The 69,742-nt window shown below is 43.3% G+C and overlaps 2 protein-coding genes across 3 annotated transcripts; both read left to right on the top strand.

Moving 5' to 3' along the window:
• Nucleotides 1–10,889: 10,889 nt before the first annotated feature.
• On the top strand, nucleotides 10,890–51,305 carry LOC132882704 (B-cell receptor CD22-like). Of its 2 annotated transcripts, XM_060915802.1 has the most exons (8): nucleotides 10,890–10,941; nucleotides 25,531–25,566; nucleotides 31,825–32,115; nucleotides 46,580–46,867; nucleotides 47,928–48,230; nucleotides 48,788–49,036; nucleotides 49,268–49,384; nucleotides 50,684–51,305. In XM_060915802.1, the coding sequence occupies exons 1-8, from the start codon at nucleotides 10,911–10,913 to the stop codon at nucleotides 50,728–50,730; spliced, it is 1,362 nt and encodes a 453-aa protein (XP_060771785.1). In that variant the 5' UTR covers nucleotides 10,890–10,910; the 3' UTR covers nucleotides 50,731–51,305. The 2 variants fall into 2 exon arrangements, with proteins under 2 accessions (XP_060771785.1, XP_060771793.1); XM_060915810.1 differs by lacking the exon at nucleotides 46,580–46,867.
• A 7,946-nt stretch (nucleotides 51,306–59,251) lies between these two features.
• Nucleotides 59,252–63,175, top strand: LOC132882724 (E3 ubiquitin-protein ligase TRIM39-like). The gene is made up of 6 exons (XM_060915825.1): nucleotides 59,252–59,836; nucleotides 59,948–60,043; nucleotides 60,152–60,385; nucleotides 60,481–60,628; nucleotides 60,758–60,784; nucleotides 60,886–63,175. The coding sequence occupies exons 1-6, from the start codon at nucleotides 59,255–59,257 to the stop codon at nucleotides 61,428–61,430; spliced, it is 1,632 nt and encodes a 543-aa protein (XP_060771808.1). The 5' UTR covers nucleotides 59,252–59,254; the 3' UTR covers nucleotides 61,431–63,175.
• The last annotated feature ends 6,567 nt before the right edge of the window (nucleotides 63,176–69,742 follow it).

Genomic DNA, 69,742 nt, shown 5'->3' with positions numbered 1-69,742 from the left:
CAATGTATAGAGTGTATTTCTGATTAGTTTAAAGTGATCTTCATTGAAAAGAACAGTGCTTTTCTTTCAAAAATAAGGAAATTTCAAAGTGACCCCAAACTTTTGAATGGTAGTGTATAATTTTCTCAGAAGTTGGAGTCACACTTGTCTTGATTCACACAATGTGTCTACCTAAACGATAGGATTTACAGTTTTTGAATGAGTAGCCTCAAAGTGACAGGTTGACAGCCCAACTGCCCAATCGGCTCCCATTATAATCCCGACAGCGCTTTTACTAGAAAAGCAGAAATATCAGTTGTTTTCAACTCACTCTATTGTCCACAATTTTTTACACTAGGGACAAAAAAAAAAATGACATAAATGTGTTCATGAGAGCCTTGTAGCACTCAATGTGAAAGAATTTTGTGGATAGCTCCTTTACTTTTTGAATAAATAGCAGTAGTTCGAGGTCTAAGAAAATCCTCTGCCTGTGCTCTTCTGACTCCTCTGACTGCACCTGTGAAGCACCGTCACCATGGCAACCAGCACCAGTAAAGCTGGGCATACACTGTGCGGTTTTTTCAATCGCGGTATTCAGCTGCTGCTCACACTGTACGAGTGAATCGCAGGGGTAAACAGCACACAGCTTACGATTCCTATTCTCACACTATACGATCCGATGCTCGGATGCGATGCTCGGATCCGATGCTCAGGATTTCAAACAGGTTTGATTTTCATCCGATCGATCGGGAGGAGGTCGTGAGGTGTTAATCGCTTGTTGTTACCCCATGTATACTACATGATCCGAGACGCACGATTGAGCCAAAACTCGGCCCAATCTCCAAAATAGTTGCACGAGTGAAAATTGTGTCAAAATCGGGCCAAAAATCGCACAGTGTATGCCCAGCATAAGGGAGCAGAGAGGGGAGGGGCTGCTCTCTCTGTCTCTGTCTCTGTAATCCTTCCATTTAAAGTTTTCACACACACACACACACACACACATGATCATAGCATCGTAGCATCATAGCAAGTCACACATTCACACAGTACAGTACAACTCCTGCAATAGCGACTGCTACGGCCACTGCATCACTCTTGCAATTTCCCGCAGGGGAATTGTCTAGTTTAATTTCTTCTCAAACTGGGAAGCACAGTCTGGCCTCCTCAGTGTCTCACCGTAACAACATGGCCATCCCATAAAAATTAATTCTTCCAGGCAACATATGTTCAACAGGGATATAGGTTTACATGCACTGTATGATAAATTCATTATATATGGGCCATGTATACAATACTAGTCAAAAGTTTGTACACGCCTACTCTACTCTGTATTTTCTACATTGTAGAACAATATTGAAGACATCAAATGTATGAAATAACATCAGGAACATATATGAAATTATGTGGTAAACAAAAAAAAAAAGTGTTAAAAAACCCCCCAAAATGTTTGATATCTTAGATTCTTCAGCGTATCCAGCATTTACCTTGATGATGCTTTGTACACTATTGGCATTATCTTAACCAGCTTCATGAGGTAGTTACCAGGAACATTTTTAAATTAACAGGCGTGCCTCATCAAAAGTTAATTAGCGGATGAGTTTCTTGCCTTCTTAATGCATTTGAGATCAAACAGTAAATAGTAAATAATAAAAAAAATAATAAAATAGCCCTATTCAACAACTGAGTAAACAGAAACGACATCCATCATTACTTTAAGACATGAAGTGACTTTTAATTAATTTAAAAAAAGGGAGAGAGAGAGAATTAGAAGGGGTGGCACGGTGGTGTAGTGGTTAGCACTGTCACCTCACAGCAAGAAGGTCCTGGGTTCAAGCCCAATGGCTGGCAAGGGCCTTTCTGTGTAGAGTTTGCATGTTCTCCCCGTGTCTGCGTGGGTTTCCTCCGGGTGCTCCGGTTTCCCCCACAGTCCAAAGACATGCAGGTTAGGATAATTGGTGGCTCTAAATTGACCGTAGGTGTGAATGTGAGTGTCAATGGTTGTTTGTCTCTGTATCAGCCCTGCGATGACCTGGCGACTTGTCCAGGGTACCCCGCCTTTTGCCCGTAGTCAGGTGGGATAGGCTCCAGCTGGCCTGCGACCCTGTAGAACAGGATAAGCGGCTAGAGATAATGGATGGATAGAGCTATCTTTTTTCATTTGTTCATCAGAACCATGAAAGTGTTCACACTCTGTCTGTAGTGAAACCAGCAGATATTCCAAGCATGAACTTCATTCCATGGGGTTCCAAAGTCTCAAGAGTGTAGTTGAGCTCTGTAGAAACTGCAGTGCATTTCCTGGCTTAAAACTGTTTCAGTGCGAGTGCTGAATGTGCTGATGCATTGTCCTGAATGAAAGATGAAACCTTTCTCCCACAGCTCTGGAGTCTTCTTCTGACCTTTTCTACAATCTGTTTGTAACAGTGTTGCTTCACTGTTGCTCCATCAGGAACCCAATTCTCCATAAGTACACTTAATATCACAGAAAACAATTAACATTGCCTTGAACTTGGACTTGCATTGTCAAGCTTTCTTCATCTTTGCTGGTGGTGTTTTCCAGTACATTGGCTCTCAGTGAAACAGTTTTGGGCTGAGAAGCATATCATCACAGTACTTGAGTATCCTCCTGATCCAACTGATCTAACAGTATGTGACTTTTCTTTTTCCTAAAATTAAATCTGCACTCATGGGAATCCATTTTGTGTCTGTTCCAGAAGTGAAGAAAACATCCAGAATGTTTGGTGTGTAGTTGCAGAAGGAGAACATATTGAAGGTCAAAAGGAATTGCGAAATAAGTTATTTTCATTAAAATTCAATGACACCATCAGTCTAATTATTCAATAGCCATCATAGACATTATTTAACAGCAACTTGACATTAATTCAATCAGTTAAAAACACATGACATATTTCTTCCTTTTCATGACTTCAGTACATTTAAAAGTAACAACTATTTACTTTCCCTTGAGTAGATTTTGCCTGAATACTTTGACTTTTAAATGAGTAACATATTTCACTTCAGTGTAATTTCTGTGTAATTTGTCCAGCCCTGAAAATAATTCAGGGTTGAGGTGCTCTGCCCACCCTGAGTTGGGTTACTCATGAAAGAGTCTGTGTGTTTTTATCAGGAAAACAACAAACTTATAATCAGGAAACTAAAGGAATATGGTTTGTCCAATAAGATACACTTAAGAAAGTTGATCCAGACTCCAGTTCTTCTTCATTTTCTGGTTTTCTTCTCTGGTCACCCCGCACTTATCAGCATCTTTCCTTACTAGTAGTGACTTCGCAGTTAGTGTGTTTAATGAGATGTGTTGGAGCTAAAAGAACATAAACCTGAATTTGTGTATTATCCAGTCCATAGCTTAAGAACTCCTTAAAGCTGACAGTACAGGATCGACTTGCTTCGATTTCTTTTTGAAAATAATGCATTGCTGACACCTTCTGGTCAAAAAGTTGAATTGGTTCCCGATTTTTTTTTTGTCTGTGACATTAAAGGGGACCTTCTTCTTTTGGCTGCTCCCATTAGGGGTCACCACAGTGGATCTGTTCTGCATATTTGATTTGGTGTAGGTTTTACACTGGATGTACTTCCTGACACAACCCTCCCCAGTCTATCTGGGCTTGGGTCTGACACTAAGTACCCTAAGCACACTGGTTTGTACAACCCCAGTGGCTGGGCATTTTACCTAATCTGCATGTCTTTGAACTTTGGGGGAAACCGGAGCACCTGGAGGAAACCCACGCAGACATGGGGAGAACATGCAAACTCCACACAGAAAGAGCCCCGTTGGCCGTGAGGTTTGAACCCGGAACCTTCCTGCTGTGAGGCGACAGCGCTACCCACTACACCATGAATAATTAATCAACATCATGAATAATTAAATTGGAAGTAAACAACCAATTTGAAATACTGACAAATATATATATATATATATATATACTCAACTCCCAATACTCCCAATATATTCGAGTTGATTTGATGTGGAACCACAGTGTGACTGAGGTATTTATTATGAGCTGAAGCACAGTTTTCTTGCTCTTTTTTTTATGTTGGCATAATTTTTGACTTGAAACCATGAAATTCAACAAAGACATCTATCCCGTACAGGAATGGGGTGCTTGTGCTTTTGGGAAAGATCAGAATTGTGTTGCATTGCTTCAAAATGAATATGTTTTTCATAGAGAATACACAGGGATTGTTTCACTGGTCTGGTCATAGGTTGTGCAGACCAAACTGTAGATGCTACAGACAGGAAAATTACCCATTATGTCATGCTCCATCTCTCTACTCAGACAAGAAAGATGAGCCTGATCTGCCTCATGGTGGCACTGTAGCGATGGAGCAGGAGGCTGAAGTCTGAAAAAGTTATCTAACTCAGCAAGATTGTTCATGTAACCCTGCATGTTGATTATTAATTTATTCTTATAAATTTATTCTAATTTGTCACACAATAATAATAATAATAATCCCAATTCCTTGAGCCTGCTGCAATACTTGCTGTCATCATAACACAAAAGACTGATCTCATAAAAAAATCAGCACCATCAGGCCTTCATGTTGATTTTGAGAAAAACACAATCTTTGGAATACTTTTGCATCCACTGGGCCTTTTGGTTGTCTAATTACTAACCCCATTTCCAGAAAGAGTTGCGATAATTTCCAAAAGGCTATAAAAAAATCTATAATTTGTTAATTCATGTGAACCTTTAACTGACAAAGCACAAAGAAAAGTTTTCAATTGTTTTCTCAGGCACTGCCTGAGAAACTGTCATGCTCATGTGACAAATATAACCACATGGGCTCAGAAGTACCTCAGAAAACCGTTCTCACTTAACACAGTCCGCCACTGGATCTAGAAATACAAAATGAAACTGTATTATGCAAGAAGGAAGCCATTCATCAGTTCTATGCAGAAATGCCACCAATTTCTCTTGGCCTGAACTCATCTCAGATGGATCAAAAGACAGTGGAAACGTGTGCTGTGGTCAGATGAGTCACATTTCAGCTTGTTTTCGGGGAAACCGGACGTCGAGTTCTCAGTGCCAAAGGTGAACATGACTATCCAGTTTGTTATCAAGAAAAGTGTAAAAGCAGCATCTGTGATGGTATGGGGGGCATCGGTGCCCATGACATGGGGGAGTTGCATGTGTGTGAAGGTACACTTGATGTATTGGGACATATATTGGGATTTTAGAGAGACATATTCATCAAGGCAGCATCTCTTCATGGGAAGTCCATGCTTATTTGAGCAGGACAATACCAGGTCTCATTCTGTATGGGCTACAGCAGTGTGGCTTCATATATACAGAGTGCATGTGCTTGACTGGCCTGTTGCCAGTCCAGCTCCGTCTCCTATTGAGAATGTATGGAGCATCATGAAGAGGAGAATCAGACAACAGCAACCACGGACTGTTGAGCAGTTGAAGTCTTGTATCAAGCAAGAATGGACAAAAATTACAATTACAAAACTGCAACAATTAGTATCCTCAGATCCAATATGATTAAAAAGTGTTATTAAAGGAAACATGATGTAATACAATAGTAATAATGCCTTGTCCCAACTTTTTTTTGAGTGTGTTGCAGGTATCAAATTCTAACTTTGTTTATATTTACAAAATACAGTTAAGTTGGTCAGTAAAACTATCGAAAATCTTTTCTTTGTACTTTTGTCAGTTAAATAAAGGTTCACATGAATTAACAAATCACAGATGTTTGTTTCTGTTGCATTTTGGAAAATATCCCAACTTTTCTGGAAATGGGGTTTGTATATATATATTCATTTATTATATATTTATGATATATAATACATATGATTAGGGTGGCACAGTGGTGTAGTGGTCAGCACTGTTGCCTCACAGCAAGAAGGTTCTAGGTTCGAGCCCAGTGGCCGAGAGGGGCCTTTCTGTGTGGAGTTTCCATGTTCTCCCCGTGTCTGCATGGGTTTCCTCTGGGTGCTCTGGTTTCTCCCACAGCCCAAAGACGTGCAGGTTAGGTTAATTGGTGGCTCTAAATTGACTGTAGGTGTGAATGTGAGTGTGAATGGTTGTTTGTCTCTATGTGTCAGCTCTGCAATGATCTGGTGGCTTGTCCAGGGTGTAGCCTGCCTCTCGCCAGCTGGAATAGGCTCCAGCTTGCCCGCGACTCTGCACAGGATAAGTGGTTACAAATAATGGATGGATACATATGATTAGGGTAACAGGTAAATAACTTGTAGTGATGTAGTGAAATCAACTTATATACTTTAGTGCTGCATTAGAACCTGAAGTTGATGCAATTTCACACTATAAACAGAACAAAACTACCTTTTGAAATATTGATTCCCATGTAAGATATTACATTGCACAATAATATTGTGTGCAATATCATAACCAGCAGATAGATGCAAAAGTGGAAAACTTCTTTTTCTTCTCCTTTTGGCTGCTCCCGATTAGGGGTTGCCACAGCGGATCTTTCATCTCCATTTCTCCCCGTCTTCAGCATCCTTCTCTACCACACCTACCACTTTCATGTCCTCTCTCACCACATCCATGTATCTCCTCTTTGGCCTTCCTCGTTTTCATTTGCCTGGCAACTCCATCTTCAACATTCTCCTTCCAACATGCTCTGCATCTCTTCTCAGGATGTGCCCATACCATCTCAGTCTCATCTCTCTTAGCTTCATTCCCAAGCTCTCCACATGTGCTGTCCCTCTGATGTGCTCGTTCCTTATCCTGTCCAACCTTGTCACTCCCATCGCAAACCTTAACATCCTCAACTCCGCCACCTCCAACTTTGCCTCCTGTCTCTTCGTTAAGGGTACAGTCTCCAATCCATACATCACAGCTGGTCTCACTATGGTCTTATACATCTTACCTTTCACTTTTGCTGGGACTTTCCTATCACAAATGACTCCCAAAATCCTTCTCCAACTGCTCGACCCTGCCTGCACTCTCTCTCACTTCACTATCACAGACCCCATTTTCCTGCACAGTTGACCCCAGGTACTTGAATTCACCAACTTTCTTTACATCTACTCCTTGCATCTTCACTACACTCTCATCCCCATTCTCATTGATGCACATGTATTCCGTTTTGCTCCTGCTCACCTTCATTCCTCTTCGTTCCAATGCATACCTCCATCTCTCCAAACCCAGCTCAACCTCCTTTCTACTTTCACCACATATCACAATATCATCTGCAAACATCATGTTCCATGGTGACTCTTGCCTCACTTTGTCCGTCAAGCTATCCATCACTATGGCAAACAAAAAAGGACTCAAAGCAGATCCTTGATGGAGTCCCACCTTCACCTTGAACCATTCAGTCATTCCAACTGCACACCTCACTGCTGTTTCACTGTTCTCATACATGTCTTGCACCACTCTAATATACTTCTCATTCACGCCATTCTTTCTCATACAATACCATAACTCATCTCTCGGCACTCTATCGTATGCCTTCTCCAGGTCTACAAACACACAATGTAGCTTTCTCTGGCTTTCTCTGTACTTCGCCATTAACATTCTTAAAGCAAAAATTGCATCTGACATGCTCTTCCTTGGCATAAACCCATACTGCTGTTCACAGATTGCTACCTCTCTTCTCAATCTCACCTCCAATACCCTTTCCCATAGCTTCATGGTGTGGCTCATCAATTGTATTCCTCTGTAATTACTGCAGCTCTGCACATCTCCCTTATTCTTGTATATTGGGACTAGCGCACACTCCATTCATTTGGCATTTTCTCATTCTCTAGGATCTTAACAAACAAACAAACAAACAAACAAACAAATCTCATTAGGAACTCCACAGCCATCTCACCCAAACATCTCCAAGCCTCAATCGGGATACCATCTGGTCTGACTGCTTTCCCAGTCTTCATTCTTTTCATGGCTTCCCTCACCTCATCCTTACTAACCAACTCTGCTTCCTGATTTGCTGTCTCCAACGAATCTGACCTTTTCTCTCTTGGATTCTCCTCATTTAATAAATCCTCAAAGTACTCTTTCCACCTTCTTAATACATTGTCAGCACATTTCCATTTTTCATCACTCTTACCTGCTGTACATCCCTCGTTTTCCTGTTTCTCTGCCTAGCTAGTCTGTACAGGTCTTTCTCTCCTTCTTTGGTCTCCAGTCTTTCGTACAACTCCTGGTATGCATCTGCTTTCACCTTCGCTCTTTTTGCCTTCTGTCTCATCTCTCTGTATAACCACTTGCTTTCCTCATCTCTCTGATCATCCCAATTCTTCTTTGCTAGCCTCTACTCTTTTATAATTTCCTGCACTTCTTTGTTCTACCACAGAAACAGAAATGAATACATTTTTTTGCCATCTGGCTTACGCCTTAAAACTCCAATGGCCTTCAAGCAGAGGTATAAAAATTTTTTTTTCCATTACGTTCATTATGTCTTATATTATATATAGTTAGTTTTTTTTTTCTTTTTTATCAGACATCTAATTTTTGGGTTTGTTTACCTGACATGTTTCGACGTACAACTTCCGTCTTCCTCAGAGTGTCACCGGATGTTAATTGGTGACGCATCTTTTATCAGCTGCTGTTTCTGAAGGCGTGGCCTTCCTGTCTGGTTTGACAGGTCGGTCACGCCTTATACTGTCTGTTCGTCCCCTGCAAGATGTCACTCCAGGTATGGGAGAAGATAACAAACATCAGCGCTGGATCAGGGAGGCCATAGAGATCCGTAAGCGAAGCCCGAGGACCATCAACCGGGATGAGGGAGCATACATGCTCTCCCATACCTGGAGTGACATCTTGCAGGGGACGAACAGACAGTATAAGGCGTGACCGACCTGTCAAACCAGACAGGAAGGCCACACCTTCAGAAACAGCAGCTGATAAAAGATGCGTCACCAATTAACATCCGGTGACACTCTGAGGAAGACGGAAGTTGTACGTCGAAACATGTCAGGTAAACAAACCCAAAAATTAGATGTCTGATAAAAAAGGAAAAAAAAAAAACAAAACTAACTATAGGTATAAAAATTATTTTATTCCCTTGTCTATTCAAATACTGAATACACAAACCAGGAAAAGATAGATTTTTTCATTGTAGCCTTTGTCCTCACCTGTATTCTGTATGTTTTTTATATATCCTCATTTATTTGTTGAATTTTTTTTTTTTGACTGATTTTATTTTATAGTGTTGTGTTATGTGGTGGTGGTGTGTGTGTGATGTGTGTGACCCTGTTTGCAACCAAATTGCCCATTTGGGACAAAGAAATAAATTGAATTGAACTGAATTGAATTGAACAGGGGCAGGAGAAGATGGGTATAGAAAGGAAATATTTTATGCTTTTTTTAGGCTTGTGGTTTTATATGCTACACAAGCAGTTTCCTAGGATGGAAAATTAAAAGGAAAGGGGAAATATAAAGAGTTTTGTTTTCTACTTTTGTGTAATCTAGCCACTGGGGGTACATAAGCATACTCTTGGTGCCAGTCCCAAGCCCGGATAAATTGGAGAGGGTTGCATCAGGAAGGGCATCTGGTGTAAAACTGTGCCAAATCTAACATGCAAAATGAAAAGAGAAATACCATACCGGATCGGTTGGGGCCTGGGTTAACAATGACCACCTCTGGTACTGTTGGTCAACAGGGTGCTGGTGGAAAGTGTGCTACTGTTGTGCCAAAATGGAGGAGAAAGAGAGTGGGGAGGCATGTTAGGAGAGAGCGTGAAAGATGGAAGGGAAGGAGCTTAGATTTGAGGGTAGGAACACTGAATGTGGGAACATTGACTGGCAGAGCGAGAGAGTTAGCAGGTATGATGGAAAGAAGGAAGTTGGACATTTTGTGTGTGCAGGAGATGAGGTGGAAAGGAAGCAAGGCCAAGAACATTGGAGATGGATGCAAGTTGTTTTATTATGGAGTGGATGGAAAGAGAAATGGTGTTGGTATTGTTCTGAGGGGAGAGTTGGTCAACAGTGTGATTCATGTGAAGAGGGTGTCAGATAAAGTGATAGGCATGAAGTTGGAGATTCAAGGAGTGGTAATCAATGTTGTGTGTGCGTACGCCCCACAGGTTGGATATGAGAATGAAGAGCAAGAGTCTTTCTGGGAAAAGATGGATGAAGTGGTAGAAAGTATACCAAGGGAGGAGTGCATGCTGATAGGAGCAGATTTCAAGGGACACGTTGGCGAGGGAAACAGAGGAGATGAGGATGTGATGGGCAGATATGGTGTAAGAGAGAGAAATGTGGAAGGGCAAATGGTGGTTGATTTTTCAAAGAGGATGAATTTGGCAATAGTCAATACATACTTTGAGAAGAAAGAGCAGCACAGGGTGACGTTTAAGAGTGGAGGAAGATCTACACAGGTGGACTACATATTCTGCAGAAGGGGTAACCTGAAGGAGCTTGGAGACTGTAAAGTGATGGCAGGGGAGAGTGTAGCTAGACAACATCAAGTGGTCGTGTGCAGGAGGAGCTTGAAAGTGAAAAAGAGGAAGTGTGAAATAGTGGAGCCGAAGATTAAGTGGTGGAAACTAAGAGGTTGAACATCAGAAGGAGTTTAGGGAAGAAATGAGACGAGCATTGAGTGGTCATGGAAGTCTGCCAGAAGATTGAAATACTACTGCTGTACTAGTAAGAGAGGCAGCAAGGAAGGTGTTAGGGTGGTCATCGGGAAGGAGAAAGGAAGACAAGGAGACATGTTCAGTTCAATTCAATTCAACAGTTCAATTCTGTTTCTTCATTAATGTCTTTATTTATCCTTTGTCTATGTTTCTTGAACTCTTAATCATCACCACACTTTTACACAATGTGTCATACTTTAAAAACAGTCTGTTATAGGTTTCACAGTGTAAGTCTTAAAAAAATTCTAAAAATGGTACTTCCTCCCTCTGTCTCGCTCATGCTTGCATATTCTTTTTATAAGAACATAGGAAGTGTTGAAACTTTTACACCGCTGCTCTGTCAGTCAGTCATTAGAGTTACAAGATGGAGCTCAGTCCACTCCCTGTGATGCTCTGTGAGTAAATGTTCTCTTTGTGTCTTCATTAGAGTGAGTGGTGGGGTATAAAGTTGTTCATCTGCAGTGTGAATGTCCTGAGTGATGAGTTTATTGTGTCATTAGGACATTGTGTGTACTTCAGCATGACTGCTCAGGTGGATCAGTGTATCCATATCTGTTATGAGAAGGGTTTAGTTTGATGTGTAACTACTGTCAGTAACAATGATAGATCAACAGGTAAGAGTACAAGTAGAGCAAATTTAAAACACAGGGTTTAAATATTACATTACATCTAGAGCAAGATACAGCATACCCAGAGCAGCCTGGGGAGCAGTTGGGGGTTAGGTGTCTTGCTCAAGGGTACTTCAGCCCTTCCTGTTGATCCAGGGAAGCTAACTGGCAACTGTTTGGTCCCAAAGCTGCTTCTCTAACCATTAGGCCATGGCTTCCCCATAATAAGCTAGTGAGTGTAAACAAGTCTGTATTATTGGAATTTCATCAATGGAAGTCATGGTTGTGATGAACTGAAATGTCTTTAGCTGCTGTGGTGAGACTCTGGAGGGCTTTCCTGTGCACAGAAAGGTTTTAACAATGCCATGTTAGCATGATTAGACTTACTAAGTAAAAAAGCCTTATAACTGACAGTACCATTTTGTGTTATTATTGTGACCTGTGCAGGGAAACATTTCAGTACAGCAAGTTCACCAAAAGAATGCACAGTGCTTTTTAATAATTACGAATCATTATTTACCTGTCTGTCTCAATATTAACAGCAGAAGTTTTGCAGAAACAAAAACATCTCATTAGTTATCACTTGCAAATTATCTCTCTTGCAAACACACACACACACACACACACACACACACACACACACACACACACACACACACACACACACATGCTGACTCCTGTAGTTTAACTTCTTTTTTTAATTCAGTGTTGCAAGCTCAGCAGTGAAGAAGGGGAAGAGGTGTGAAAGTGAATGTAAGAGACAGAGACTGACACTTTATAATGACTGTAAATATGGTGGGCAAATATAACTCCACTGATACTCATTATTCTAGAATCTGACCGAAATGAAATGAAAACTCAGCAGAAAAAAAAAAAGGAAAATTGAAGCCAGAGCAGAGAGTGTTGGAGACAAAGTGTATACAGTAGAGATGGGAGGTTAAGCAGGGAGTCTGTCAGATACTCCATCCAGGCCCGCCAACAGGGGGGGACAAACGGGTATGTTGTCCTGGGCCCAGGAATGGGGAGGGCCCAGAACTGGGCTCTCATGAAGTTGCGATTATTTTATTTCATTTCAAAATGTGTTGATTTGGGGGAGAAATGTGCTATATTTGCATTCAATAAATGATTTCTAGATCTTTTGCCTTTATTGTCTTTGAAAAAGGAGTCAAGAACCCCCTACCACCCCTAATGCAAAAATGGTTTGGTCTGACTCTTTGATTAAGGGGAAAAAAAACGACATTGTTTGATCATAGCGCTTCGACAATCAGCGTGCGTGCCATTTGCCAACATGCACAAGTCAGGAGCACAGAAAAGAAAAGAAAAGAGAAGAAGAAACCAAGAGACTCAGGGGCTCACTGCATAAATATTTTTAAAAAGATTCGGATGATGCAGCAGGTACTAGCAAAGGAAGTGGGGCAGCTGAGCCAGGTAAGACACAGCCAACTTTTTCCAGCCCCGTAAAGTAACCCCAACTAAGGCACGCGCGGCACACAATTCATGTTACAAACGAGGGGAGAGCAAGTCACACTGAACACCATATCAAACGCACAGGGCATTGAATCATTTCATAACCACAATGTCTTAATAACATTGTGTTTCATATATCTGATTGAAGCTAAGAATATTCACATTAGCCCGCAATCATATCCCGCCGTTTCTCGAGAGGTGTGTTCTTTTCTGCTTTTCACACTGGACAGTACGCACGCACAGTATACTATGTTCGCCCCCAGCCCTGCCTGAAATCCCCCGTCCATCGCTGCTCCTTCAAGAGCACCCCAATCGCGTGATTATAGTAGACTATCCACGAGTTTAGGAAGGCATTGCGGGGGCTGTTGCATGCAGGTTTGGGGCGTAATGGAATACATTTAATGGCGTTCGGTTAAAGGATGTGTGTGTGGGTTGGCCCGGGGGGGCGCATTCAGAGCATTTTGTCCCAGGCCCAGCCAAAGCTGTCAGTGGCCCTGACTCCATCCATCCATTATCTGTCGCTGCTTATCCTGTTCTACAGGGTCACAGGCAAGCTGGAGCCTATCCCAGCTGACTATGGGCGAGAGGCGGGGTACACCCTGAGCAAGTCGCCAGATTATCGCAGGGCTAACACACAACCATTCAGACTCACACCCACAGTCAATTTAGAGCCACCGATTAGCCTAACCTGCTTGCCTTTGGACTGTGGGGGAAACTGGAGCATCCAGAGGAAACCCACACAGACACAGGGAGAGCATGCAAACTCCACACAGAAAGGCCCTCATCAGGACCTTCTTGCTGTGAGGTGACAGTTCTAACCACTACATCACTGTGCCGTCCTGTCAGATACACACTTTATTAGCACAACATTTTGACTGACATTAGTTACACATGGCCTTCCTGTATAATTATTAGTGTTGTGAGGGAGCGTTCAGCAGAATCTCTTCCAAAATGAAGTGAATTCTTCTGCCATGGATTGGGAGGCAGATTCAAGAGCTGGTATTTATTAAGGAAAAACACAAACAAACCAATCTGATACAATGATCATGAAGCAACAAATGCAAGAGCAGGCAAAAGAACATGGTATAATTCATACATGAGACTAAACATAACCGAGGTGAAGCACAACAGAGGCTTGACACTGAACACAAAGAAACCAGAATACAGGCTGAGATTCTAATGAATGAATCACAGAAGAGGTACGAGTAATCTGAGACATGTGACAAGGTCACGTGATCATTTTATTGCCCCATAATGTTGCTCAGCCTCAACTTGACCTCAACCTAAAATGAAGCAAAATGAGATCAGAACACTGCCTCCAGAGCTTTATACACTGGCCACTATGTATGATGGGTGCATCGCTTCATGAACTTCCCTTCTTACCTGGACACACCCATCACTCAGAAATAGGGTCAATCTGGACTCATCAGACCACATGACCTTTTTCCATTGTTCCAGAGTCCAATCTTTATGCTCCCTAGCAAATGTAAGCCTTTTCTTCCAATTAGCCTCACTAACAAATAGTTTTCTTATGGCCACATAGCTGTTTAGTCCCAATCTTGTGAGTTCCCATCACATTATAAATGCTCTTGCCTTCAGTATTAAACATAGTCACAAGTTCTACTGTCTATTTTTTTTTTTATGATTCAATTTCACTAACAGTTTAAGTGATCTCTGATCACAATCAGTCAAGAGGGTTTTTTTTTTGGCCACATTTCTTCCATGAAGTTGACAGTTCATCACTATCCTTCCAGGTTCTAATAATGCGTTGGACAGTTCTTCACCAAATTCTAGTCATTTCAGCAAGCTCCTTGTCTGTTTTCTTTGCTTGATGCTGTACTCTCTTTCTTGCCCCCCAACCTCCAAATAACTTGGACTGTTACTGCATTTCATCTGTGGTCTTATGAATAAACCAGGCACTTGTCACTTTACTACTACTACTACTTTATTTAAAAAAATAAAATAAAAAAAACAGACTGATGACTCATGTAGATCATGTTTGCCATTTTGTGGCCAAAACCAGCAATGATGTGACAGGCATTGCCAAAAGAGAGTGATTAACTCAGTGAAGCAGAGAAGAGGAGCAACGGGATCCTCACCAGAATTACGAGGCTGAGTGATGTCCCTGCTCAAGCCAGGTGGCAGAGTGACAACATCCTCAAGTTTAAGCTTAGCACAAATTCTAGCTCACGTTTGCCTGGACAGGCTGCCCCATTGGCCTCTAGCTTGAGAGGCCACCTCATTGGCCTGCAATTTGAGTTTAGCTGGAAAGCCTCTCTCATCTGCCTCTAGTTTGAGTTTTGCTAGAGAGGCCATTTTGTCTGTCTCCAAGTTAAATTTGACTCAAGAGGCCTCCCTTTCTACCTCTAAGTTGAATTTGGCTGGAGCTCACCTGCAACCCTGTACAGGATAAGCAGCCACAGATAATGGGTGGATAGATGAAGGCCTCCCTGCCTGCCTCTAGTGTGACTTTGGCTGGAGAGGCCTCCCTGTCTGCTCTCTGTTGAATTTGTCTGCAAATGCCTCCCTGTCTACCTCTAGCTTGAGTTTGGCTGGAGAAGCTTCCTTGTCTGCCTCTCTGTTGAATTTGGCTGGAGGGGCCTCCCTGTTGGCCTCTAGCTTGAGTTTGGCTGGAGAGGCCTCCCAGTTGGTCTCTAGCTTGAGAGGCCACCCGATCTACTTCTAATCTGAGTTTGGCTGGAGAGGCCACCCATATGTCCTTGAGCATGAGTTTGGCTGGGGAGGCCACCCTGTTGGCCCTTATATTGAGCTCTTCCATGCAGCAGCCTGTGTTTGTCTGACATACTGCTTCTAGCCTCAGCTGCATAGTTACAGCAGTAACTTGACAACCCCAACTGAAGTTAATTATCCTTTAATCTGCAATGAAACTGCTGTAGATCCGATCCTGTTTACATTCATGTCAATGCTTGTCAGATATCCAGATATTTTAATTTCATAAATCAATTAAATAAAAAGAGCAAAATAAAAGTAAAATATTTGCATTTATGTACATTTTATCATTTAAAGTAATAACCATAATATTGAGAATAACCAGTGACAGTGGAGGAATTATATTAACACTACAATAATAAGCTCATCTCATTGTCTCTAGCCGCTTTATCCTGTTCTACAGGGTCGCAGGCAAGCTGGAGCCTATCCCAGCTGACTATGGGTGAAAGGCAGGGTACACCCTGGACAAGTCACCAGGTCATCACAGGGCTGACACAGAACCATTCACACTTACGGTCAATTTAGAGTCACCAGTTAACCTAACCTGCATGTCTTTGGACTGTGGGGGAAACCGGAGCACCCGGAGGAAACCCACACGGACACGGGGAGAACATGCAAACTCCGCACAGAAAGGCCCTTGCCGGCCACGGGGCTCGAACCTGGACCTTCTTGCTGTGAGGCGACAGCACTAACCACTACACCACCGTGCCGCCCTACGATAATAATAATAATAATAATTAAATTATTTATAGGCACCTTTCAGGACACTCAAGGTCACTGTACAAAGACAATAATAAAAGCAATCAATAAAATGAAAAACAATCAAAATAGTGCAAAAACATAATAAAATAGAAATAAAGTGCAATGGTGGGGCCATTCCAGTCCCAGATTAAAGGGAATATGCTTGTCGGAAAAGGTGGGTTTTGGGGTGAGATTTGAAGGAGATTATGGAATCAGAGTGTTGTATGTCCTGTGGCAGGGAGTTCCAGAGGCAGGGGGCCGAGTGGCTGAAGGCTCTCGACCCCACAGTGGACAAGCAAGCAGGTGGGAGGGTGAGTTGGATGGAGGAGGACCTGAGAGTACGGCTGGGTATGTTAGTGTGGAGGAGCTCAGTAAGGTACTGGGAGGCAAGGGTGTTGATGGCCTTAAAGGTAAAAAGTAGGATTTTATAGATGATGCGAAATTTGATAGGAAGCCAATGGAGTTGCTGCAGGACAGGTGTGATATGACTGAAGGAGGGGGTTCCTATCTCAATGAGCATTGAGATAGGAACGATCTGCAAGTACCTGGCTCTCCATCGTAGGGCTGAGGTGCTGGGAGTCTTGGCTCGTGCAGAAAAGCAGTGGCAGGAGCTGAAGTAGGAGACAGCTGGGCAAGGGTAGGCACAGCTTGACAGCACTGCATCTGTGTGGTGAGGAGGTTGAGTGAGTTGGACAGGGTGGTGAGGTTCTGGGTGATCTGCTGGAGGTCTTGTTGATGGGTCCTGAGGAGAGTCCCTTGCCGCTGGATGGCCATTCTCAGACGGGTGAGTTCCACTGGATCCATGTTGGCCAAAACATCCTGTTAGGGGTGGTGGAGGTGTGGTGAGATAAGGATCCAAAAGCAGAACACAGACAGTAATCCAATAAATAAGGTCATTTAACCCATGGAAAAAAGGGCATGGCAAAAAGGTAAACAAACAGGACAAAAACACAAATGGCAAAAATAGTCAGGGTAAAAAGAGACAAAAACTTGCCAAAAACACTATAGCAAAAAAACATAAACAAGAAAAAGCACTAGTGCAAAAAAAAAACATGAACAAGAAAAAAAAACCTTAGTCCAAAAACCATGAACTAGAAAAATAAGCTAGAAAGAAAACCATGAAACGCAATGAGGCACAGAAATGGCTAGAGTAGCAAAACGATGGTTACGTATGTAACCGCGGTTCTATGAATTTCGGATGACCGCCAGAGGCGGTGCTTAAAGCACCTGGATGTTCATCACATGCTCATGCAGTTCGAGTGTATATACCAACAAAGTCGCTTGCGACAAGGGTGACGTATGCCACTGCACTGGTACTTAAGGTACGTTCACCCCAGAAGCGTTCTCTTGGCAGTCTTCTCATCAGCCTTCCGAGTGACAGCCAAGCTCTGGCGGTCATCCGAAATTCATAGAACCGAGGTTACATACGTAACCATCGTTCTATTTCATTTCTCCTGACCGCCAGAGGTGGTGCTTAAAGCACCTGGATGACTAATACCAACAGGGTCACGAGGAAGACCTACTTACCCTACGAACGGCTGAAAAGGGTGGCTGTGGCCAGTGGATTGTGCATGACCACATTAACCCTATAAAACCTTGTAAACGTGCAAGTTGAGACCCATGAGGCAGTAGCACAGATATCAGAGAGTGGAACTCCACGTAGAGCCGCCCATGATGCAGCCACACTCCGAGTGGAGTGGCCTCGGATGTGGGGAGGGACCGGGAGGTTGCTGTTAGTGTAGGCATGGCTAATGGCCTCCACGATCCAGTTCGACAGTCTCTGTTTGGACAACGCGTGGCCACGCCTATGTCCAGTGTGACACACAAACAGTGCATCTGACTGTCGAAATGCAGCAGTCGCTTCAATGTATGCCCTCAGTGCTCGAACTGGGCAAAGAAGGACGTGACCTTGGCCCTGCTCATTCTCCTTGGGCGGTGGTCTGAAGACTTCCAGGCTGAGGGGCTGACTGGTGTACGAAGAGGAGAAGTTCTTGGGCAGAAACGAAGGATTAGGCCACAATGTTACACCCATGCCATCGGGGCTCCATCGTAAGCACTCCCGGCCGATAGATAGGGCGTGTAGTTCACCCGCTCTCTTAGCCGACGCCATAGTTAAAAGGAATGCTGTCTTTAAAGATAGCCATTTGAGCTCCGTCCCCTGTAGGGGTTCAAATGGAGGTTTACACAGTGCACTTAAAACCAGAGGCAAGTCCCAAGCTGGTCTTGGACTGTGTTGAGGGGGTCTCATGTGCTGAGCACCTTTAAGAAAGCGGCTCACCAGTGTGTGGGATCCCACAGTCAGCCCGTCCACCCTGTTGTGCATTGCAGATATAGCCGCTACATACACCTTGATGGTGGAGGGTGCAAGGCCCTCGTCCAGACGAGACTGCAAAAAGCTGAGAATCACCGGTATCGGGCAACACATCGGTTCCTGATGGCGTGCTTGGCACCAACTCACAAAGAGCTTCCACCTATTGGCATAGAGCGCATTGGTGGAAGGTGCGCGGGAGCACTGGATGGTCCGCACAACGGTTGGCTCACATTCTGCTAGCAGTGGGTCGGGCCCTTCAGAGGCCACACCCACAGCTGCAACTGTGCTGGGTTCAGATGCCAAATTTGACCCCCCGTCTGTGAGAGGAGGTCCATCCGTGCAGGGAGACACCAAGGCTCCCTGTGCAGCAACCCATACAGGGTAGGGAACCAGACTCTCCCCGGCCAATTGGGGGCTACCAACAGCACCCTGTGACCCTCCTTGAGGATCCTCTCGAGAGTGGGCAGAATTAGCGGGAGTGGTGGGAAAGCATACAGGAGCTGCTGTGGCCACTCATGTGCCAGTGCGTCTTGGCCCAGGGGGCTCGACATTTCTTTCAGTGCAAACCACAGGGGACAATGTGTCGTGGCCTGAGAGGCGAAAAGGTCCACCTCTGCCCTGCCGTATCGCAGCCAAATGCTCTGCACCACTTCCAGGTGCAGCTTCCACTCCCCCGGGTTGGGGTTCTGTCGCGACAGAAGATCCGCAGCAGTGTTCCTCACTCCTGGTAAATGCATTGCCCTCAGGCTCAACAGACGAGGGTAAGCCCATGTCAGCAGGTGCCGAGTGAGCTTCAGGGAAGGTAGTGACCTGGTGCTGCCCTGGTGGTTTATATGATAGACCACAGATGTATTGTCGGTCCTTATAAGGACATGCCGACCCGCTAAAACCAGAAGGAAATGTTTCAAGGCGAGGAAGATGGCCCACAGTTCTAACACATTGATGTGTTGTCCCCGCTGTTGTGGGGCCCATATGCCCCGGGCAGTCCTGCACTGCCACACTGCGCCCCAGCCGATCAGCGATGCATCGGTGGCAACTACTTCTCTGCGAGAGGGTATGGACCCCATGGGGACCCCCCACGTTAGGAAAGAGCGCTCTCTCCATGGATGTAGACATGAGGAGCAACTGGCAGTGATTCTGACTGACCTGTGCCTGTGATGTTGTGGATGTAAACCAAGGCTGTTCATCCAGATCTGTAGAGGCCTGAGTGTGAGGAGGCCCAAAGGAACTACCGATGAGGCCGCGGTGAGCATACCTAGCAGTGTCTGAAAAGGCCTGAAGTTCAGGGTTCGTCCCTTCCTGAAGCAATGTAACAGTCAGACAATATTGCTCACCCATCACTGAGACAGGGTTGCCCTCAACAGCTGAGAGTCCAGCTGAAGGCCAAGAAACACAGTCTTCTGGCTGGATGTGAGGGAGCTCTTGGCGTGGTTCACCCTGAGCCCAAGCTTGGTGATGTGAGAAACCAGCACGGCTGAGTTGCTGAGCGCGTCTACCCTTGACTGAGAACAAATCAACCAGTCATCCAGGTAGGGGAGGATACGCATTCCCCTGCTCTGAAGTAGGGACAGTGCTGCCGCGATGAATCTCGTAAAGATTCTGGGTGCTAGGGAAATTCCGAATGGTAATACTCGGAACTGGTAAGCCCTCCCTTTGAAGGCGAAGCGGAGGAACTGCCTGTGATGATGAGCGATGGGAACGTGAAAGTATGCATCCTTCAGATCGATGATTGTGAACCAATCGTCCCGTCTGATGCTGTTTAAGACGTCGGATGTGCGCAGCATATGGAATTTGAAGACCTTGAGGTGGTCGTTCAAATGTCTCAGATCCAGTATGGGGCGAAGCCCACCCCCTTTTTTTGGGATGATGAAATAGGTGGAATAAAACCCACTGTTTTGTGAAGGTGGATCTAATGGCTCGATGGCACCCTTTTCCAGGAGGGCCAAGACCTCCTGGCGTAGCACCAGAGCTTTGGCCTGATCTTTTACTATGGTCATTTTGACCCCTTGAAATCTCAGCAGTCGGCATCTGAATTGTATGCTGTAACCCTGAAAGAGGGTGGATACAACCCAGGGGTCCGATGTTACCACTTCCCAGTAGATGAGTTGTTGACTGGTGAAGTGTCAAACCACCGGAGTGGAGTAGTCAACGTCTGCCTCCACGCCCCCTACAGCCCCTGGGGGGGGGGGGGGGGGGGGACTGGGAATTGTATCCCGATGTGCCTGGCGAAAGGGGCAGTTAGCAGCTGGCTGGTGGAATGTATCCGGCAAGGGTGCCCGTGTCTGTACAAGGGGCCACGGAATTGGTGGAACAGTGGCAGGTGTCGAAGGTGGTCTTTGCGCCCGCGTGGACACATGCCTCAGGCTGGCAAAATGCTGCCTGGCTTGAGTCACCTGAAGGGTGCGCTCCAAAGCCTGTTGTGCAGCGGCACCAAAGAGCTGTCCCAGAACAACTGGGAGAGTGCGGAGGGCCCTCCTGCAGGGCTCTGAGAGTGGTGACTGAGCCAATCATACTTGACGCCTGGTGAGGGTTAAAGACAACATCAGTCTGCCCAGCTCCCTGGACATGAAAGCAAATGCCTGCAGCGAGGCCTCACTTAGGCTTTGCAGTGATGGGTCTGCTCCAGAAGACTGAAGGGCCTGAGACTGGGCCAGGATCAGGTGAGATAACGAATTGCCTATGCGTGCAGCCCGTGCTGCAGCGTCATAGCTCTTCCCGATGAAGTCATCGGTCAAACGACATTGTGGCCGTGGACAGCGAGAGTTGGGTCTCAACGCCTCATCCGGCAAAAGGATCAGGGCAGCAAGGGCCGGTTCGATTGTTGGCATGCTGACCAGACCATGACTGGACGCATCCTGCATGCTAGCCAGCACCCGGCAGTCGCTAGGAAGGTGGGAGAAACGCCTGGGGTCCGCCCAGCATCTCTGCAGCTCCTCAATAAAGGGGGCTGAAGGTGGAATAGTGAAAACAGCAGAGGGGGAGGCCTGTCTAAAAAAGGCACTCTGCATCCGTACTTCAGATGGCACCGTGTCCAACCCCAGGTGGGCTAGCGCCATTTTTACCGCGGGCTTGACCACTGATGTTCGGCTATCCACTGAGCCCCTCAGTGAACTGCGGCCAGTGTCTATGGAGTCACCCCCAGAGCCGTGGGACCTGTCTACCTGTTCGTCCTTCCATTCTTCCGCATCTAGGCTGTCAGACGCCATAGTGGAAAGCACATCCTCCTCTTGAAGCTCCGCGGCTGGGTACAGCACTGGAGGCTGTGGCTCGGGAGGAGTAAATGAAGCAACAGTGGCGAGAGCATCAGCAGGCCGTGCCTCAGGCGGTTGTAGGTTATAGAGCAAAGCCTTAATCTCAGCAAATTCTGAAGCCAAGGTGTCCACTCGTTGCGCCAAGGGGTCCACCTTCTGGTGTTTGGGCCTACAGGGAGCCTCACATGACGGCTGCTTAGGGCGCTTCCTAGACTTAGGAGACAGAGCGCAGTCGCTCGGTGCTGGGGGCAGTTGAGAGCCCAAACTGCTTTCCAGCTGAGCAAGCCTAGCAGTGCATGCGGCTAAACTGAGCCAACTGCAGTTCATACATGCCTGTTCAGTTAATCCCTGTTGCAGATGATCGATGCCGAGGCAGCTCGGGCATCGATCATGACCATGCTCTGGCACGAGAGGGGCTCGACAATCAGCACAACACATAAACATGACCGCTGTTTATTCTACTTACCTAAATATGGATTAGGTGACGGTAAACAAGCAGTGTCAAAGTACCAATACAGAGCCCAGCAAACAAAGCGAAATATCCGCGGCGGAGTCAGGAGCGAACACACTCACCCAACCGCGTTCAGGTAATCAGCAATCAAAACTGAAATAAACAGGCTACAGCGCGAATCAAAAGCGCACAAAAACACCAAATAAGTATCACACTTGCAACAAAACGAAACTTATTAGATTGCTACAAGGCGAGAAAACACCCATATGATCGCAGTGAAACTGAAACTTATAATTAGAAGTTGCTAGCTGCCGAAGTCAAAGCGAACTCACTCATAAACGGCTTAGCTGAAAATACTTTACTTACCTTAAAGCTTCGAGACAAATCACTTAGCCAAATGGCAAATCGCAGTCTTAAGAGGGCAAAAAAAATGCAGTTCCAACCTGTTAAGGGTTTGCAAGACTCCAGGCGATTGCTCTTAGCAAAAATAATACGGCTCGAAGTTTCCCCCACAGTCCAAAGACATGCAGGTTAGGTTAACTGGTGACTCTAAATTGACCATAGGTGTGAATGTGAGTGTGAATGGTTGTCTGTGTCTATGTGTCAGCCCTGTGATGACCTGGCGACTTGTCCAGGGTGTACCCCGCCTTTCGCCCGTAGTCAGCTGGGATAGGCTCCAGCTTGCCTGTGACCCTGTAGAAGGATAAAGCGGCTAGAGATAATGAGATGAGAATGAGATGAGATGAGACAAACCTGCTTTACATGAGAAGATGCAAGAGAACGCTTCCGGGGTGAACGTACCTTAAGTACCAGTGCAGTGGCGTACGTCACCCCTGTCGCAAGCGACTTTGTTGGTATATACACTCGAACTGCATGAGCATGTGATGAACATCCAGGTGCTTTAAGCACCACCTCTGGCGGTCAGGAGAAATGAAATAGAACAAGATGTTCTGGCAAAGTCAGAGTCTGAGAATGGTGTTTATATATGCAGCAGTGAAAACCAGGAAGTGAGTTCAGGTGAGATGGAATTCCCATCCTGGATCTGGATCGGCGCTGGCGTGGGAGATCCGTAATCTCCGGAGTAAATGTCCAGGGTGGAGCATGACAGTTATTGATTCGAAGGTTCCTGTTCTTGGCTGCAGGAATGGAACCCAATGTATTCTTCTGCTGTTGCATGCTGAGATGCTTTTCTGCTCACCACAGTTGTAAAGAGTGATTATATGAGTTACTATATCCTTTCTGGCAGTTCAAACCAATCTGTCCATTTTTCTCTGACCCTCTCTCATCAACAAGGCATTTGTTTCCACCCACAGAACTGTCGCTCACTCAGTGTTGTTTTTTTCACACCATTCTGTGCAAATTTTAGAGACTGTTGTGTGTGAAAACCCCAGGAAATCAGCAGTTTCTGAAATACTCAAACCAGTGCATCTGGCACCAACACCCATGCCACAATGAAAGTCACATAGATCATAATTTTTCGCAATCTGATGTTTGAACATTGTGAACATTAATTGAAGCACTTGATTTGTATCTGCATGATTTTATGCATTGTGCTGCTGTCAAAGGATTGGCTGATTAGAGAACTGTATCAAACAGCAAGTGTAGAAAGGAAGTTGAGCTGGGTTTGGAGACATGGAAGTATGCATTGGAATGAAGAGGAATGAAGGTGAGCAGTAGCAAAACAGAATACATGTGCATCAATGAGAATGGAGATGAGAGTGTAGTGAAGATGCAAGGAGTAGATGTACAGTAAAGAAAGTTGATGAATTCAAGTACCTGGGGTCAACTGTGCAGGAAAATGGGGGCTGCGATAGTGAGGTGAGAAAGAGAGTGCCGGCAGGGTGGAGCAGTTGGAGAAGGATTTTGGGAGTCATGTGTGATAGGAAAGTCCCAGCAAAAGTGAAAGGTAAGATGTATAAGACAGTAGTGAGACCAGCTGTGATGTATGGATTGGAGACCGTACCCTTAACGAAGAGACAGGAGGCAAAGTTGGAGGTGACGGAGTTGAGGATGTTGAGGTTTGCGATGGGAGTGACAAGGTTGGACAGGATAAGGAACGAGCACATCAGAGGGACAGCACATGTGGAGAGCTTGAGAATTAAGCTAAGAGAGATGAGACTGAGATGGTATGGACACATCCTGAGAAGAGATGCAGAGCATGTTGGAAGGAGAATGTTGAGGATGGAGCTGCCAGGCACATGAAAATGAGGAAGGCCAAAGAGAAGATACATGGATGTGGTGAGAGAGGACATGAAAGTGGCAGGTGTGGTAGAGAAGGATGCGGAAGACAGGAAGCAATGGAGATGAAAGATCCGCTGTGGCGACCCCTAATCAGGAGCAGCCAGAAGAAGAAGAAGAAGATCAAACAACAGGTGTATGGGTGTTCCTCATAAAGTGGCCAGTGAGTGTATATTAACAGTACAACAGTAACATGGACTCATGGACTGACATTAACACAACAAATAACTATGCGCATGGAATTACATTAACACTACAGTAACCATGTTCATGAATGTACAGTAACACTACAATAACCATGCTCAGAGATGTTGCATATATAATAAAGATGGTAGTATTTGTACAATAGTTTTCTAATTTACTTCTTACTGAAACAGGTTGAGAGTACGCTGTGCACATTTTGGCTGCCCCTTCTCACCGGAGCTTTTTATTTTTTCTTTTTTTCCCCCTTTGTTTTTTTCTTTTTGTGACTGTATGATTTGATGTTTGTCCTTTGTTTGAATATTTTGTCCACCGATTGTGGTGTAGCTCTGGACCCGGTTTTGAGCTTCAGTTCCCTTTGGGCCTTGGTCCACCATGGGTGATACCTGTGCTCCTCACTATGGACTGCAGTGAGGTTTTTTTTTTTTTTTTTTTTAACATCGGGGTTATCCAGCACTCTGTGCGGCAGTGCTTCTGTGCTTGGTGCGGTGCCCCAAGCGATGTTGCCTGGTTGTGCAGGCAGTTTGGGACATACCAGCGCTCTTGCAGCAGTGCTTTTGTGCTCGCTTTATGGATCTATTGATGCAGTGTTCCTGGCGGTGTTGCCCGGTGGCATCCTGGTGGTTGTGCAGGTGGTGTGAGACATACCTTTGTGTGCCTTTTGGTGGGACTGTGGGCAGCTATGCCACTGGAATTACATCCTGACCCCTCTTTTGGTGGACTTTTTTTTTCTTGAATTGTAAAGTGACCTTGGGTGTGAGAAAGGTGCTAGATAAATTGAAATTATTATTATTATTATTATTATTATTATTATTGAACAGGTCACTATATTGTGTTTGTATTTCTTTCAAGTGGTTAGATTTTATAATATTTAGTTTATTATAATTGTATGTTTTGAGTTCAGTGTCCAAAATGTGCTGCTTTGAATAACACCTCAAATTGTTTCTCTGTTTTCATCTTTTTCTCTGTTTCTTTTCCTTTTTTAGTGCTGATTTCACTTACACCAGTGCCTACTGCTCGAGGTAATATACATACATACATACAGACATATATGTATACATGCATATATACAGAGAGAGAAAAATGATATTACATGGTTGCGCGAAGAGATGAAGTTTATCTTCGAGTGGTGAATGTATATTTCACGAGTGAGCAAAGTGAACGAGTGAAATATTTTTCAACGTGAGAAGATAAACTTCATATCTTTGCACCACCATGTAATGTTCTTTATATTATATGGGCACATCCACAAAAAATGCCAGTTAATCAAAAGAATTTTAAATTTGAACCGGTTTGCCATTTAGACAACACATGTCAAGTCAATGGAAAACCATTGGGAGGGACGTCATCAGAGTGAAATTTTGGGAATTATTATACATACAGAACACTTTCTTGATGGAATAAAAACATGTATTACATTCCCTTCTAGCAGGTTTCATTCATTTGGTTTGATAGCATGCAATATTGTTAGCATATCGCTTATCCTATGTGTATTATATCACTCTACCCATTGGAGAATGAGCGTTGAATATGGTTTATGATATTGCATGGTTGTCAAGACAGCATGATGTCACACGATGGAGCCAATGTGAATATTCAATGAGAGTATTTTCTGTTGTGCATGCACAGAAGCATTTCTATGTTCGCCAGGAAACAGAAAGACGTGTTGAACACCCAGAAGACTACCAAAACTTCATTAGATATTCTTCACACATATTTACAAGAGAAAAACATACCAAAAGACATTGAAAAACTGGAAAAGAGAGTTTATAATAATAATAATAATAATAATAATAATAATAATAATAATAATATTGGCTGGCTTTTTTTCATGTTATCTCAGATATATTCCATTCAGCTACTCATCTTCAACTTGTTCAATATCATGCTAGCTGAATGGAATGTATCTGATATACCACTCAATGACATCCAATATTATTTAAATATGTCACTCAGATCCGCCATGTACGGTATTTTGTATGAAAAATATGGTTTTTTCAACATGAGAAGATAAATTTCATGTCTTCAAGCCAATCTGTGATGTTCTTTTTATTATATAGACACATTCACAAACAAAAAGTACCCAAATTTATCAAAACAATTCATCAATATACTCACGAGTGAAGATGTTGAAAAATGTCATGGTTGTAGTTTTCCATGTCCTGGGTGCAGTTCGTATGGATTTCCCAGGAAAACACTCATATATATATATATATATATATATATATATATATATATATATATATATATATATATATATCTCCTTCTCACCCCCGGTGGGGGGGTGGTATCCATGTCATCCTCAAGCTCGGGTCCTCTACCAGAGGCCTGGGAGTTTGAGGGTTCTGCGCAGTATCTTCGATGTTCCTAGGACTGTGCTCTTCTGGACTGAGGCTTCAGATGTTGTTCCTGGGATTTGCTGGAGCCACTCTCCCAGTTTGGGGGTTACTGCCCCAAGTGCCCCCACTACCACGGGGACCACGCAACCCTTGACCTTCCACATCCGTTCCAGCTGCTCTTTCAACCCTTGATACTTCTCAAGTTTCTCATGTTCCTTCTTCCTGATGTTGGCATCAGCTGGGATCACCACATCTATCACCACCACCCTCTTCTGCTCTTTGTCCACCACCACTATGTCCGGTTGGTTAGCCAGGATCTGTTTGTCAGTCTGGAAGCTGAAGTCCCACAGAACCTTGGCCCTGTTTGCTCTCAGCCACCTTCTGTGGTATGGCCCATTGGGACTTGGGTACTTCTATTCCATACTGGTTGCAGATGTTCCTGTATACTATCCCAGCCACTTGGTTGTGCTTCTCCATGTACACTGATCCAGCTAGCATCTTACACCCTGGTACTATATGCTGGACTGTTTCAGGGGCTTCTTTGCACAGTCTGCATCTTGGGTCTGATCTACTCTGGTAGATCCTGGCCTCTATGGCTCTTGTGCTTATGGCCTGTTCTTGTGCTGCCATGATTAGTGCCTCTGTGCTGTCTGTCAGTCCTGCATTATCCAGCCACTGGTAGGATTTCTTGATATCAGCCACTTCCTCTATCTGACGGTGGTACATGCCATGTAGGGGTTTGTCCCTCCAGGTTGTCTGTTCCTCCTCCTCCTCTGCACTCTCATCACGGTTCTGCTGCCTGAGACATTCACTTAGCAGTTCATCCTTTGGGGCCATCTTTCTGATGTATTCTCGGATTTTCGATGTTTCATCCTGGACCGTGGTCTTGATGCTCACTAGCCCTCGGCCTCCCTCTTTCCGCTTAGTGTATAGTCTCAGGGTGCTGGACTTGGGGTGGAACCCTCCATGCATGGTGAGGAGCTTTCTAGTCTTGATATCTGTGGCTTCTATCTCCTCCTTTGGCCAGTTTATGATACCAGCGGGGTATCTGATGACTGGTAGTGCGTACATGTTGATGGCTTGGACCTTGTTCTTACCATTCAGCTGACTTTTCAGGACCTGCCTTACTCTCTGGATGTATTTGGCTGTGGTTGACTTCCTTGTGGCCTCTTCATGGTTTCCATTAGCCTGTGGGATGCCAAGGTACTTGTAGCTGTCTTGGATATCACCTATGTTGCCCTCTGGTAGGTCAATCCCCTCAGTCCGGATCATTTTGCCTCTCTTTGAGACCATCCGGCCACACTTGTCCAATCCGAATGACATCCCTATGTCATCGCTGTAGATCCAGGTGGTGTGGATCAGCGAGTGTATTTCTCGCTCGTTCCTGGCATACAGCTTGATGTCATCCATGTAGAGCGGGTGGCTGATTGTTGCCCCACTACGGAATCAGTACCCGTAGCCGCTCTTCGTGATGATCCGACTGAGGGGGTTCAGGCCTATGCAGAACAGCAGTGGTGATAGCGCATCTCCTTGGTATATGCTGCACTTGATGTTGACTTGGGCAATGGGTTTTGAGTTGGCCTCTAGGGTTGTCTTCCACATTTCCATTGAGTTCTGGATGAAGGTCCTTAGGTTCCTGTTGATCTTATACAGTTCCAGACATTCCAGTATCCATGTGTGTGGCATTGAATCGTAGGCTTTCTTGTAGTCAATCCAGGCAGTGCACAGGTTGGTCTGTCTCTTCTTACAGTCTTGGGAGACTGTTCTATCAACCAGTAGTTGGTGCTTGGCTCCTCTGGTGTTACTGCCAATTCCTTTCTGTGCCTCGCTCATGTATTGAGCCACATGCTTACTCATTTTTGCCACAATGATGCCTGACAGGGCCTTTCATGTTGTGCAGAGACAGGTAATTGGCCGGTAGTTGGATGGGGTGGGTCCCTTCTGGGGGTCCTTCATGATTAGGACTGTCCTGCCTTGGGTTAGCCATTCTGGACGGGTCCCATCCCTCAGCAGCTGGTTCATCTGTGCTGCTAGGCGTTCATGGAGTGCAGTTAGCTTCTTCAGCTAGTACGTATGGATCATATCGGGGCCTGGTGCTGTCCAGCTCTTCATCTTTGACACTCTTTCTTGGACGTCTGCCATTGAGCTGGTTACTGGTTCTTGTTCTGGGAGGTTGCTGTGGTCAGCTCTTAGGTCCACTAACCATTGGGCATCGGTGTTGTGTGATGCCTTTTTTTTTTCCCATCATTGATCCACTCAAGTTCGAGTTGGATATCATTGCCTCCTCCTCTTCTTTTCCTTCCTCATTGAGCTTGATAAGCTTGACACTGTTGTTGATGAGCTTGAACATGACTGTAAAGACCCAGTGTAGAATGGAAGAATCTTCTATAGTATAGGCCTGGGAGGGATGGTTCTTCCTGGGTGGAGGCTAACTTCTCCTTCCATCATAGTCTTCTCTCTTCAGTATACTTCCTTATTAAGGCCTCAAACGTCACCACTACAGTCGAGATTTGTGTCCATTGCTGTCAATCTTTGGCCAGAGACTCTAGCTGCTGAGGGGGAATTCCTTCTGCTGACATGGTGCGCTTAATCAGATCTTTTTACCACTTCAAGGGTCTCCCTCTGTGCCGCAATCCAATGGGAAGTTCACCAGAGAAAAGAAGCTTTGGCAGGCACTCATCCATTAGGACCAGGTGTCCAGTCTATCTGAGTTGTTGGCACAAGATGAGGGTCTCAACGGAGGGTTCATCATAGCATTATCATCTGTATACTGCAAATCCGAGACTGTGATCTGGAAGGTCTTCCTCTTGGACCTCAATCTGGTGAGATTGAACACATTGCTGTCCAACCTAGTAGAGACTTTCTGATTCGCATCCTCAGGGTTGTTGCTCAGAATCGTTGGAGTGCTGCAAGGTATATGGCAAAGAGGAGTGGGGCCAATGCATCACCTTGTTTCATGCCAGTCTTGATCGAAAATGGAGGAGATCTTGTACCTCAAAAAAGGACTTCTCCAGAAGTGTTGTTGTGAACTGTATAGATTACAGTGATGAATCTGGAGGAACTACTGTACTTCACAAGGATCTTCCATAAAGTTTCCCTGCAGATGGAGTCAAGAGTTCTCCAGGTCCCAAAATATAAAATGAATCAGTACCCGATGATCATAAGCCTTTTCTTGGAGTTGATGCACCACAAAAATCATATAAATTGATGAAAAAAGATCATATAAATTGATCCCACAGAAGAGCTACTGTCACACAAACTGCTGAAAAAGTTAATGCTGACTAAAACAGAAAGGTGTCAGCATTAACTTTTTCAGCAGTTTGTACTACAGTAGCTCTTCTGTGGGATTGGACCATATGGTGCTCTATGCATTTCAGTGAGCCTTTGACACCCATGACCCTGTTGCCAGTTCACTGGTTGTCCTTCTGTGGACCACTTTTGGTAGGTACTAACCACTCCATACTGGGAACACCCCACAAGATATGCCATTTTGGAGATGCTCAGACCCAGTCATCTCACCAACACAATTTGGCTGTTGTCAGAGTCACTCAGATGCTTATGTTTGCCCATTTGTCCTGCTTCCACACATCAACTTCAAGAACTGACTGTTCTCTTGCTGCCTAATATATCCCACAACTTGACGAGTGCCACTGTAATGAGATAATCAGTGTTATTCATTTCACCTCTCAGTGGTCATCATGTTATGGCTGATCACACACACACACACACACACACACACACACACACACACACACACACACACGTCATGCAAAGCTAGAAAAAAGCCCTTCATCAATGAGAAGCAAAGAAGGTTTGCTGAAGACCAGGCTGAGGTTTGCTAAAGACCATTAGGACTGGACTGTAGAGGACTGGAGTAAGGTCATCTTCTTTGATGATTCCAATTTTCAGCTTTTCCCATCACCTTGTCATCTAATGGTTAGTCGTCTAATGGAGACCTGGAGAGGCCTACAAGCAACATTGTCTTGCACCCATTGTGAAATTTGGTGGAGGATCAGTGATGATCTGGACGTGCTTCAGCAAGGCTGGAATGGGGCAGATTTTTGTTTGCTAAGGACACATTAATCAAGCCATGTACAAGGTTATCCTGGAAGAAAACTTGCTTCCTTTTGCTCTGACAATGTTTCTTGACTCTGGGGATTGGGTTTTCCAGCAGGACAATGCTCCATGCTACACAGCCAGGTCAATCAAGGTGTGGATTGAGGACCACAAGATCAAGACCCTGTCATGGCCAGCCCAATTTCCAGATCTGAACTCCATTGAAAACCTTTAGAATGTGATAAAAAGAAAGATGGATGGTCACAAGCCATCAAAGAAAGTTGAGCTGATTGAATTTTTGCACCAGGAATGGCATAAAATCACCCAAATGTATTGTGAGAGACTGGTGGAGAGCATGCCAAGACATATGAAAGCTATGATTAAATGTCAAGGTTATTCCACCAAATATTGATTTCTGAACTCATCCTAAGTTCAAACATTAATATTGTGTTGTTTAAAATTGAATGTGATCTTGATTTCTATGCATTATTCAGGGTCTGAAAACACTTCATATTTTTTGGTATTTTGACCAGTTGTCATTTTCTGCAATTAAATGCTTTCAGTGACAATATTTTATATGGAATTTGGGGGAAATGTTGTCAGTAGTTTATGGAATAAAACAAAATGGAATAAAACAAAATGAAATTAAAGCATTTTCTCAGTCTTAGACTGTTGTGTAGTTTTACTTCAGTGTCTCTGTAGTTCTTTAATTCCACATTAAAGTGACTAGATTATTTTGGGGGGAAATTTTTGTGAGTACCGAAAAAAAGCTTAAAGCACATTTACCTCTAATTATATTATCTGTGTTGTTTAACTGACTCTCTTCACCTCTGTACAGTTGGGAATTACTTCATATACAGTTCATTAACAACTTAATTTTTATAGGGAATCCTAAAGCTGTGGTGTCCATAAAGCCTGATACACATGTGTACAGAGGAGAGAGAGGAGTTACCCTCAGATGTGACATACAGGGAGGAGGAGACATTGAGTGGACATTCAGCTGGTACAAGAATAATAACAGACTCTCTACAGATGCAGATGATAAAGACAGCACAATGCAGGAGTTCAGTATCAGGTTTGTTATTGACTCTGACAGTGGTGACTACACCTGCAGAGGACAGAGAAGTGACTCTCAGAGCTCAGAAATCAGTGATGCTGTTCCACTGATTGTATCAGGTGAGTGTGTGGCAATAACATCTGGAATTTTTTGTTTTGTGCTTGCTGTCATGCCATTCCCTCCTTTCTGCGTGCACTGCACAGTGTCCGGCACGTATTAGCACTTCCATGTTTCTGTTTTGGTTTGATTACTCTCCATTCACTCCTATCTTGTCATTGGTTTATTGCCTTGGTGTGTCATTATTGTGTTTGCCTGTTTTCAGTTACCTTTTGATTAGTTTAAACCCACCTTTTTCTTTGTCTTATTGTGAAAGTTATATTCTGACTTTTGACTGCTGTGTCTGAGCCCTTTCCCCCCTGGTTTGCCTTGGTTTCCCCCTGTTTTCTGTTTGTTTTCCCCTTGTTTTCACCTAGCTTCCCCCTAGTTTTCTGTTGGTTTTCACCTGCTTTCCCACTGTTTTTACTTGATTTTGCTCTGGTTTCCCCGTATTTCCCCCTGGTTTTTGCCTGATTTTCCACTAGTTTGTCCCTAGTTTTGCATTGGTTTTCACCTGGTTTCCTACTGGTTTTCCCTTGGTTTTGCCCTGGTTTACCCACATTTCCCCACTGGTTTTTGCCTGATTTCCCACTGGTTTTCCTGTAGCTTTCTGTTGGTTTCCCCATTGTTTTCAACTAGTCTCCCATTGATCTTCCCCTGGTTTCCCCGTGTTATCAACTGTTTACTGTTTAGTATTCCATGTGCTCTGGTGGACAGAGTTTGTGATGTGTGGACAGCAAGATTGAAAGCTAAAGTAAAGCAGTTGAGTGTGTGTTTATCAGGGAGCTATTCACTCTTCTGTGTGAGATACACACTAGTGTATACAGGTGTTTCCACTTATTTAGCAAACATTCCTAATGCCCGTCAGTCTGATAAAGGTGTTTATACCTGTATGGAAGCACAGTTAGAAGTGCAAGCATACTATTAATATTAAATTGTGGTACAGTTGTTAGGGGTGGTGGAGGTGTGGTGAGATAGGATCCAAAAGCAGAACTAGAGACCAGAGGTTTAAGCTGTGACACGTGGAATGTGGGTGCATGCGTTGCATGGTGAGTGGTAGTGCCAGTCTTACGGAACATGGGTTGATAATCTTTTTGATGAGGAAGGGTCCTAGGTACTTGGGAGCCAGCTTGAGGGAGATGGTTCTGAATGGCAGATGGCGTGTGGCGAGCATGACTCGTTGCCCCACCCGGTAAGTGGGCGCCTTAGAGCGGCATTTGTCAGCCTGCCTCTTGGATGCTAGGGTATGGTGACCTCCTCCTCTTGGTTGGGGAAGAGTGGTGGTTGGTAACCTAGGAAGCACTGGAAGGGTGAGAGACCTGTTGCAGATGAAGGAAGAGTGTTATGAGCATACTCAATCCAGGGTAGGTACTTACTCCAAGAACTGGCATCCCTGGACACCATGCACCTGAGTGTAACCTCCAAAGCCAGTTCTCCCGTTCTGCCTGGCCGTTGGTCTGTGGGTGGAAGCCTGAGGTGAGACTACAGGTGGCCCCGATGCGTTTGCAGAAAGCCCTCCAGAACTGTGCAGTGAACTGAGGACCCCGGTCAGAAACGATGTCGGTGGGTAGTCCATGTAGGCGGAAAACGTGGTGGACGAGTAATTCTGCAGTTTCTTTGGCTGAGAGGAGCTTGGGCAGAGGAATTAAATGGATGGTCTTGGAGAAATGGTCAATGACAGTGAGGATGCATGTGTTGCCACCTGATTTGGGGAGTCCTGTGACCAAGTCCAGGGCAATGTGAGACCAAGGTCGATGTGGAGTCGGGAGGGGTCTTAGCAAGCCGGCAGGAGGTCAATTGGTTGTCTTGTTCCGGGACCATGTGTTGCAGGCTGCCACAAACTCCTGGACATCCTCCTTGATGGATGGCCACCAAAAGTGCTGCTGAATGAGTGCCAGGGTTCAGGCGGCTCCCGGATGACAGGCCAGCTTGGAGCCATGACCCCACTGCAGCACCTGGGTTCACACCAGACAGGGAACAAACAGATGGTTAGGAGGAATGTTGTTGGGGTTACCTTCACCGGGGTCCTGCTCCAGGGCCTTCTGCATGAGCATCTCAACCTCTAGAATGGCGGCTCCCACCAGGCAGCATGGAGGAAGGATGGTCTCGGGCGGCTTAGACTCTTCTTGGTGGGAAGAGAACATCCTGGACAGGGTGTCAGGTTTGCCATTCTTGGAGCCTGGGCGGTAGGAGATCAAGAAGTTGAACCGGTAGAAGAAGAGAGACCAACGGGCTTGATGGGAATTAAGGCATTTGGCGGACTTGAGGTACTCCAGATTCTTATGGTCAGTCCAGACTAGGAAGGGGAACTCCGAACCCTCAAGCCAGTGCCTCCACTCCTCCAAGGCTAGTTTAACAGCCAGTAGTTCTCAGTCACCGATGTTGTAATTCCGTTCAGCTGGGGATAGCTGGCGGGAGAAGAAGGCACATGGGTGGACCTTGTCGTCACTGGCCATCTGGGATAGTATAGCTCTGACCCCTGACTCAGAAGCATCGACCTCGACAATAAACTGTTTGATAGGATCGGGTATGGTGAGAATGGGTGCTGTGGTAAACCTGTGCTTGAGCATAGAAAAGGCTTTCTCTGCTTCCTCCCCCCACTTGAATTGGGTCTTGGTCAAGGTCAGGGCTGAGAGAGGTCTGGCCACCATGCTGAAGTTGCGAATGAAGCACCTGTAGAAGTTGGCGGATCCTAGGAAGTGCTGGAGCTCTCATCTCGAAGATGGGGTGGGCCAATTGGCAACTGCCTCGAGCTTGAGGGGGTCCATCTGGATCCTTGCTGGGGAGATGATGAATCCCAGAAATGAGACAGAGCTCTGGTGAAATTCACTCTTTTCTGCCTTGATGAACAACTTGTTCTCTAGCAGGCGCTGGAGGACCAGCCGGACGTGACCCTGATGTTCCTCCAGGGAGCAGGAGAAGATCAGGATGTCATCCAGGTACACAAAAATGAAGATGTTTAGGAAGTCCCTTAAGACGTCGTTAACGAGTGCCTGGAAGACTGCGTGTGTGTTGGTCAGGCCGAAAGGGACCACGAGGTACTCATAGTGACCAGTGGCAGTGTTAAAGGCCATCTTCCACTCATCCCCCTCCCTGATCCTAACAAAACGGTATGCATTGCATAGATGTAGCTTGGTGAATAACTTGACTCCCTGGAGTAGTTCAAAGGCCGTGGTCTTGAGTGGTAGAGGGTAGCGGTTCTTGACCGTGATGGCGTTGAGACCCCGATAGTCAATGCAGGAGTGGAGCGACTTGTCCTTCTTTTCCATGAAGAAGAATCCCGCCCCTGCTGGGGAAGAGGAAGGATGGATGATCCCAGCTGCCAAAGATTCAGAGATGTACTTCTCCATGGCTTGCCTTTCGATGGAAGAGAGAGAGTGGAGTCATCCTTTGGGTGGTGCAGTCCTGGGTAGGAGGTCAATTCCACAGTCATAGGGTCTGTGAGGAGGGAGGGACACTGCTCGGGTCTTGCTGAAAACAAGTTTGAGATCCAGATATTCGAAAGGCATGTGAGAGAGGTCAAGGAACTTGCTGGCTGAAGGCTGCAGTGGTTTGGCGGGAGGCAGAGAGGAGTTCAGACAGGAAGCTAGGCAGGACTGGCAACAGCCTAGGATGGTGTTGTCAGCCCAGTTATGGTGGGGGTTGCGCTGCATTAACCATGGTAATCCTAGGACGATGGGTACATGGGGGTTGTTCATGACATGAAGCTGGATGGTTTCTGAGTGGTTACCGGAAATCCTTAGGGTGAGAGGGATGGTAAGGTGGGTGATGTTGGTCAAGTCGGTGGCATTAAGTGTCAGGACAGTGAGAGGGACGTCAAGAGCAAGTAGTGGGATTCCCAGACGCTTAGCAGTGGCGGAGCAGATCAGGTTCCTGTCTGCCCCTGAGTCGATGAGGGCCTGGAGGTGGTGATGCTGGTTGTCACGGATAATGATGACAGGAAATAATGGATGATTAGCGGGGGACTTGGTGGGCTCATCCTTTTAGCAGGCAGGCTCGACAGATGTGTCCCAGCTGACGGCAGTAGAAGCAGGCCCCCATGCTCCGCCAGTGATGTCGTTTCTCCGCTGACACCCGAACCCGGTCTACCTGCATGGGTTCGACGGACACGGCGGGAGGTGGAGAGGAGGTGAATCTGGGGCAGTTCTTCTCTCTCCTCCATTGCTGGATCCGAGCATCGATGCCGTTGGCGAGGTCCATGAGGCTGGAGAGGTCTGATGGCAGTTCCCGCGATACCAATTCGTCCTTGATGGCATCGGACAAGCCGTGCAGGAAAGCATCGATCTGAGCATTCTCGTTCCAACCGCACGAAGCCACCAACGTCCGGAACTTGATGATGTAATCTGAGGTAGACCGGAACCCCTGCCGCAGCTCCATGAGCTCTCTGGCCACCTCCCGCCCAGACAGAGAGCGGTCGAAAGTTTGCCTCATCTCCTCGGAGAAATCCTTGAAACTGGAACAAAAAGGTGCATTGGCATCCCAGACTGCTGTTCCCCACTCTCTAGCCTTGCTGATGAGGAGCGTTATTGTATATGCTACCCAGGAGCATTCTGTGGGGAAGGCCAGAGGTTGCAGTTCTAGGATTAAAGAACATTGAGGCAAAAATGATCTGCAAGTACCTGGTTCTCCATTGTAGGTCTGAGGTGCTGGAAGTCTCGGTTCGTGGAGAAAGGCAGTGGCAGGAGCTGAAGTAGGAGATGGCTGAGCAGGGGTAGGCACATCTTGACAGTGCTGCATCTGCGTGGTGAGAATGTTGAGTGCGTTGGATAGGGTGGCGAGTTCTGGGTAATTTGTTCTAGGTCTTGTTGGTGGGTCCTGAGGAGAGTCCCTTGCTGCTGTATAGCCGTTCTCGGATGAGTCAGTTCTGCTGGATCCATGTTGGCCAGAACGTACTGTTAGGGGTGGTGGAGGTGTGGTGAGATAGGATCCAAAAGCAGAACATGACTCAGACAGTAATCCAATAAATGAGGTGGTTTTAATCCAGGAAAAAAGTAGCAAAAATAGTCCATGTAAAAAAGGAGACAAAAACTTGACAAAACAAATGAGGCAGACAAGGACATGAAAGACACTAGTGCAAAAAACCATGAACAAGAAAAAGCTAGTGCAAAAAACCATGAAGAAAGGGAAAAACACTGGAGAGAAAAAAACATGAAAAAGCATTAAGGCACAGAAACGGCTAGGGAAAACAAACGAGACGTTCTGGCAAAAACAGAGTCTGAGAACGGCCTATTTATACACAGTAGGGATGGCGAAAACTAAAAAAAATCTTGATCGACCACCGAGCCTCATTAGCTGGTTAAAGTCAGTTAACCTATGAGTTTACAGGGATGCAAACGTTTTCGCGGAAGCTGCGCAAATGTGCGCAGCTTTCTGATTTAAGTCAAGTCAAGTCAAGTTTATTTGTATAGCGCTTTTAACAATAAACATTGTCGCAAAGCGGCTTTACAGAATTTTAACGACTTAAAACATGAGCTAATTTTGTCCCTAATCTATACCCAATGAGCAAGCCTGTGGCGACGGTGGCAAGGAAAAACTCCCTCAGACGACATGAGGAAGAAACCTCGAGAGGAACCAGACTCAAAAGGGAACCCATCCTCATTTGGGCAACAACAGACAGCCTGACTATAATATTAACAGTTTTAACATGAGGACAGTTTCGTTGATGTTATAGCTCTTCATTGATGGAAACTTGAGTGCAAAACTGTTCATGATAACTGCAGTCCTAAAGTTAGCAAGACAACTGTAGTCCTCAGCTATAAAAGCATGACTGTAAGAGTCCAGAGCATCCTCCAGGTATAACCCTCAACTATCCTCATGGGGCCATCCTTCACAGGAGCAATGCGATAAAACTCCGACCAGACACAAGGCACCAGGATGGACCAAGCAGGCCCGAGGGGCAGAAGAGGCCAGCATCTCAATCCCAGGACCAGCATGTAACTCAGAGGGACAGATTGGGGGGGGGGAAGAGAGAGAGAAAGAAAACACATGTTAGGTATTTACTGTTTTCTTCTCATACTTCCTATGTTTCATGGACTGTAACGGCATTTGCTTATTTAGTAATTTTAATCCAGAATTTACTCTGATGAAATTATTCAGACACTCCAACGCCCCCCCTAAAAAAAAAATTGTATCTGCACGATTCAGCCGTGAAAAAGGCGGCATCTGCGCCTTTAGTTTGTGTGGAGAGATATGATCTGCAAAAACATGCATTGTTGGCTACAGACTGAAACATACTTTCAGAATGCACTGGCCAAGGCAGGACTAAACTCGATGTGCCTTCTAATAATAATAATAAAAAAAAAAACAGAATAGTAATTTGTAAGCTAAAAAGCCTGTGTCTACACTTTTCTTTCACCGAGTGGCAGCGGGAGGGCGGGACATGACTGAATGGGTGTTTCTGATTTGTCAGCTGTCTTTAACTGGGGTGGGAGGGCGGGACATGACTGAATGGGTGTTTCTGATTTGTCAGCTGTCTTTAACTGGGGCGGGAGGGCGGGACATGACTGAATGGGTGTTTCTGATTTGTCAGCTGTCTTTAACTGGGGCGGGAGAGCGAGACATGACTGAATGGGTGTTTCTGATGTGTCAGCTGTCATCCTTACACCACATGGCATGCCCCAAGCATTTACAACACAGAATTCCAGGTTCTCCGCTCCAAAATCGGCAGCTTCAAAACGATTGATTTATTTTTTTTTAACCGACAACCAAAAAAAAATTAACCGGTTGACGTTGATTCGGGCGGCATGGTGGTGTAGTGGTTAGCGCTGTCGCCTCACAGCAAGAAGGTCCGGGTTCGAGCCCCGTGGCCGGCGAGGGGCCTTTCTGTGCGGAGTTTGCATGTTCTCCCCGTGTCCATGTGGGTTTCCTCTGGGTGCTCTGGTTTCCCCCACAGTCCAAAGACATGCAGGTTAGGTTAACTGGTGACTCTAAATTGACCGTAGGTGTGAATGTGAGTGTGAATGGTTGTCTGTGTCTATGTGTCAGCCCTGTGATGACCTGGCGACTTGTCCAGGGTGTACCCCGCCTTTCGCCTGTAGTCAGCTGGGATAGGCTCCAGCTTCTCTGCGACCCTGTAGAACAGGATAAAGTGGCTAGAGATAATGAGATGAGATGAGACGTTGATTCGGTCAACCACCGGTCAAACGGTCATTGGTTAACATCCCTAATACACAGCAGTGAAAACCAGGAAGTGAGTTCAGGGGAGAAGGAATTCCTGTCTCGGATCCAGATCAGCTCTGGCGTGAGAGATCCATAATCTCCGGAGTGGATGTCCGGGGCAGAGCATGACACAATTAAGAAAACAATGTACCATGTATGTCTGAAACTGAAGGGCTGAAATGAACACTGAAAGCAATCATCTTCACTTAATTACAGTGTACGGAACAGTGTAAGTACTGCATAGATTTAATAACAAATACGAATTATGTAGCACCCCCTAGCTGGCCTGGCTTTGTGTTGGAGTGCGCTCCCCGAATCCATGTGTGGCGAGAGAGCTCTCTCTCTAGAGTTAACTCATACACTAATTTAGGTGCATTAGTTTAATTTAGCATCTAATTTAGCATCTACCTTTTCTTTGCACTCACAAAGAACAGTTAAACAACCATGCTTCTGACTGTAGGTCCATCCTCTCACATGAACTCGGCCCAAAGCTTTGGTCATTTCCATCGTTGCTTCAATCTGGGCGATCTCAATCCCTTCCGGAACCAGTACGACAAGGGAATGTGCTTCGTCCAGTCCTTCTCCACGGCACCATTCTTTGAGCTCCTTAACTAAACCTGTGTGCCTACTTGTAGTCTCCGTGTTTACTTAAGGTTTGGTATTTCTTCAATAAAGATTCTTATTTTCTTTAAGTTGCTAAAAAATGCTAATATGACACTAAAAGTACCTGTTCACTTGTTATTACTACTTAATTACCTAATTGCACTAATTAACTAGATCTCGGACAAGCCCCCATTTTATGTAGCGCCCCCTAGCTGGCCTGGCTATGTGTTGGAGTACGATCCCTGAATCCATGTGTGGCGAGATCTCTCTCTGGAGTTAACTAATGCACTAATTTAGGTAATTAGGAATCACTTACAATGTTACTGTTGGAACTAATCAGTGGTACTAATCATAGCACTAGGCGACCTTCAATAACCCTTTAACATAATACAAATGTCAAATTAATGAAGAAACCTTGAAATCCAGTCTCTTTTTTAATGTATCGTAAACACTTTGCATGAATTATGTACCTCAACTGAGTGTTAACCTTTTTAGAATTTTCACACTTTTTACCCTTTACACCTTTAAACTTAGTATTCAATGTTACTACTGTATGAATTACCCAAATAAAATATGCACATATGCACCAAAACATAAAGTTTAACTATGTACTTAAAATTAGATTTAACTATATACATTCAAGTGATGTGCTTCAAAACACAAAATATTATTTTTTCTTTTCAGTTCAGTTTTTTCAAAATAGTTCAGTTCACTTTCAATTGCAATTCAACTCAAAAGTTTCACTTCAGTAGCGATAGCAAAAATTAAACCCCTAGGCTAAACCTTATCCTAAAGCCAGCAGTTTATAAACCTAAACTGAAATATTACCAAATAAACGAAAACGCAAAGGGTACCCAACCAAAGCAAGGTGTCAGTCAGAAAGAGATGCAGGCCTGTAGTGTGGCTTGGGAGCGGAGAGACCTAAAACAACATGGCCGCTTCATGCCATGGCGCATGAAATAAAACTCACTGCTGCTGTCGCTGTCGTCATCGCCATCAGCCTCTCGGTAGCCTCGCAGGACTGGCGGTGCTGGAGGAAACAGACATCGTCATCACAGCCAAACGAATGTGCCTCCGAGGATCGGAATCCGCTGGTCTGATCACTGAAGTAGGGCCAGGCAGGCCACTCGCTTGCACAGTCCAAGTAGAACTCCAACAAGCTAAGTCGGGTTGACTAGCACGCACGGTATCCTCGCGGGAAACTTTTAGCCAAAGTATTCCATATAAATTGCATGTAACACTACTATGCTCAGGCAGAATGTCCATACGCGACTCACTGTCCGTTTGTCACTAAACATTTACCCTTACATACATAAAATTAGCGTTTTGCCAACTCTACAGTTCACCAGTGTCACTGGGTAACTGCTTACTCATCTTTCGTTCTCTCCCACTTGCTTTTCTCCTCCCCACCACCACTTCCTGTTCCTTCTCGACCTCCAACCCCAACTCTGATTGGCCAACATAACAGGTAAGTGCTTTACAAACTTAATTCTTTTCACATGTACACATAGTTTTCACAGTTTTAACATAATAACATTCACATTTTAAAAGTTAATAAACAAAATAAATATGAAAATAAAAGTATCACTTAGGCGGCACGGTGGTGTAGTGGTTAGCGGTTAGCGCTGTCGCCTCACAGCAAGAAGGTCCTGGGTTCGAGCCCTGGGGCCGGCGAGGGCCTTTCTGTGTGGAGTTTGCATGTTCTCCCCGTGTCTGCATGGGTTTCCTCCGGGTGCTCCGGTTTCCCCCACAGTCCAAAGACATGCAGATTAGGTTAACTGGCGACTCTAAATTGACCGTAGGTGTGAATGTGAATGGTTGTCTGTGTCTATGTGTCAGCCCTGTGATGACCTGGCGACTTGTCCAGGGTGTACCCCGCCTTTTGCCCGTAGTCAGCTGGGATAGGCTCCAGCTTGCCTGCGACCCTGTAGAAGGATAAAGCGGCTAGAGATAATGAGATGAGATAAGATGAGAAGTATCACTTAGAAATTCAATAACCCCAAATTCCCACAGGGCTACAATTAGTTACAAATGTTATGAATTTTAAAAATAATTACTTCATGTATAAATCATTCAGAAACAAGGTAAGTATTCCCATCATATTTCCACAATCACTAAGAGAATAATTAGCAGCCAGGTGTTCCTAATGAAACCTGGAACAAGATCAGTGAATCATCAAGTGTAACTACCTCTATAAAAGCAGGACTTTTTGTAATTTGGTGTTCTGAAGCACTTTGGTGTGTATCTACATCATGCCATGAAGAAAGGATCTCAGTCATGACCCCAGAGAAGTAACTGTTGCTGCTCATCAATCTATGATGAGGGTTATAAGGCCATCTCCAAACAATCTGAAATTCACCCTTCTATAGTTAGAATGACTATTTACAAATGAAGAGCCTTCAAAATAGTCACCATTCTTCCCAGGGGTGTGCATCCTGGCAAAAAGAGTGGCAAGGGAAAAGTCCCTTCTCTCCAAAAAGAATACAGCAGCATGACTTTGGTTTACAAAACTGCATCTAAACAAACCACAAAGGTTCTGGAACAATATCATTTGAACTGATGAGACAAAAGTGGAGAAGTTTGGTCATCATGCACAGTGCCAAGTCTGGCAAAAACCAAACAGTGTATTACCACAAATACTTCATACAAACTGTCAAGCATGGTGGTGGAGGGGTAAGCTTGTTTATCAGCCACAGGACCTGGGAAGCTTGCAATCACTGAGACAACAATGAACTCCACTTGATACCAGAATATTCTTGAGACAAATGTGAAGTCATGCAACATGATCCCAACCACAGCAGCAAATTGATATCTGAATGGTTAAAGAAGACAAAAATTAAGGTGCTTGAATGTCTGAGTCAAAGTTCAGACCTCAACCCCATTGAGATGCTCTGGTGGGATCTTAAAAGAGCTGTGCATAAACGAATGCCCTCACACATCAGTGACATGAAGCAACATTAAAAGTGGGCCAAAATTTCTCCAAAACAATGTGAGGGACTGATAAACAGAAAAAAAAATACTTCAAGTTATTGTTGCAAAAGGTGGTTCTACATGTGACTGAATTATAGGGCATATAGAAATATGTTGTGTTGTCACCTGAGGTTATTTGTTTGCTTATAGAAGTTAGCGAAGACAACACAGATGTCTTTTTTTCCCAGCTGCAAAAAAAAAATAATAACAATTGTTTATGAATGTTGGTTTAGTTTGTTTGGGGGAAAGAATAACCACATATAGAAATATGTTGTGTTGACACCTGAGGTTATTTGTTTGCTTATAGAAGTTAGTGAAGACAACACAATTGTTATTTAGGCCTGATAACTAAAAACATTAAATTGAAGGAGGGTGTACTTTCTTTTTCCCATGACCAGGGCTCGAAATTAACTTTTTTTCTTTGTGTCCCCCAGTGGTCCCGAATTCTGTGTTGTATTGTCCCGAATGGAAGCAATAGTGTCCCCATTTTTTTCTCTCTGAAATAACCAGTGGTTAATATTATCATATGAAGTTACTATTATATTTGTAACTATGCAATTTTGAACCCTTTATATCATTTTTACAATAAGTCACAAGACACAAGCGACACATGTCCAATACATCATCTACTTCAAAATTACAGTTATTGCATTTTCAGTTTATTAAACTTTGGCGATCTCACTGTATGAATAGATACCCGTTTATTTAACGGGGCCAACTAGCTCATTCAGAAAATGTTTCAACTCCCTACATCTGCAGTACACTTTAGTTGAGAATCAGACCCCTTTTATGTTCATTTCATCTACTTATACCTTGAATATCTGTTGGCACTTATAAGGCCAACTTATAATTTTCACCATTACCGTTATCCATTTTTATGAACTTTCCGTTATCCATTACCGTTATCCATTTTCATGAACTTTCCGTTATCCATTACCGTTATCCATTTTTATGAACTTTCCGTTATCCATTTTTATGAACTTTCCGTTATCCATTTTTATGAACTTTCCGTTATCCATTTTATGAACTTTCGCTGCCGGGTGCAAATGTTAGCAACATCAGCATAGTGGCAGGTCCGAGCCTAGCTGTGCTGCTGACTGACTAAACTTTCTGAACTAGAAAGACACCAAGAAAACTCACTTATTCTGTTGAACGGTATCTTCCGTCAATATCATCCACATCATTCCTGTTGTATTTTATAACGTGTCTAACAGTGTTCATTAAGTTCATTCAGTTGCTAGCGTTGCCTGCAGACCAGGCGATGACACTTTGGATCCTGAAGGTCCCGGAGACGTTATGTCTGGGCTTTCAGTTTCTTCCCCGCGGTCGGTCCGCTTCAACCACTTCAGCATTTTTGTTCTGGCAAGAGTCGGCGCAGCGTGTGCGGTAGCAATTCCATTCCAAGTCCATATAATGCGGACTCCGGCCGAAGATTCTAGAACAGAATGCGCTGCTCTGTAGCCTACGGATGCAGGTGCATCGAAAGTGTAGCTACTATGTATTTTTCGCTGTTAACGTTTTAAAATTAAAATTGACAAATTAGGTGAATGTCTACGTATGTGTTACGGCTTTGTAAATAATATTAATGTAGAACTTTTTTTCTAGATCTATTTTTTTCCATTGTCCCGGGATTGTCCCAGATATGATAATTTTGTGTCCCGATGACATTTTTTATGGTCCCCGGGACATCGGGACACCGTTAGTTTCGAGCGCTGCCCATGACTATTTGTAACTAAAAACCAGAGGCCCACAACCTGTTGTCAAGTCATATTTGCCACTACATAAAACAATTTCATAAAATATGATATAAAAGCATCACAAAAACTATCTCTAGAGTGGTGCTTGAAAGTTTGTGAACTCTTTAGAATTGTATATATTTCTGCATAAATATGATCATTAGATTTTCACATAAGTCCTAAAAGTGGATAAAGAGAACCCAGTTAAACAAATGGGACAAAAATATTATACTTTGTCATTTATTTATTTATTGAGGGAAATGATCCAATATTACATATCTGTGAGTGGCAAAAGTATGCGAACCTTTGCTTTCAGTATCTGGTGTGACCCTCTTGTGCAGCAATAACTGCAACTAAACGTTTCCAGTAACTGTTGATCAGTCCTGCACACCGGCTTGGAGGAATTTTAGCCCGTTCCTCCGTACAGAACAGCTTCAACTCTGGGATGTTGGTGGGTTTCCTCACATGAACTGCTCGCTTCAGGTCCTTCCACAACATTTTGATTGGATTAAGGTCAGGACTTTGACTTGGCCATTCCAAAACATTAACTTTATTATTCTTTAACCATTCTTTGGTAGAATGACTTGTGTGCTTGGGGGCGTTTTCTTGCTGCATGACCCACCTTCTCTTGAGATTCAGTTCATGGACAGATGTCCTGACATTTTCCTTTAGAATTTGCTGGTATAATTCAGAATTCATTGTTCCATCAATGATGACAAGCCGTCCTGGCCCAGATGCAGCAAAACAGGCCCAAACCATGGTACTACCACCACCATGTTTCACAGATGGGATAAGCTTCTTATGCTGGAATGCAGCGTTTTCCTTTCTCCAAACATAACGCTTCTCATTTAAACCAAAAAGTTCTATTTTGGTCTCATCCGTCCACAAAACATTTTTCCAATACCCTTCTGGCTTGTCCACGTGATCTTTAACAAACTGCAGATGAGCAGCAATACTCTTTTTGGAGAGCAGTGCCTTTCTCCTTGCAACCCTGCCATGCACACCATTGTTGTTCAGTGTTCTCCTGATGATGGATTCATGAACATTAATATTAGCCAATGTGAGAGAGGCCTTCAGTTGCTTAGACGTTACCCTGGGGTCCTTTGTGACCTCCTGACTATTACACGCCTTGCTCTTGGAGTGATCTTTGTTGGTCGACCACTCCTGGGGAGGGTAACAATGGTCTTGAATTTCCTCCATTTGTACACAATCTGTCTGACTGTGGATTGGTGGAGTCCAAACTCTTTAGAGATGGTTTTGTAACCTTTTCCAGCCTGATGAGCATCAACAACGCTTTTTCTGAGGTCCTCAGAAATCTCCTTTGTTTATTCCATGATACACTTCCACAAACATGTGTTGTGAAGATCAGACTTTGATAGATCCCTGTTCTTTAAATAAAACAGGGTATCCATTCACACCTGATTGTCATCCCATTGATTGAAAACACCTGACTCTAATTTCACCTTCAAATTAACTGCTAATCCTAGAGGTTCACATACTTTTGCTACTCACAGATATGTAATATTGGATAATTTTCTTCAATAAATAAATGACCAAGTATAATATTTTTGTCCCATTTGTTTAACTGGGTTCTCTTTATCTACTTTTCGGACTTGTGTGAAAATCTGATGTTGTTTTATGCTACAATAATTTAAAGGAATTTGGAAACGTTAACTTAAATGAAAAATTACAGTGGAGAATAGAGCTACAGTGGTGCTTGAAAGTTTGTGAACCCTTTAGAATTTTATATTTCTACACAAATATGGCTGTGTTATCTGTTGTCATTCTGCAACAGGTTTAATAATAAAGGCTACAGGTTGTGTAATTCAGACATGTAGTTACACTCATCTAAAGACTTACTGTAAATTGTTTTATATCCATGGTTAGTATTTGTAACAAGTTGACATTAGACAGATGTTTGACAAGTCTGTTATTATGTATAATGTAAAGATTTATAGTATATGTAAAGATTTATAGAATTATGTGTAGATTTATAATTTTGTAATTTTTTGTGTAACAGAGAGACCACGACCAGTGCTGAGTGTATCTCGACAGAGCTGGCTGACTGAAGGAGACTTAGTGACTTTAAGCTGTGAGATTGCAAACTCCTCTGCAAATTGGACATTCAAATGGAACTTAGTTTATCCTTACAGAGAAATAAAAGACAGTCAGGGCTACATCATGACTGGAGACTCCTACACTCTCAGTCCTGCTGCTCTTAATCACACAGGAATTTATAGGTGTAGAGCGGAGAGGGGAGAACTTTTTCGCACATATGACAGCGATCGACAGCCACTGTGGATCACTGGTGAGGAAAAATAACTGTTCTGTTGGAGTGTTGAATATAGTATATGTGTCAATGAAATATCAGATATGGAGAATTGCAGCACATTACAGAACCTGTAATTTACCTATAAACTAGTAGTGTAGCAACAATAGGTTTACAATAAGTTTAGTATCAGGAGGCAGCAGGGTGTTTTGTCATCTGACTGCCTCAGAGAAATAATTGTTGCAGTCTACTGGTGGTGGCTCCTATACATTATGTCACATGGCAGCAGAGTAAAGAGTCCATGGGATGGGTCAGAGGGATTATCCACAATACTGTTGGCTTTGCAGATGCAGTGGTTGTAGTATGAAGTGTTGATGATGGGTAGAGCATCTCCAATGATCTTTTCAGCTGTTCTCACAATCTGCTGTAGGGTCTTATGGTTGAAAACGGTGCATTTCCTATACAACATGGTGATACAACTGGGCAGGATACTCTCTATTATCCCTCTATAGAAGGTAGTGAAGATGGGAGGGGGCAGTTGGCACTCCTCAGCCTCCACAGAAACTTGAGGCACTGCTGGTCCTTCTTAACTAGGCAGGTGGTGTTGAGGTGGTCCAGAATAGGCACCCCATCATGTGCACACCAAGAAACTTGGAGCTTTTGATATATCTTATCTGCACAGTTTTTCTGTTCATATGCAGTGGTGAGTGGTCTACTCATGTCTCCCTGAAGTAGACAATAATCCCTTCAGTCATATCAACATTAAGAGGTAGATTTGTTGTTTCAACACCATTCTGTAAGCTGGTTCAGCTCCCCCAGTATGCTAACTAATTGTTGCTGATGACAACTGTAGTGTCATTAGCAAACTTCATGATGTGACTTGAACTGTACTTTGAAACACAGCCATGAGTCAGCAGTGTAAATGGCAGTGGACTAAGCAGATGGTGGTGGTGCTGGAGGCCATGTTGCTGATCCTAATGGACTGGGGTATCTTGGTCAAAAGATCCAGTTCAAATAGCACTGTTTAATTAAAAGAGGTGTAAATGTGTTAATTTCACATAATGCCAGATAAACACAGTTATAATGTTCTCTGTTTAAGGTGAATCTCCTCCAGTCTCTTTGATCGTCAATCCCAGCAGAACTCAACACTTTACAATAGACTCTGTCTCACTGAGCTGTGAGGACCAGAGTAGTTCTACTGGTTGGACAGTGAGACGATATACACACAGTGAGGGAGTGTCGTTTTGGGACATATTTACGTCTACATCAGATTGTTCATGGTGGGGATCATTTACACGATCTACATGTAAATTCAGCTCCCTGTCCAGGTCCTACACTGGAGTTTACTGGTGCAACTCTCAATCTGGAGAAAACAGTAATCCTGTCAACATCACAGTGCATGGTGAGGCTTCATGAGGTGTGTTTATTGTTAAAGGGAAATGTTTCATGAGAGAATATTCAGAACTCCAATTTCCCAGTTTCCCACTGGAAAAAAAAAAAAAACGTTCAACAAGAGACATTTAACCCGTTTATCTCAGTAACGTTTTGAAATTTCAGAATGTTTTATAATTTTAATATTACCTGAAGACAGCAACAGAACAGTGCATTTAAATGTCTCTCATGAACTGACTCAGCTATGGTAGAGCAAGTGAAACTCTGAATGAATCTGTAATGCAGCTTTATACAGCTACAGTTTTATGCTCCTTATCTCAAAAGTTTTTATCCAATTTAATGCCACAAACACCATAAAACTAATGAGTTTCACTGTGAGATCAAGTCATGGTGTTCAGAGTTTGTTCAAATAAAAGAAGTTCCTGTAGCATTTACTTAGTATTGTTTTTATACTATAATTACTCATAGATTTGTTTATTACTGTATGTGCCTTAAACTAGGGATATTTACTATAATAAAATCCTTTTTGCTGTAAATGTGATTTGTGTGTGTGTGTGTGTGTTCTAGATGGTGATGTGATCCTGGACAGTCCTGTCTATCCTGTGACTGAGGGACATCCTCTGAGTCTACGCTGTTTATATCGATACCCAAATTCCTCAAACCGCCAAGCTGATTTCTATAAAGATGGATCAGTTCTCCAGACACAGACTACAGGAGAGATGATCATCCAGAAGGTCTCAAAGTCAGATGAAGGTTTCTACCACTGTAAACACCCAGAGAAAGGAGAGTCGCCAAAAAGCTGGGTCTCAGTCAGACGTAAGAAATCATTTCAATATTAATTTAAATACAACTGTGACTTAATGTGTTGAACTCAGTATCTTTACATAATGTGAGCGATAGTGCATAGTCGATAAGTACAGGTACATGTACAGTACGGTATTAGTGCACAAGTGGAATTTGATTTATTTGTACTGCAGATTAAACTAAAACAATACAAACATTTCATGAATAAAACATTACTGTAATTATTATTTTATTCATTGTCAGGTCCATCACGTGTAGAAGCTCCATTCTCAGTGCTCATGCTGATCTGTAGTGTAGTGACGGCCTCTCCATATCTGCTGGCGACCATCATTCTGCTGGTCAAATGTTACAGAGCTCGAGGTAAGAACTCTTTCAGTACATTTCACAAAATGATCATACTAACTTTGATTAGTGCGAGAAAAACATTTTCATCTTAGTGTCAGGGTGCAGATACTTACAGATGTATGTGCAGGGGAGAGGGGGATGCAAACAGGAAACGTGGCCAAATCACAAAACTAGAATTGGAGTCAAAGGCAGGCAAGGGTCAGTCGATCAGCGAACAGGGCAATGAAGACAAGACTAGAGACTTAGAGTGGTAAACGAAAGTGAGGATCAAAGAAACGAGAGACAGGCAGAACAGGAAAGGCTTGGTATGACTGGGTAAACTCAGAACAATACTTCGCAATGAGGATGAGTGTGAGAGAGGCTTAAGTAGCGTGGTTGATTAGATGGGAATGAGAGACAGGGGGTGCTGTGATTCTTGGGCATTGTAGTTCTGAGAAGCCATGTTTTGTCACTCTCAACACCATTACTGACACTTAGGAAAATAGAAATCATCTGACTCACTGTTCTGATTTTAAAACAAAACATAAATCCACACTTGAGTGTTAAAGCACTTGTTCTAAAATGTAAGATTTGAATGTAAATATGATATAAAACACAGCATATCAGTTTCTGAGGGTGAATTTACACATGCCAGATGCTTCAATCAGTGTGTCAACCATCGAAAAAACAATTACAATTAAATTTACTCATTTAAAAAAATTACAAGTTTATATTTAAAATAATGTTATTCACTGATAAAACAAAGTGGTTGATAAATATAGCAAAGTTCAACAGCAATACAGCTCTCTGTAGTGCTGTGAAGTAAAATTTAGTCACCAGTATTTTTCATTATTAGGAATAGTTAGTTAGTTTTAGTGATGGCCGGGTTCTTGCCCGAACTGATAATCACATCATCAGTTTTTCTCTGGCTAATCAGACACAAGGTACGCCACCACTCTTGCCAGAGCATTTGGGGGTGAGGTGCCTTGCTCAAGGGCACTTGAGCCAGTCCTGCTGGTTCAGGGAATCAAACCAGTGACCTTTTGGTCCCAAAGCTGTTTCTCTAACCATTTGGCCATGGCTTCCCCATTATTAAGAATAAATAATAAAAATACTGCAGAAGTGTATTTCATGAATAGATGTGCAGACTTATCCATCATACAAACAGATGTGGGATAAGTAAGATAAGGTTTTAAGAGGAAGACATGGCATTTTAATTGCTAAATAAAACACTAATATTGAATAATGTTCATTTTAAAACATCTTTTCCTGAAGCATTGTCACTTCACTCATGAGCATTAAAACAGACAAATGACTTTTCTTTTTCTTTCACAGCTCAAACTGATGAAGACAGAGTTGAGAATGCAGTCAGAGAGGAGTGAGCAAAGTTCATAGGATGCATGAAAAAAGAGGATGCATTTACTGTAGAAATTATTTCAGAATTCCTTCCTTTTGTTCAACAATATGGATTTTAAATAAGTGATTTTTTTATTTTATTTATCTTGTTGCTTGTAGCTCTGTATATTGTTTTTCTGACTGGATTTATTTAGCTAAAGCCTGAAATCCTCCTCACGAGGTGAAAGTTTACATGTGGCTAATCCCTAATAATGCCTACATGTTACTAATGCAAACTCCTGAGTAAAAACTAACAGATAAAATATTCTATTCAACAAAAAAAAAAGTGAAGAAAAGATTTGGTCCGTGGAAAGTTTTGGAGATTTAGCTATGCTTCTGTAAAATAAGTAAATAAATAATAAAAATAATAAAACCCTTTACATAAACTAACATCTGAAGTATGATAAATATGTATGCTACTGGAGAGAGTTTAATCCCAGTGTGGTGACTTGCATATTAAAACCACAAACCAGTTCATGTTATATTAATAACAAATATTTTGGTGTACATTGTTGAGAGCAGCCTTGAAATGTGTATTTCATATAGTGGTGCTTGAAAGTTTGTGAACCCTTTAGAATTTTCTATATTTCTGCATAAATATGACCTAAAACATCATTAGATTTTCACACAAGTCCTAAAAGTAGATAAAGAGAACCCAGTTAAACAAATGAGACAAAAATATTATACTTGGTTATTTATTTATTGAGGAAAATGATCCAATATTATATATCTGTGAGTGGCAAAAGTATGTGAACCTCTAGGATTAGCAGTTAATCTGAAGGTGAAATTAGAGTCAGGTTTTTTCAATCAATGGGATGACAATCAGGTGTGAGTGGGTACGCTGTTTTATTTAAAGAACAGGAATCTATCAAAGTCTGATCTTCAAAACACATGTTTGTGGAAGTGTATTATGGCACAAACAAAGGAGATTTCTGAGGACCTCAGAAAAAGCGTTGTTGATGCTCATCAGGCTGGAAAAGGTTACAAAACCATCTCTAAAGAGTTTGGACTCCACCAATCCACAGTCAGACAGATTGTGTACAAATAGAGGAAATTCAAGACCATTGTCACCCTCCCCAGGAGTGGTCGACCAACAAAGATGACTCCAAGAGCAAGGCATGTAATAGTCAGTGAGGTCACAAAGGACCCCAGGGTAACGTCTAAGCAACTGATGGCCTCTCTCACATTGGCTAATATTAATGTTCATGAGTCAACAATGGTGTGCATGGCAGGGTTGCAAGGAGAAAGGCACTGCTCTTCAAAAAGAGCATTGCTGCTCGTCTGCAGTTTGCTAAAGATCACATGGACAAGCCAGAAGACTATTGGAAAAATGTTTTGTGGATGGATGAGACCAAAATAGGACTTTTGGTTTAAATGAGAAGTGTTATGTTTGGAGAAAGGAAAACACTGCATTCCAGCATAAGAACCTTATCCCATCTGTGAAACATGGTAGTGGTAGTATCATGGCTGGGCCTGTTTTGCTGCATCTGGGCCAGGACGGCTTGCCATCATTGATGGAACAATGAATTCTGCATTATACCAGAGAATTCTAAAGGAAAATGTCAGGACATCTGAATCTCTGAATCTCAAGAGAAGGTGGGTCATGCAGCAAGACGACGACCCTAAGCACACAAGTCGTTCTACCAAAGAATGGTTAAAGAAGAATAAAGTTAATGTTTTGGAATGGCCAAGTCAAAGTCCTGACCTTAATCCAATCGAAATGTTGTGGAAGGACCTGAAGCGAGCAGTTCATGTGAGGAAACCCACCAACATCCCAGAGTTGAAGCTGTTCTGTATGGAGGAACGGGCTAAAATTCCTCCAAGCCAGTGTGCAGGACTGATCAACAGTTACCAGAAACATTTAGTTGCAGTCATTCCTGCTCGAGGGGGTCTCACCAGATACTGAAAGCAAAGGTTCACATACTTTTGCCACTCACAGATATGTAATATTGGATCATTTTCCTCAATAAATAAATAAATGACCAAGTATAATATTTTTGTCTCATTTGTTTAACTGGGTTCTCTTTATCTACTTTTAGGACTTGTGGGAAAATCTGATGATGTTTTACGTCATATTTATGCAGAAATATAGAAAATTATAAATGGTTCACAAACTTTCAAGCACTACTGTATTTTGTTTGAAATTTCTTTTCAGCTGTGTGAGCTTTAAATGTAGTAGTTTGAGGAGATTTGTGGTTGGAAGGTTTTGATCAATAAAAACCTCAAAATAAATGTATAAGTATCAAGGAAGAGGATGTCCATAATATAGGGTTTATATATAAATTTTTAATTCAATTCGAAGAAGAACTAACCTTTTTTGTCACATATACTGTCCATGAGAGCACAGTGAAATTCCTTTCTTCATATATCCTTGCTTGTTAAGATGATGGGGTCGGAGTGCAGGGTTCACCACGATACAGAGCAAAGTGGGTTCAGGGCCTTGGTCAGGGGCTCAATACTGGCAGCTTGGCAGTGAACCTTTGACTTTCTCATCAGAAACCCAGAGCCTTAACTGTTGTGCCATCACTGCTCCATTGTAGTTAACCTGATTGCAATCATGTATTCGGTACACATAATAAAATGAGAACACTGATCAACTACTCTTGTGCCTTATTTATTTATTTATTTTTTTTTTACCATGTTGTACAACCCCAAATCAAAAGAAGTTGGGATGGTATGTTGAAATTGAAATTAAAATTCAAAACATCCATTCATCCATCCATTTTCTACTGCTTATCTGATCTGGGTCGCAGGGGCAGCAGTCTCAGAAGGGATGCCCAAACCTCCCTCTCTCCTGCCACCTCCTCCAGGGTGTTTCCAGGACAGCTGAGAAATATAATCCCACCAGCATGTCCTGGGTCTGCCCCAGAGACTCCTCCCACTTGGGCATGCCTGAAATACCTCCCCTGGGAGGCATCTGGGAGGCATTCAAAACAGATGCCCAAATCACCTCAGCTGGCTCCTTTTGACGTGAAGGAGCAGCAGCTGTAGTTTGAGCCTCTCCCCATTGTCCAAGCTCCTCACCCTGTCTCTAAATCCGAGCACCTTATTTTAAGCACCCTATTCTGTCTTATTATAATGGGGTCTTTAACTGGGATAATGATATTTATAAATATGAATATAAAGTCATTTTTCCCCCACCCATATTACACATGATCACTGTGAGTTAAATAAAAGGGCTTCAGCTTTCTGGCATTTTTCACTGAAAACATCTATCAGGATTGCCATGAGAGACAGAGTATAAAATAAAAAGACCAACATGCTGTATTAATACAAATTAAGATTTTACAAATGAATGATTTAATATAATTTAAACATTTTTTTCTCTTGTGAAGCTCAACAGTGGGAGGTTTGGGCATCTACCTGCTTCATAGATCTCTCTCTCTCATCTTGAAAAGGCAGGAAGCACTCTTAGAATCATGTTCTTTGATCTATCCAGTGCCTTCAACACCATCCAGCCGACTCTTCTGAGGAGTAAGATGGAGAGCGCAGGGGTGGACCATCATCTTACCTCGTGGACGATGGACGATCTCACAAACAGACCACAGTATGTGAGACTGAAGGACTGTGTGTCAGACACCATTCTTTGCAGCACAGGGGTCCCTCAGGGGATAGTCCTGGCCCCATTTCTGTTCACACACTGCAGATTTTAGATACAATACAACTACCTGTCATCTACAGAATTTCTCCGATGATTCTGCTTTTGTGGGCTATATCCTAGATGGCGATGATGGTGAGTACAGAGAACTGACAAGGAACTTTGTGGACTGGTGCCAATGGAACTCACTCCAGATCAATACAAGTAAAACCAAGGAACTGGTGATGGATTTCTGCAGGACGAGGTTCTCTTCACCTACCCCAGTGAACATTCAGGGAAAGGGCATTGAGATTGTTAGGAGCTACAAGTGCCTGGGTGTTCATCTGAACAATAAACCGGACTGGACTGATCACACACACGCCCTGTACAAGAAAGGTCAGAGCAGACTCCACCTGCTGAGGAGGCTCAGGGCCTTTGGAGTACAGGGTCCACTTCTGAACTCTTTTTATGACTCTGTGGTGGCATCAGCCATATTCTATGGAGTTGTCTGTTGAGGAAGCAGTATCACAACAGCAGAGAAGAAAAAACTGAACAAACTAATTAGGAAGGCAGGATCTGTCCTGGGCTGTGCACTGGACTCAGTGGATGTAGTGTGGGAGAGGAGGATGTTGCCCAAGTTGTCATCCTTAATGGCAAACACCTCCCATCCACTGCAGGAGACAGTAGCAGCACTGGGCAGCTCCTTCAGTGACCGGCTCCTCCATCTGCGGTGTGTTAAGGAGAGATACAGCAGCTCCTTCCTCCCTACTGCTGTGAGACTGTACAGTCAGCATCTCACCAAGCACAGCACCAGACGCTCCTCACAATAATCAACAGTACTGTCCAGATCACTTCTACATCCATAGAAACCCCTCTGCTATAACGTATACTGTGTGCACTGACTATCAGCATCAGGATTTTACAGCGAACTGCTCGCTACACATGGTTAAAATGGCTCTTGTGCAATATACCGACTTACTTGTGCAATACTACCTGGGTAATACTGGTAATAATACCTGTGCAATACTTACACGTGCAATACCACCTTTGCAATACACTTATGGTAACTATCTGAAAACCTGTTAATTTATGCAAATTTGTTAATTTTTTTTAATCTCTAAATTTGTAGTTTATTTCTTTTATATATATCCTTTCTTTACACTTAGTACTTTTGCACTACTCCTTCACTGCCTATCTTTTTCTCTTTATATATTTTGCTGCTGTAACAATGTAAATTTCCCCTTGTGGGATAATAAAAAGCTATCTTATGATTAATCTTATAATAATAATAATTATTATTATTATTATAGGCAAAGTTGGAGGTGGCGGAGTTGAGGATGTTAAGGTTTGCGATGGGAGTGACAAGGTTGGACAAGATAAGGAACGAGCACATCAGAGGGACAGCACATGTGGAGAGCTTGGGAATTAAGATAAGAGAGATGACACTGAGATGGTATGGGCACATCCTGAGAAGAGATGCAGAGCATGTTGGAAGGAGAATGTTGAGGATGGAGCTGCCAGGCAAACGAAAACGAGGAAGGCCAAAGAGGAGATACATGGATGTGGTGAGAGAGGACATGACAGTGGCAGGTGTGGTAGAGAAGGATGCTGAAGACAGGGAGCAATGGAGACGAAAGATCCGCTGTGGCAACCCCTAATCAGGAGCAGCCAAAAGAAGATTATTATTATTATTATTTTAATGTACACATTGCTCCAGCACACTCCGATGACAAAATTAATATCATTAGTAAAAAAAAACCAGGTGGCAGGGTGGTGTAGTGGTTAGCGCTGTCGCCTCCTGGGTTCGATCCCTGGGGCCGGCGAGGGCCTTTCTGTGTGGAGTTTGCATGTTCTCCCCGTGTCCGCGTGGGTTTCCTCCGGGTGCTCCGGTTTCCCCCACAGTCCAAAGACATGCAGGTTAGGTTAACTGGTGACTCTAAATTGACCGTAGGTGTGAGTGTGAATGGTTGTCTGTGTCTATGTGTCAGCCCTGTGATGACCTGGCGACTTGTCCAGGGTGTACCCCGCCTTTCGCCTGTAGTCAGCTGGGATAGGCTCCAGCTTGCCTGCGACCCTGTAGAAGGATAAAGCGGCTAGAGATAATGAGATGAGATGAGATGAAAAAAACCCCCTACTTCCTAAAAATGTACACAGTGCAGATTTTATTCCAGAGATGGAGACAGAATGAAACCTTGGAGTTCACTGAGTGAATTTACTCCATCTAGTGGTTAAAAAGTGTAACTGCCTCATGAGAAAAAAGTAAAACAGTGGGCGTGTCTCATATGACGTCAGTAGGCTGAATCGAAACTGGAGCTCAAATCCTTTCCCTAACCAAAACCAGACCCTTTCAGCAGGACACAATCTCCAGTTTGTAGCTTCTCTCTGTTTCTTCAAGGGATTAAAACCACTGCAGGTAAACACTAAGAGAACAGGAACAAGAGGGAAAAGAGAAATAGAAAGAGGAATAGAAGAGTGCTACACATGACTCTACTTTCTGTTTGTGTTGTTGTTTTCCACTTGATTTCTGTGACATTACAGTTCGGTTTCACAGATCATTAAATGTAACAACAAAAGAATAAAAAGTATGACGTAATTCTTTAAAAAATAAAATGTAAATATTTGCCAACTTGCTGTGGGTTTAGTGGAATAAAACACTTTGGGACATGCTGTTATTGAAAAATAATCAACATTTGGGTGTGAACAGTATTTGATTTGATTTGTTTATTTGGCCATAAACGTACAATAAAAAAAAGGTACAGGTGTGGCAGGGATGACACAAAAAAGCGTAAAAACTTGTTTCCATTGTGGTCCCTTATCACAGACAAAAAATAGCTACACACAATTAAAAAATAACAAAATAAAATAAATTGACAATACTGTATAACTGAATATCATGGGGAAGCATAGCAAAAATGTGAAAACTAATACCATAACAAATAATACTGAACAATATTGATAATGTTAATAATAATAGAAAAACAAGAAAAGCAAGAGAGAAAAAGAAAAAAAACACATAATATAATAATAAATAATAATAATATTAATAATAATATAATAAAAATTAAAATAATAATAAAAATTAAAATAATAATAAATAAAGAATGAAATTAAAAAATATAGAAACTAAAAATACACATAATCTGCTGCTTCCTCATCAAATAGAATGTTAAAAAAGTACTGTTTTACCTTCTTCTTGAACAGGGGAAGATTTTCTACTGATTTTATTTCTGATGGTAGTTCATTCCAAATTTTGGTTGCGGTGTACAGAAAAGAAGTTTTTTCCAAAAGGACCACACTGGGGGAGCTGAAGAGAAGAGTGACTGGATCTTGTACTGTAGTTATGAGTAACATTTTGAATTGCAGAAGACAAGTATTGAGGCGCTAAGGAATTTTTAATTTTGAACATCATATGGGCTTTGAGTTGTCTCATCTCATTATCTCTAGCCGCTTTATCCTTCTACAGGGTCGTAGGCGAGCTGGAGCCTATCCCAGCTGACTACGGGCGAAAGGCGGGGTACACCCTGGACAAGTCGCCAGGTCATCACAGGGCTGACACATAGACACAGACAACCATTCACACTCACATTCACACCTACGGTCAATTTAGAGTCACCAGTTAACCTAACCTGCATGTCTTTGGACTGTGGGGGAAACCGGAGCACCCGGAGGAAACCCACGCGGACACGGGGAGAACATGCAAACTCCACACAGAAAGGCCCTCGCCGGCCATGGGGCTCGAACCCGGACCTTCTTGCTGTGAGTTGACAGCGCTAACCACTACACCACCGTGCCGCCCGGCTTTGAGTTCTTTGGATCTAAAATCAACTGGCAACATACCGACCCGTCTAAATTCATCAGCTCCTATGTGTGTTCTGAACGGTGCATTCAAAATAAACCTGATGATTTTATTCTGTGCACACTGGACCCGTGACTTGCTCCTTTTAGTTGTGCCAGAATACCATGCTGTGCTGGCGTAGTCGTAGTGACTTTGTAGTAGGCCTGAAGTAAGAAGTTTCTTAGTGTCTAGACTCAGGTTGCCAGCCTGTCTATACAGAAACTTTAGTTTGGCATTAGATCTACTGACTATTTTGTCCACAATGCCATCTCCATTTAGGGATTGGTCTAAAGTTAGACCTAAGTACTTCACTTCAGAAGCGCTGGATAAAATATTGCCAGCACATTGCACCTGAATGGTTTCAAAATTGCATAACCTCTTTTTTGAAGCAAAGAGGATGGACACTGTCTTACCCAAATGTAGGGATAATCTATTGTCGGTCAGCCATTCCCTGATCGAATTCATTTCCCTACTTAATCTATGCTCTATTACCTCTATACTCTTATCAGCCACAATAAGGGCAGAGTCGTCAGCGTATAGTAACAATTTGTATGTAACAGCAGAGGTAATATCGTTGGCATAGGTGAGAAACAGCAGTGGTCCTAATATTGACCCTTGAGGCACCCCACATGTAATACTTGCTGGATTAGACAGGGTGACACCTATCTCTACTTCCCCACTGAGAAGAGTAACTCCACTTCCCCACTGATTATTTCCAATAACAGCATGACACTGACTGTACTGTCTCCTGCTTGGAGAATTAAAATGTACTTCGTGCTTAAGGACATTTAATACACCGTGACAATAATGCATTTTTAATTACTAATTAAAATTAATATGAAGTGTTTAAAATACTCCTGAAATTTGCATTTTGAATTTCAAGTGGTTTCAGAAGAAAGGGATGAATATGAAAAATGCATTTACACTAAAGGACATATTGAAGAAAATGTCACACAAGTGCAGTGAGAAGTGAATCATTCAGGAGAAAGATTTGAGATCATTACTGGTGTTATGGATTATATTCAGTTCAGTGTCCATGAACATTGTGTAGAGTTTTCTGTTGTCTAAATCCTCTCTCATCATGTCTCCTGTGTCAGTCATGGCTTCCTCCAGCAGTGTCCTGAGTGAAGATCAGCTCCAGTGCTCCATCTGTCTGGATGTGTTCACTGATCCAGTCTCGACTCCATGTGGACACAACTTCTGTAAGATCTGTCTCACAGAGTACTGGGACAGCAGTTCACACTGTCAGTGTCCAGTGTGTAAAGAGGAATTCCCTAAACGACCTCAACTACGTGTGAATACGTTCATCTCTGAACTTGCTGCTCCATTTAAGAAGGCAGTTCAGGTGAAATCCAGCAGCGCTGCAGAAAAACCCACACAATCTGTGGTGCTCTGTGACGTCTGCTGTGAAAAGAAATGTGCAGCCATGAAGTCCTGCCTGATCTGTATGGCCTCTTACTGCAAGATTCACCTGGAACCTCATGAGAGAGTTTCTTCTTTTATGAAACACAGACTGATGGATCCTGTGGAGAACCTGGAGGACTACATCTGCCTGAAGCATGAGAGACCCCTGGAGCTGTTCTGTAGAGTCGACCAGACGTGTGTGTGTCAGTTCTGTACTGAGGGAGAACACAAAACTCACAACACTGTTCCTATAGAGGAGGAGAGTGAAGAGAAGAAGGTGAGGGACTGAAAAGTTTTGATGTATTGTATAAAGTTTGCAAATTAATTTCATGCATGAAATATGAACCTTAAAAAAAAAGTTGATGCATTGTGTGTATGTTTCTCTCAGACTGAGTTGGGAAAGACACAAGCAGAAGTTCAGCAGATGATCCAGGAGCGAGTGAAGAAGATCGAGGAAATCAGACACACTGTAGAACTCAATAAAGTCAGTCTCTTAACCCACCTACAAAATAGCTCCTTTATAAAAACACATTCAGAGAATAATGATCTAATCACATGAAATAAAATAATTTCTCAATTTGTCTCCTGTTAGAAAAACACAGAGAAGGAGAAAGCAGACAGTGTGAAGGTCTTCAGTGCTCTGATGTGCTGCATTGAGAGAAGCCAGGCTGGGCTGCTTAAGGTGATGGAGGAGAAGCAGAAAGCAGCAGAGATGCAGGCTGAAGAGTTCATTAAAGAGCTGGAGCAGGAAATCACTGAGCTAAAGAGGAGAAACACTGAGCTGGAGCAGATCTCACACACTGAGGATCACCTCCACCTCCTACAGGTCAGAGTCCCTCTGTTTCTCAATAGCAATGCAGCACATGACAGGACAGCAGTCCCCATGCTGAGGGATTTCTCCTCTCTCCTGCTGTACTGCAGATTTACCCGTCACTGTGCAGCCCTCCACACACCCAGGACTGGACTGACGTCACAATTAACTCTCATCTGAGTGAGGAGACTCTGAGGAGAGCTCTGTCTCAGCTTCAGGAAACTCTCAGTGAGGAAATGCAGAAGGTTGAAGAGATTAGTAAGTGTTTATTACACAGACACATTCCATATATTTCCAGTATTTTGTTTTAATTAATAAAAAGCAAACATTTAATTAAATCTCTCAACATTTACTCACAAATATTGTCCAAAATTATTTTCCGAACAGACCTGAAGAGAATTCAACAATATGCAGGTTTGTGAGCTTTTATTGATCACATGAGTAAATATATGATTCTTCACTGTTCCACACTGTGCAATGATAAAACTGATGTTCACTGTGTTTCTGTCTCTCAGTGGATGTGACTCTGGATCCTGATACAGCCCATCCTGAACTCATCCTGTCTGATGATGGGAAACAAGTGAAAGATGGAGACACAGAACAGAATCTCCCTGATAACCCAGAGAGGTTTAATTATTGTGTCAATGTGCTGGGAAAGGAGGGATTCTCCTCAGGGAGATTTTACTATGAGGTGCAGGTCAGAGGGAACACTGAGTGGGACGTAGGAGTGGCCAGAGAGTCCATTAGCAGGAAAGGGGAGATTACAGTCAGTCCTAAAGATGGGCAATGGAGTGTGTGGCTGAGGAATGAGACTGAATATAAGGCTCTGGACTCTCCTCGTGTCCCCCTCTCCTTGAAACAGGCTCCTCAGAAGGTGGGGGTGTTTGTGGATTATGAGGAGGGTCTGATCTCCTTCTATGATGTTGATGCAAAATCTCATATCTACTCTTTCGCTGATCAGAATTTCACTGAGAAACTTTATCCATTATTCAGCCCCAGTCTCAATGATGGAGGTGAAAATTCAGCACCACTGATCATCTGCCCTGTTAATAAGATCTAATCATCGCTTTTATTACCTCGCCTGGGACGGATTCCTCCAGGGGGCGAGGTATCGTTTTCGGTCGTGTTTCTTTTGTTTTTTTGTTCACAATATTATGGGAAAATGGCTGGATCAATCTTCATGAAACTTTCAGGATAGATGGACATTGGTTTCAAATAGAACCTCCAACATTTTGAGGGTCATCTGGTCAAGGTCACCAAAAAGGTCAAAATTGTTTTTCTTGTGTCTACTGCCTCATATAGAGGCGCTAGCCACTACGCCATCGTGCTGTAAGAATGTGAGTGTAATAGTCGCGCACTGTACTGTACATGCACATACACGTGTTCCTATTTAAATGTCCGGTGAGTGTATACAATTCGGTTCACCATTCAGGATAAATGGACGAGACTAAAGAAATTGCTTTCAGACATGTTTATGCTTATTACAGAGGGAAAGTGTGTTACACTGAGCTCTAGCTCATAAGAGTTTGGGTCATGGTGACAGCGTGTGTATGTCAGCCTCGGTTCAGAGGTTTCAGTTTTGAAAACTGTAAGAGGTAGGAGTAGAATAATATAAAGTACAGACACTTGGTATATTTTACTTCTGTGATTTTTAAATTGTTCAATTCTGGATTACGCTTCATTTTTGTGGCTACTGATTCACAGAGTAAATATATTGCTGTATTTACTGGATGGACATGGGATCAGAAAACTGTTTTATTTACGAGCAGGAGCCACATGGACCCATAGGGGACCTATTTTTTTTCATGATATCTTCCTTGGGGGCGGCACGGTGGTGTAGTGGTTAGCGCTGTCGCCTCACAGCAAGAAGGTCCTGGGTTCGAGCCCCGTGGCTGGCGAGGGCCTTTCTGTGTTGAGTTTGCATGTTCTCCCCATGTCCGCGTGGGTTTCCTCTGGGTGCTCCGGTTTCCCCCACAGTCCAAAGACATGCAGGTTAGGTTAACTGGTGACTCTAAAGTGAGTGTGAATGGTTGTCTATGTCTATATGTCAGCCCTGTGATGACCTGGCGACTTGTTCAGGGTGTACCCCGCCTTTTGCCCGTAGTCAGCTGGGATAGGCTTCAGCTTGCCTGCGACCCTGTAGAACAGTATAAAGCGGCTAGAGATAATGAGATATCTTCCTTCATATTTATCATAAATGCTACCGGGCGAGGTTTGTTTTGCCTGGCAACACTTGTTTTATTTTAGTGTTCATGCTGTCTTGCATCAGATGGAGTTGTTCCAAGCTTTAAATGCTCTCACATCTCCTCCTTTCAAATGGTATATATTTTGCTGGGTTTTTCCTGCCAAAATATTCTGTTGGGCATCATGGCAGGTCATTCATTTTATTTCTGAAATCTTCCTATTGCATTTTTTTTTTAAATTATCTCATGGTTTAAAGGAGACAGTCTTGAAAATCATGGCAGTGTTAATCATGGACACAGACACAAATCATACCCATACATACAGTATAATATGGAGTTCATCTTTCTCAAAGGATATGGAATGAAAATATGTTTTGACTTTTGAAAATTGCTAACAGAAGCATGAATCAATCATTCTCTTAGCATTAATAGTTCTCTCTGTAAATGTAATAATTGGTTGTTTGCTGTGGGATAAAACACTTCTGAACATGTTCTTATTGGAAAATAAACTTCAGGGTGGTAACAGTGACTCCGCTTCATGATATCAGCACAACACCAAGTGTTTTATTCCCTGCTTAGATCATTAAAGCAGATATAATGTTTTTTGATGTTTTAAATTGAGAGCTGCATTTTTAATGTGAATTCAATAAATGAAGTGTTTAAAATCATCCTGAGATGTGCATTTTGAGTTTCGAGTTGTCCACAGTTGTTTGGTGAGACAGGAATAAGATTTTAAAAAATGTATTTTTACTGAAGAACAGGTTTTTGAAGATGTCACTGTGGCAGCGGGGGCGTGGCCAAGCAGCAGTCTGTGAATGGAGAATGGTCAGGGAAGGTAAGTGGCTAGGTCATTACACCTGATGTCAATGTGTGTGTGTGTGTGTGGGGGGGGGGGGGGGGGGGGGGGGGGGGGGGGTTGTTGCAGGGATGGAGTATAAAGGGAGGGGGAGAGAAGAATGGCTCCCCGACCACAACACTTGAGTGAGTGAGTGAAAGAAAGAAAGCTGAAAAGCCAAATAAAGTGCGTGTGTAAACACAAACTCTCGCCTGCCGTGCTTCTGTGCTCCACCCACATCGGGGTTTACTACAGTGGTACCGAAACCAGGGACGCACAGAAGGGAACCGCCCCATGGAGTCATCCCCGTTCAAAGAGCTCATCCTTGCCCTCACTAACGCCCAGCAGAACCAGCATCAAGAGCTGATCACCCTCTGGAAGGAGCAGCAGCAGCGCTTCGAAGCCTTGATGCTGACCCAGCAGGAAGATCGCCAGGCGTTCCGGCACCGGCTCACGTCAGCAGGGCCGCCGGCCGCCCCTGCCGCCACCCTCACGAAGATGGGACCGCAGGACGAGCCAGAAGCATTCCTCACTCTCTTTGAGCAAACAGTCGAGGAGTGGGGGTGGCCGCTGGAGCAGCGCGCCTCCTCCCGCTCCTAACTGGCGAGGCGCAGCTCGCCGTGCAGCAGCTCCCTGCTGACAGTTGGCTAGTCTATGCAGACCTGACGAGCTAGTGACGTGGGCACTATTTCTCGGCCTACCCTCTTTAATATAAAATAATGCCGTGGCTACGAGGCGACGACAGTATAGGCTGTGCTCAGACAGTGACAATAAGAAAACATACAGGTGCTCCTAACCTGTGGGGTTTTGTTTACGTGCACAGGTACTCCTAACCTGTGGGGTTTTGTTTACTTCTGCTGTCTCTCGAAATATGCCAACTAACTATGGCAACTGTATGTGTTTCTACCAATGGCTACTGGTGGTACGGTCACTTACTCCCTACTAGCTGTGTTTGTGGTATGACTGTTAGTTAAACAACGCTATCACTACGCTGCAATTAGCCCAAACTACACTCTGGTATAGCCTTGGCAATTCCACTTGACTAGCCTATTACTGAGTAGAGGCCTGGAATGGCTCAACACTAAATTTATCTGTTATTGCTACAAAAATCACTGAAGCCAACAATACCAAGCCTCACACGGGGCACCAAAATATGTAGGAGCAAATGGGCTTACCAAATCAGTCTCATGTAAAAAGTTATCAGTCTCATAAATTCATTAATCAGTAAATCAAATCAGTCTCATAAAAAGGAATCAGTCTCAAATTCATTAGCAAAATGGGTGAAGGCAATTAGAGTTATTTTCTTGGCAGAGGTTGGCACTTCAGTGAATACTGTAACAATAAACAGGACACAGTTTATTCCAAAGATATCATTTATTGAAATAGCTGACAGGAATTAGCAAACTAATACTGATCAGATATAGCAACAACAATGTGGGCAATGTGTTTAGTGTGAAATGCTTGTATGTTATGTCTTGTGTTTAGTGTGGAATGTTTGTATGTTATGTGTGTCCAAGATGTTTGGGTGTTTTGTATGAGCAGAGATCACTTGACTGCAAACCAAATCTACCTTTGGGTACTAATAAAGTCAACTAACTAACTAACTAACTAACTAACTAACTAACTAACTAACTAACAACAGCAGCCAAGGAATAATTCCATATTAATGATGATACAATATATACAAAATATATACATATAAGAATCAGTAGTGTGTATGATAATTGAGGCAATAATGGTGATCAGAAGTAATAGGGCGAGTGGATGTTAAAATGTGATAGGGAAAATCACGTGGTTGTGTGTGTGTAATGCACACTGTCACCCTACCCCTCTCTCTCACACACACACACACACACACACACACACACACACACACCACTCATGCACCACATTTCTATATTTACATGTAACATACTCACTCATACACAACACTAAACACTCTCTTAACACACTGTCTCTCTCACTCTCACACACTCACGCACACAATTTGTGCACTATATTTCTATATTTACATGTAACATTCATACACTCTCAACACAGACAACTCATGCACTAAATTTTTATATTTACAGTAAATGTAACACTCATGCACTGTCTTAACACTCTCTCTCTCTCTCTCTCTCTCTCTCTCATATGAACACGTACTTCACTCTCTTAACACACACTATGTCTTTCTCTCACTCACTATAAGATACAACTTTGTAGACCTGCACCAGGCTGGGAAGACTGAATCTGCAATAGGTAAGCAGCTCAGTGTGAAGAAATCAACTGTGGGAGCAATTATTAGAAAATGGAAGACATACAAGACCACTGATAATCTCCCTCGATCTGGGGCTCCACACAAGATCTCACCCCGTGGGGTCAAAATGATCACAAGAACAGTGAGCAAAAATCCCAGAACCACACGGGGGGACCTAGTGAATGACCTGCAGAGAGCTGGGACCAAAGTAACAAAGGCTACCATCAGTAACACACTATGCTGCCAGGGACTCAAATCCTGCAGTGCCAGACGTGTCCCCCTGCTTAAGCCAGTATATGTTCAGGCCCATCTGAAGTTTGCTAGAGAGCATTCGGATGATCCAGAAGAGGATTGGGAGAATGTCATATGGTCAGATGAAACCAAAATAGAACTTTTTGGTAAAAACTCAACTTGTCGTGTTTGGAGGAGAAAGAATGCTGAGTTGCATCCAAAGAACACCATACCTACTGTGAAGCATGGGGGTGGAAACATCATGCTTTGGGGCTGTTTTTCTGCAAAGGGACCAGGACGACTGATCTGTGTAAAGGAAAGAATGAATGGGGCCATGTATCGTGAGATTTTGAGTGAAAACCTCCTTCCATCAGCAAGGGCATTGAAGATGACACGTGGCTGGGTCTTTCAGCATGACAATGATCCCAAACACACTGCCTGGGGAATGAAGGAGTGGCTTTGTAAGAAGCATTTCAAGGTCCTGGAGTGGCCTAGCCAGTCTCCAGATCTCAACCCCATAGAAAATCTTTGGAGGGAGTTGAAAGTCCATGTTGCCCAGCAACAGCCCCAAAACATCACTGCTCTAGAGGAGATCTGCATGGAGGAATGGGCCAAAATACCAGCAACAGTGTGTGAAAACCTTGTGAAGACTTACAGAAAACATTTGACCTCTGTCATTGTCAACAAAGGGTATATAACAAAGTATTGAGATGAACTTCTGTTATTGACCAAATACTTATTTTCCACCATAATTTGCAAATAAATTCTTTAAAAATCAGACTGTGATTTTCTGGATTTTTTTTTCTCATTTTGTCTCTCATAGTTGAGGTATACCTATGATGAAAATTACAGGCCTCTCTCATCTTAAGTGGGAGAACTCGCACAATTGGAGACTGACTAAATACTTTTTTGCCCCACTGTGTGTGTGTGTATATATATATATATATATATATATATATATATATATATATATATATATATATATATATTATATATATATATACACACACACACACACACATGCTATATTTACTCTATGGACATGGGATTAGAAAACTATTTTATTTATAAGCAGGAGCAACATGGACCCATAGGGGACCTTTTTTTTTCCATGATATCTTCCTTCATATTTATCATAAATGCTACCGATCGAGGTTTGTTTTGCCTGGCAACACTTGTTTTATTTTAGTGTTCATGCTGTCTTGCATCAGATGGAGTTGTTCCAAGCTTTAAATGCTTATACATTTCCTCATTTCAAATGGAATATATTTTGCTGTTTTTTTTCCTGCCAAAATATTATGTTGGGCATCATGGCAGGTCATTCATTTTATTTCTGAAATCTTTCTATTGCATTTTTTTTTAATTATCTCATGGTTTAAAGGAGACAGTCTTGAAAATCATGGCAGTGATCATGGACACAAAGACAGAAATCATACCCAGACATACAGTATAATATGGAGTTAATCTTTCTCTAAGGATATGGTATGAAAATATGTTTTGACTTTTGAAAAATGTTCACAGAAGCATGAATCATTCTCTTAGCATTAATAATTCTCTCTAAACGCAGTAATTGGTTGTTTGCTGTGGGATAAAACACTTCTGAACATGTTCTTATTGGAAAATAAACTTCAGGGTGGTAACTGTGACTCCACTTTGTGACATCAGCTCAACACCAAGTGTTTTATTCCCTGCTTAGATCATTAATGCAGATATAATTCTTTATGTTTTTAATTGAGAGCTGCATTTTCAATGTGAATTAAATAAATGAAGTGTTTAAAATAATCCTGAGATTTGCATTTTGAGTTGTCCGCAGTTGTTTGGTGAGACAGGAATCAGATAAAAAATGTATTTTAACTGAAGAACAGGTTTTTGAAAATGTCACACAAACACAATGTGAAATGCAGGAACATAAGTGTTACATAGCCAGATCATCCCCAGAATACCAAACGCCGACCGAGACGCTACAAAAACAAAGGGATACAAAGCTAATCTATCTATCCCTATAAGGGATTTCTAAACCAATAGTTAGCTCGGACCTGGATGTAACTTTCCCTGTCTTGTCTGCATTAAACATGAACTTGTATCTATATCAGGAATGTGTGTCGTGATGTTTCACACTAAAGTTGTGAAGGCCAGAGGAGAATAGCTTACCGCAAATGTGCTCTGGGACAGCCCAGTCCTCTCTCTCAAGAGCAGCCAGCCAAAGCTCCAGTGGTTCTCACCGTTCAAGTTTTATTTGTGAAGACGATGATATTCCAAAACAAAAAGGTCCCAGACAAACCAAAGTCCTCAGGGGCTACTTCCAGATGCATGCAGTCAGCTAAGGAAAACTCACATCAAAGAGAACGCCGCCCGGTATGATCACCTGTTTCCTTTTCAAAGAAGTGCGTCACACACGTCCACTAATCAGCTGATGCTCCCACAGCCTTCCCAGTCATCAGTATGTGCATCTTTCCCTGACTGACAGGCTTCCTAACAAAAGCTTTATGAGAAAAGTCTGCAACAAATCCAATCTATTGAGCAAAATCAGAAACAGGAAATGGTCAGGCAATCAGCAAACAGCATAAACTACATCTGAAACAGGTCTGAACATCTGGAATACACAATTTATTTCAAATATCTTATTTTGTCTGATTATAATGGGGTTATGAACTGCAAGAATGCTATTTATAAATATGAAAATAAATAATTTTTTTCCAACCCATACATTGGTCTTATGTGTTATGGTCAGTCTGAGTTAAATAAAACGTCTTCAGCTTTTTCACTGAGCATCTGTCAGGATTGTCATGAGAGAGTATAAAAGAAATCCCAACATGCATTCATGCTTAAGATTTTTATAATAAATGCTTTAATATAATTGTCAGGAACGCGAGGGAGGCGGATACAAGTGCAGAAGTTTTCAGTTTAATAACCTGCAGAATATATACATAGAAAATATATACAGTACACAGGCAAACAATCCAAAACAGCAAGCAAGGTAAAAAACATAACAGGCAAAAGGTTGGTCGAGGTGCAAACAGTACATCAAAGGCTAAGTGAAAACAATAATGAGAAGCAGGCACAAGAATCAATAAACCAGGAAAACAAGAACATGGGTAGAAAGGCTCGGTAATGCATACTTAACGTAGCATATACTTCACGATGCAACTGCATCAGCACAGTCCTTAAATAGGCAAACACAAAGTTCCTTAATTGAGCTCGGTGCACCTTGTTCATGGCACGCTTGCTGGAGTCCACTCAGTGCGCGTGCAGCCTGAGGCGCACTTTCAGGTGCATGCGCCACAGGGTACAGGACTGACAGAACCCCCTCCCAAAGAGCTCCCTCCAGGAGTGAAAATCCATCATACTTGGCACCGGTGGGGGTTCGGGCTCAGGGTCAGGACACGACTTGGGTTCTTGGCTAGGAGTGGGCTTGAGCTGGGGACTTGACTTGGGTTCTGGGCTGAAATCATGCTCAAACTCTGGACCTGACTTGGATCTTGGACTAGGCTTGGATCCCGGACTGAAGATGGCCTCAACCTCCGGGCTGGATTCAAGCTCTGTAGATGATTTGAGCTTTGGGCTGGACTCTAGCTCCAGCTCAGGAGATGACTCACACTGGAGTTCTGGAACTGGCTTGGGCTCAGAGCAGTAAGCAAGGTTTGACTCAGGCTCCAGGCTGTATTCGGGCTCAGGAGAGGACTAGGGCTCTGGGGATGACTCGAGTTCTGGACTTGGCTCCCTTTTGGACTCTGGACTTGGCTCTCTTTTGGACTCTGGACTTGGCTCAGGTACACGCTCAAGCTCTGTCAGTGCATTGCTTTGTTCCTGGTTAGGACCTGGCGATGGGAAGATGCAGACATCTTCATGGCTGGCTGAGGCAGAGGTCATTACAACATCCTCTG

This window comes from Neoarius graeffei, chromosome 1 (assembly GCF_027579695.1).
Source record: "Neoarius graeffei isolate fNeoGra1 chromosome 1, fNeoGra1.pri, whole genome shotgun sequence".
In the NCBI taxonomy this organism is placed as follows: domain Eukaryota; kingdom Metazoa; phylum Chordata; class Actinopteri; order Siluriformes; family Ariidae; genus Neoarius; species Neoarius graeffei.
Note: the sequence above shows the minus strand (reverse complement) of the source record. Positions and strands in the feature narration are given on the sequence as shown.

Coding starts and splice junctions, on each gene's coding strand:
- LOC132882704 (XM_060915802.1), top strand. CDS start 10,911: ATGGAGCTCAGTCCACTCCCTGTGATGCTCT. Junction 32,116..46,579: donor TGTTCCACTGATTGTATCAG/GTGAGTGTGTGG, acceptor TTTGTGTAACAG/AGAGACCACGACCAGTGCTG. Junction 46,868..47,927: donor ACAGCCACTGTGGATCACTG/GTGAGGAAAAAT, acceptor TCTCTGTTTAAG/GTGAATCTCCTCCAGTCTCT.
- LOC132882724 (XM_060915825.1), top strand. CDS start 59,255: ATGGCTTCCTCCAGCAGTGTCCTGAGTGAAGATCAGCTCCAGTGCTCC. Junction 60,044..60,151: donor ACACTGTAGAACTCAATAAA/GTCAGTCTCTTA, acceptor GTCTCCTGTTAG/AAAAACACAGAGAAGGAGAA. Junction 60,629..60,757: donor GCAGAAGGTTGAAGAGATTA/GTAAGTGTTTAT, acceptor TTTTCCGAACAG/ACCTGAAGAGAATTCAACAA.